The sequence below is a fragment of the Gobius niger genome (assembly GCF_951799975.1).
Source record: "Gobius niger genome assembly, chromosome: 12".
NCBI classification, from domain to species: Eukaryota; Metazoa; Chordata; class Actinopteri; order Gobiiformes; family Gobiidae; genus Gobius; species Gobius niger.
The window spans coordinates 24,788,279-24,858,713 of record NC_136863.1 but is presented as its reverse complement, the minus strand read 5'-3'; the positions used below and the strand labels follow the sequence as shown (position 1 = coordinate 24,858,713).

The following is a 70,435-nucleotide window of genomic DNA, read 5'->3' as shown; positions in this document are numbered from 1 at the left end:
TTAAAGAGTTTATGCAATTTACATAATTTATGCAAATTAACCCATTCATGTATTTTACCACTTTATGCAGTTTATACAGTTTATGCAACATGACATTTTATGCATTTTACCAGTTTATGCAAATTAGATTATGCAAATTAAGCAATTTATGCAATTTGAACAGTTTATGCAATTTCTGCATTCGCTTCCCGCATTTCCGCAATGGCGCAGCCATTGCATTTCTAGTTTATTACAACGTGCTGTTGACTGTTTGTAGTAGTTATATGTTCTAGTAAATATAGCGCCAACAAAGTCTTAAAATAATCTCGGACATAAACCTCAAATAATGTCAGGAAAAAATGATTCACTGTTTGGGTCAGTGTAATTGGCAGCTTTGGGAGTATCAGCAATTGTTTAATTCATCATTTAGAGGGAAAACTGAAAATAATGAGTTACATAGGCAATTATTAGCATGCTGTGTAAATATGCCATGACTATTTACAAAAAGAAAAAAAGACAACTTGGCGAGGTGGGTTAAACGATGTTTATTTATCATTGGGTTTTAAGTTCATTAATTCCCCCATCCAGACTACTTAGGTGCCCAATGTACTCTTATTAAATATGTTCATATTTTCTTGCTAATACATGATAGTCCCATTTTACTATATAATCCAATTATTTGACAGATGGCTGTCAAATAAGTTTAGGGAGTTTAGCTTTTATCAAATGTTATCAAGTTGCAATATCAAAAATCACAAACCCTGCAGTGCTAATGGGAATAATTCAAATATTCCAAATTAAAAACTACAGTCAACATAATAATTCAACAATGAGTAAACATTCATATTCAAATTAAACATAGCAAATATATAAATACTGAGATGTCAGTTTCATGTCATAGATCAGATGAATACAGTACACAAATATTTATGTTTTCAGGTTATATCCCAGGTCACAGTCTATTTGTTATAAAGTTTTGTGTTTTTTATAGGGAATTGTGTAATAGAGGAGGTGGTGGGCCGGTCAAGGAGGTTTCAGTTTGACCCCCGTTCCCTTAATGACCGGCAACCAAAGACTGTAACACAGCTCGACCTGGAGGGCTTGCGTGCAGCAAGTGGTGGTTGTGCTGGAATTCTGGCATATCTACCTGGATTGCCAAATCCTGAAAAACAGACACCAGTTCAAGCCCATTGTAGTTCAGTGGAGGAAGTAGAAGCACAGACTACTACATCATCTCTCCTGCCTACCCAGCCTGAGATATCAAAATGTGTAACAAACAATGATGAGCTTTTCTCTGAAGTATCGAAAGCAATCACAGAAAATGCTGTTCAGGTTCTTTCAGCTAAAACCAAAGATCAAGCTCAGTCTGATCTTTGGAGTCAGCATAGGGTTGGGAGAGTAACTGCAAGCAAAATGCACAAGGTCAGTAGCATGGTAGATACTGAAGGAAATGTTCCGGGAAAAACTAAATCTGTGTTGAAGGATATTATGAATTATTCTCCTCCTGCATATTCGCCAGCAATCCACTGGGGTCAATATAATGAGAAACATGCCATTAAGATGTTCTTCAACAAAAAGCGCAAGCAACACAAGGGTTTAAAAGTCAAAGACTGTGGTTTGTACATCTGCGACAAGTTCCCAATGCTTGCTGCATCTCCTGATGCCATGGTTACTTGTAACTGTTGTGGCCCTCAACCCCGTCCCTTGGAGGTGAAAAACCCTTACAAGTAGAGGGTTGACAATCACTGCCCTAGCCCAGCAGCCAGATTCATGTTTAAAAATGGCCTGTGATGGCCTAGTAAAGCTAAAAGCAAATCACAGTTATTACACTCAAGTACAAGCTCAGTTGTTTGCAACTGGAGCAGATGTTGGATATTTTGCATTGAAAACAGCTGCTCCATACAATAATTTTCACTGTGAGGAAGTGATGTTTGATCCTATGTTCATGGAAGAAGTTGTGAGGAAATGTGTAACATTTTTAAAGAAAATAGTGGTGCCTGAGCTACTCTCTGGCCAGCTCCTCAAGGAGCTGCAGGATCAAAAAGTGTCCCCAGCTATTCCGACAATAATACCCAAGCCCTCAGCATCCTCAGCCGAGAATAGTTGTAGCACTTGCACCAAAGAGTGTGTTGATGAGCCCACTGTATTCGAGGAAATGAGTATCTTCTGTGATTACTGCAAAGGCTGGTTTACTGGGTTTGTGTTCAGGTGAAAGGAAGTGAGACGTTCTTGAAGAGAAAGACTATGAAATGGAAATGCCCTCAGTGCAAGCTCAACCAAAACAGTGATATGGCCTAAATCAGGGTTTACCTAACTTTGTTGTTTTGTCTGGGGCCATGGACCACCATTGTAAGAAGTTATTGTCTCTTACAGTACTATAGGGGAGTAAAACATTCCAAATCAGTTTATAACATGTATTTAGGGAGTTTGCTTTGATAACTGACTGTATTTTATATGTTGCATTACGCCAAAAATTTACCAAAAAGTGGTGTGTTATTTTTATGTAATTTTAAAATGATTTAGGGACACCCAAAGAAAAAGGCTAGATCAGCTTTGTAAGTCTTAGCTTTCAAATGAAGTGTTACACTGGCCTATATGCTGTAACATTGTAGATGGAATTGGAAATTCTGAACTGGAGAAAAAGTACTTAGTTAAGGCGTGGGTTAAGAGGTTAAATTAAACTTATATTGTTGTATGTTCATTTTGTAAAGATGAATTGATGAAAACTGGTATTAAAAGACAGGTAGAGCTCAAAAACTGGACTCATCATTATCCATCCATCCATCCATCCATCCATTTTCTTCCACTTGTCCGTTGCCGGGTCGTAAATCACACTGCACCAGCATCCTATGGCTCCTCCTGCAGGTGGTGGGTTCACAGAAGGACAGCCTCATGGTTCCAACCGGGCCTGTTGGTCAAACGTTTAAAAACATCTAATCATATCCAGAGGTGGGTAGATTAGCCAAAATATTTACTCAAGTCATAGTAACATTACTTTAAAATTAGTTCACTCAAATAGAAGTAAAAAACAGTGACCTAAATATTCAGTCAAGACTGAAAAAGTACTTGGAGAAAATTTATTCTATCTTATAATTTAAGTATTGTGCGTACTGTTTCAGCAAAAAAGTATGATTTATGATTCACTCCTGGCCTAAATTATGAACAACAAAACATGAAATTATGTGAAAATGGTATTATTTATTAACAAGACAAAATGTATCTATTTTATGCGTCAAAATGAAGATTTTAAGATTTACTCACAGTGGAACTAGTTACTCTTTTATTTTACTCAAGAAGATTGATGAATATTACTCAAGTAGAAGTACAGTAAGAAAAAACTACATTCAAAAGAACAACTACTTATAAAAGGTTACTTAAAAGGGACTATACAGAGTTTAAAAATGTTAAAATTGTGTATTTTCCTGCCCCTACATGTTCCAACAATGTCCTAATGTGTAGAATGAGCCCAGACCTGTTCACCACAACTGCCTCTAAAATCCTGCACTGTCACTCAAAAATGTGTTACTTTGATCCGCCATCATGCACGAGCTAAATATAGAAGGTGCAGTTGCACGTATGACCTGACATGTACTTAAAGGGACTGGATGCATGTTGGTCATTATATACTCACTACTGCCACCTGAGTGTATGACATTTGATACTGAGCTCATGTAATCTTGTTTTCAGCAGCTATTCAGTGGAACAATAGGTGCAAGTTTACTAGTGCTGCAACAACAGTAACCATATGATCAAACAGATCGAACATATCTAAAGGCAACTCAGACTTCATTATGTGGAAATCCTTCATGCGTCCAATGACTCGTTCCACGTGTATCCGGGCATTGGCCACTGTCTTGGTTTTCTGGTCATCTTCCAAAGAGAACTGTTTTTTCCCTTTTCGAAAAGGAGGAATTGCCAACTTCACTCCTGTCATTAGAAGTAGTTCCTGGATATTGAATCCACGGTCAGCTAGCAATGTGTCTCCTGGATCAAACTTGTCAATAATCCCAGATCTTTTCACCAGTTCTTTGTCACTCATTGACCCACCAGCAGCTTTAGACAAAAAGCATACAGTGCCAGCAGGAGTACATGCAACTAAAACTTTGACTGTAGGTCGGCCCTTGTATGCGGAGAATATCTGACTATTGGCCTTTGCCAATGATGGCCTTTGGATTGGCACTTCTGTGCAGTCAATTATTGCACGTACATTGTTATATTTCTTAAAGCAGTCAGGATAGTACAGTGGCAGTTCTTCTTGTTTAGGCCAATACAGGAGAGGTGATAGCTCATATGCGAGAAGGGGTAGCCATGTTGACAACACTTGTGATACGAGACTGGTGCATGTTCCAAACAAGTAGGCTAAGAATTCTTCTGGTAGATTTAATCTCAGTTTCATCAGTACCATAAACAATTCATTTGCTGGGGACAGATCTTGGATTCAACCTGGTTAAGAACCCATAAAAAGAGTGCATACGAAGGCACACCAGTGTGCAACGACACCAGCTGGTCAGAGGTCTGTATATCCTCAATGTTATATTTGCGTCTTTGGTGGGGGGGCTCTTGTATTTTTTTTAGTGTTTGTATTTCTTCGCGCAATCTTTCATTCTCTTCTTTTAATTGTTGATACTCTCGTTGGCAAAAGGCACACTTTGCTGTGCATGTGCATTCATCTGAACAAGCTGCTGTTAATGCACTGGATTCTGGAGTGTAATCATGGTCACTCATTACCACGAAACAACCACTAGGGGACTCCTCAGCACCAGCTGGTTCATTCATTTCAGGGTTTAGCTCCTTTTTGTTTTTCTTTTTGGAATGTGAGCAGTCTGCAATATTTTTTCTTTTCTTCTCACCAGTCCTTGTCTTAATGCAGTCTACATCATCTTCTGTCTTGGTAACAATTTCTTTCAGTAACTTCTCAACCTCAAAATTTTCTTTGTGACTTCATCACCATATCCTCTCATGAATAGGCATGGATGTGGATGAGAACCATAAGGTCTTCCGAGCACAAAATGGTTACTGCATACCTTTGTGTTTTGTGTCATTTTAGACAGATCTTTTCTGTTTATCAGACGCACTCATGTTGCATTGTCTTTCTCTGGGCATGAGAACCACCTTATCTCCTGTACATGGTCCATCTTGACGAGCCTAAAAGCAGAAACACCAAGTCAGAATTTTATAATAATAAAATAATAAAAATAAATAAAATTTTATAAATTTTATAATAAATGTTATGCATTTAACATGGTGCATGCATGTTATGCATGCACCATGTTAAATGACATGGTGCATGCATAACATGCATAATAATTATAGGCAATATTCTAAAAAAAAAAAAAAAAACAAGGATAAAAGGTTGGTGTTACAAATCAACTGGGCAGTATTGAGCTAAATATTCGATATGTATGCCCTACATTTATAATAATAATAATAATAATAATAATAATAATAATAATAATAATAATAATAATAATAATAATAATAATAATAATAATAATAATAATAATAATAATAATAATAATAATAATAATAATAATAATTAAAGCCGCAAGCGGCATTTAGAGGCCCTCGCGAGCAGCGTTGGCCGGTTGGCGCACGCCACCGCAATAACCAGGGGGGCGCTGCCGCGCCCTACGTGGTTATGCTGTCGCTGCCACCCTCGGTCGAGTTTATAAAAGAGCAAAGGCAAGAAACGGCGCCTTTGGCGCCAGATCACGCGATTTTTCCCAAAATGGCCGACTTTGTGTGGGTTGCCTAGCAACCACGTAATGTACTTTTTTGTTCGGAACGTCACGACGAAGGTGTGTACCAATTTTGGTTTGGCTACGCCAAACTTTATTTCGGGTCGTTGCCATGGCAACACGGTGGGAAAATGGGCGTGGCCATAATTTACTTTTTGATCGGGGTCACGTGACGGATGTGTGTGCCAAATTTTATTTGTCTACGACAAAGTTTACTTTTTTTCTCCATTCATTTTTATTCGGTGCTCTGCAGGGGGCGCTATCGCGCCCATTTTCAAAATTCCTATATCAAAACATCCGGGGCCGACGACTCGACCAACGATTCAAGTTTCACTAAAATCGGCCACAGTATGTGAGAGTTATGACTCTTCGAAGGCGACGGCGAACGCCAAAAATGAACGCCAAATTCATGGCGTTGCCATGACAAAACCGGAAATCCTATTAGAAAGTTTTTAACAACTTTTAATGTCCCACATGTGTAGATGATCTGGAGCGACCGGGGAGTCGCTGCGTTCAACGCCCTAGGACGAGTTTGTTCAAATGCGAGGGCACGAAAAGGCGCCTTCGGCGCCAGGTCGCTCTTCTGGCCAAGATGGCCGCCATACAGATGGTTGCCTAGCAACCGCGTAATATGTTTTTTTTTTTTGGTTCCATGTGACCAATCACTGTGCCGAATTTTTTTCGTCTACGACGAACTAAAATTTTCGGGGTTTTCGGGTCTTGCCATAGGGCGCAATGTAAACTGAGATGTGAAGTATTTTCTTTTCACCAAATTGAATTTTGGGCAAAAATTCAGGACTTTTCGTCAGTGGGAAAGTGGATTTCTAGGGGAGAGGAAAAATAATAAGAATAATAAGAAAAACCCTTACAATAACAATATAGCGCCGCCTGCGGCGGCACATATTTATATTTTCGGAAAGGTCTCACGTCCAGTAATCCACCCCACGGGGGGTTCATTTGACGAGCGCGTTGCGCTCGTATTTTACCACTTCTTTGTCAATATTTCTTAATGCGTTTTTTTTTCAGATTTTTATGCGAGCAACAACAAATATGCCGCTTTCGCGGCAAACACCTATATCATTGGATAGGCCTCGATGCCCTGAGTCACTATAGTAGTGTTTTGGGCACTGGAGAATGGCCATAGTCGATGACGAGCGCGTTGCGCTCGTCATCGACTACTTTCTTGTCAATGTTGCGCCTTCACTGGATTTTTCACACGAGCAGTTACAAATGTGCCGCGAAATTTCACCGGACAGGGCGTGGTGCCGGGAGTCCCCCCTATTACTGTCTAATGCATGGGGAGCGCTCCGCGCTCTGTTTCTTGAGCGCTGCGCGCTCTTTTCGCTCCGCGCACTGCCGTACAATTACAATAGGCCCGAGCCCTGCCAGGCCGCTCGGGCCTAATAATAATAATAATACATTTTATTTGTATAGCACTTTTCAAAATGAGGGTTAGGGTTACAAAGTGCATTCAACAAGTAATTAGGTTAAAAAAACACAACACATAAAACCACAAAAACGATAAAAACAACAAGGCACAACGTACAAATAATGGTTATAAAAGCTCTTCTGTAAAAGTTTCAAGTTTGACCGGAAATTTAAGATGACATATTAACGAGCTAAAAATACACGGCTAATTAGTCAGGATACACAACGCATTTTGGCACACAAGATTTTTGTCTTGAAAACATGCTTTTAATTTTATGCACTTGGCAATGGTTTGAGAGATAAAATAAATGATTACTTATGCTACAAGCTACATTTTACACTTCACTTGTGTGAAGTGACCGGAAACCAACCGACGGCATCAAAGAAACTCCAAAGTACCTCCAAAGTCTTCGTGTTTATAATATATTCTTTCTATAATATAGTTCATATTTTAGGCTTACTTACTTATCTTTGTGTCTGCGGTCATTATTACAGCCAAACACGCAGCATCGATCTCCTCCTCCCATCGTTTCCTCGAGGGCGAACAGCGTTATGTCAATTATCCTTATCAATTAACTTGTATTAGCCCCCTGGCCGCCCCAGAATCCATTGCGGTTTTTCAAAATGGCGGTATCCGCGACACGGGTTATACCCCATAGACTCCACAGACTCCACTGACCCCACCAATTCCATAGACCCCACAGACACCACAGACTCCTCATACTCCACAGACTCCACAAACCAAAAAGAGCCCACAGAGCCCACAGACGCCACAGAGTCCACAGACCGCACAATGCTCCACAGACCCCAAAGACTCCAAAGACTCCACAGAACCCCCCGACTCCACAGACTCCACAGAGCCCACAGAGCCCAAAGACTCTACAGAACCCACAAAGCTCCACGGACTCCACTAACCCCACAGATCTCCACAGACCCCACGGACCCCACAGAATCCACAGACACCCGAGGCTCCACAGACCCCACAGAGCTCCACAGACCCCACAGACTCTACAGAACCCACAGAGCTCCACGGACTCCACCGACCCTGCAGAGCAACAAAGACCCCACCGACCCCACAGGCTGCATAGACTCCAAAGACCCAACATACCCCACAGACCCCACAGAGCTCCACAGACCCCACAGACTCCATAGACCGCACAGAGCTCCACAGACCCCAAAGTCTCCACAGACCCCACAGACTCCACAGTCCGCACAGACCCCACAGACCCCAGAGACTCACCAGACTCCACACAGCCCACAGACGCCACAGAGCCCACAGACTCCACAGAACCCCCCGACTCCACAGACTCCACAGAGCCCACAGACTCCACAGAACACCCCAACTCCACAGACCCCACAGACTCCACAGAGCCCACAGAGCTCTACAGACCCTATAGACCCCACAGAGCTCCACAGACCCCACACACCCCACAGACCCCACAGACTCCATAGACCCCACAGACTCCATACACCCCACAGACTCCACAGACTCCACAGACCCCACTGACCCCACAGAGCACTACAGACTCCACAGACCCCACAGACTCCACAGACTCCACAGACTCCACAGACTCCACAAACCCCACGGAGCCCAGAGACTCCAGAGAGCCCACAGAGCTCCACAGACCCTACTGACCCAACAGAGCTCCACAGACCCCACAGACTCCACAAACCCCAAAGAGCCCACAGAGCCCACAGACGCCAGCGAGCCCAAAGACTCCACAGACCCCACACACCCAACAGACTCCACAGACTCCACAGACAACACAAGGCTACACAGACCCCAAAGACTCCACAGACTCCACAGAACCCCCCGACTCCACAGACTCCACAGAGCCAACAGAGCCCACAGACTCCACAGAGCCCATAGAGCTCCACAGACCACACAGACCTCACAGACCCCAAAGAGCTCCTCAGACCCCATAGACCACACAGACTCCACGGACTCCAGAGACCCCCAGATCTCCACTGACCCCACAGACCCCACAGAATCCACAGACAACACAGGCTCCACAGACCCCACAGAGTTCCACAGACCCCACAGACCCCACAGAGTTCCACAGACCCCACAGACCCCACAGACACCACACACTTCACAGAGCTCCAGAGACACCAAAGACCCCACAGAGCTCCACAGACCCCACAGATTCCACGGACCGCACGGACCCCACAGAGCTCCAGTGACTCTACAGACCCCGCAGAGCTCCACAGATCCCACAGACCCCACAGACTGCATAGACTCCACAGAGCCCACGGAGCTCCACAGACCTCAAAGACTCCAGAGACCCCCCCACCCCACACAGCCCACAGAGTCCACAGACTCCACAGAGCCCAAAGACTCCACAGAGCTTCATAGACCCCACAGATTCCACGGATCCCCCCGACCCCACAGAGCTCCACTGACTCTACAGACCCCGCAGAGCTCCACAGATCCCACAGACTGCATAGACTCCACAGAGCCCACAGAGCTCCACAGACTCCACAGACCCCGCAGAGCTCCACAGATCCCACAGACCCCACAGAGCTCCACATACCCCACAGACTCCACAGACCCCACAGACCCCACAGACTCCACAGACTCCACAGACTCCACAAACCCCAAGGAGCCCACAGAGCCCACAGACGCCACAGAGCCCACAGACTCCACAGACCGCACAAGGCTCCACAGACCCCAAAGACTCCACAGAACCCCCCGACTCCACAGACTCCACAGAGCCCACAGACAACACACACCTCACAGAGCTCCAGAGACACCACAGACCCCACAGAGCTCCACAGATCCCACAGACTGCATAGACTCCACAGAGCCCACAGAGCTCCACAGACTCCACAGACCCCGCAGAGCTCCACAGATCCCACAGACCCCAGAGGCTGCATAGACTCCAGAGACCCCACAGAGCTCCACATACCCCACAGACTCCACAGACCCCACAGACCCCACAGACTCCACAGACTCCACAGACTCCACAAACCCCAAGGAGCCCACAAAGCCCACAGACGCCACAGAGCCCACAGACTCCACAGACCGCACAAGGCTCCACAGACCCCAAAGACTCCACAGAACCCCCCGACTCCACAGACTCCACAGAGCCCACAGACAACACACACCTCACAGAGCTCCAGAGACACCACAGACCCCACAGAGCTCCACAGACCCCACAGATTCCACGGACCGCACGGACCCCACAGAGCTCCAGTGACTCTACAGACCCCACAGAGCTCCACAGACCCCAAAGACCCCACGGACTGCATAGACTCCACAGAGCCCACAGAGCTCCACATACCCCATAGACTCCACAGACTCCACTGACCCCACCAATTCCATAGACCCCACAGACTCCTCACACTCCACAGACTCCACAAACCAAAAAGAGCCCACAGAGCCCACAGACTCCACAGAGCCCATAGAGCTCCACAGACCACACAGACCTCAAAGAGCTCCTCAGACCCCATAGACCCCACAGACTCCACGGACTCCAGAGACCCCCAGATCTCCACTGACCCCACAGAATCCACAGACAACACAGGCTCCAAAGACCCCACAGAGTTCCACAGACCCCACAGACCCCACAGACACCACGGACCGCACGGACCCCACAGAGCTCCAGTGACTCTACAGACCCCGCAGAGCTCCACAGATCCCACAGACCCCACAGACTGCATAGACTCCACAGAGCCCACGGAGCTCCACAGACCCCAAAGACTCCACAGACCCCCCCAACCCACAGAGCCCACAGACTCCACAGAGCCCAAAGACTCCACAGAGCTTCACAGACACCACAGATTCCACGGACCGCCCCGACCCCACAGAGCTCCACTGACTCTACAGACCCCGCAGAGCTCCACAGACCCCACAGACCCCACAGAGCTCCACAGACTCCACAGACCCCACAGAGCTCCATACAGGTTCAAGTTCCGGCGCGGTTGCGTGCTAATACTCGCCGATGTCAAGGAGCGGAGTTCTTTGTGAACATGTACCACGAGGTTTGTGAATATGGTTCGCTGTATTTGCCGACCAAGTGGCGAATCGCAGATCGCTCTGTACACCTTGATCGGCCGGGAGAGACCTGAAATCCGACCTTTTGTGACAAATAAGAATCAGGCTTAACAAAAGAGTGAGATGAAGACGATGTTTAGCTGAGATAATGAAATATTTTCCCTTTCGTCAACTGCGAGCAGAGAACAGGTTTAGCCACATCTGAGTTTACAAAGCTACCATTTGGTAATGCAAACAAAGTGTTTCATTCATGAAGAATATAACTATACATCAGCCAACAGCACTATTGTGAGAGTTGTGTCTACTGTAGCCTACAGGAGGAGCTGTCCACTTCAGCACCACCACAGAACGATATGTGAGTTTCAGAGAGTCCGTGTCAGTCACTGCAAATTGATTCAGTGTGTTGGGCCTTTGGATCAAACAGTTAAAGCCAAACGGTTAGGCTAGTCTACAAATGCACTACTTCAACTGGACTAATTCAAGAGCTTTAACTTCCTGACTGACGTCTTGAGATGTTGCTCCAATATTTCCACATAGTGTTCTTTCTTCATGATGTCATCTATGTTGGGAAGCGCACCAGCCCCTCCCGCAGAAAAACAACCCGACAGCATGATGCTGCCACCCCCATTTTCTTTTTTTTGTCAGACCGCAAGCTATGTCACCAAAAAAGCATTTTTCCTTTTTTATTTGCAAACTCTCAGCTCATGTCAGTACAGACTTGTTTCACTCTGGATAATGAAACACTCTGACCAGTTTCAGCGTCTTCACCACGTCTTTTTCATTTTTTTCTTGGTTTGATATTTGCATTTCAGACTACAGCACGTTCATCTCTGGGACACAGAAATTACAGCCAAGGATGTAGCAGCCTTGTGCATCCTTCCAAGGACATGACATCGTGGGGGCTTTCCCTAATAGTTTAAAGGTATAGTAATCTTAGTGTATGTAAGCTTATGACTTTGTGAAAAGTACCACAAGCATTTCCAAAAATAAAAAATATATTAAAACATAACTCTCATTCTTCTGGCATTTAGCAAATACAAATAATCATAAAAATATATATAATTGACCTAAAAAAGTAGGTTAAATCTGGTTTCATGTCAGACAGTGAGAGAGAAAAAAAGGCAAATGTGTCTCTTTATTAAGTGTATGTAAACATCTGATTCTCACGGTGTATTCATTCATTCAGAGGCCCAGTCTTGTCACCAAACTATGTAGCTCCCAGGGTTAAACATGTTAAAAGGCCAAGATACATACAGATAATCCTAATCCTCTCATCATAAGTGTGTGTGCAAAGCTACCATTTTGTAATGTAAACAAAGTGTTTCATTCATGAAGATTGAAGAATATAACTATCTGATCCAAATCTCAACAATTGCAAAGCTTTCACCGCACAAATGACTGTCATCATTGTGATACTTTTCCTTTCTTTTTTAATTTATTTTTTAACAGACATCCAACAGTTTGGCCGAGAGCTGCCAGAAACATTTTTCTGCTCGGTCCTCCACACAGCTTTACTCGAACCCCGAGCGCTGCCCAAACAGGAAGCTTGGTCATCCGCTCTGCAACTTCTTCCTGCTAGAAAGGCCTCCACTCCGCATCACCAGGTCAGTTTGTCTCTGCGAAGTCCCTCAGAGGTAAAGCTGTACACAATAGGGCTCACCAGAACTTGGCTTTTTCAAGTAGTTCTGAAGTGAAATCTTCCTAAATTTCAGTATCTTTAAAGTTCTACCGCACGTGAAATAATTTCTGTTGGCATTAGCCTGTTTCTAGCCAAATACAGTGAATTTAGTAGTAGTAGTAATTTTGACGTTTTTTTTTTTTTTTTTTGCTTTTTCATTGTTTTGTTTTTGTTTGTTTTTAAAAAAAAAAATTTATCATGTTTTTGGGCCTGTTTTGCTGCGTTTTATCCTGGTTTTCATTGCTATTTTGATGTGCTTTTTTTAAGCTACTAGGTTTTGGGTCAATCCAAAGTGGGGAAAATGTGCACGGTTCAGGCCGGGGTTAAATCGTTAACCTGCTAACGGTTATTACAATCAAAAGCATGCCAATTCTTCATGATAATAGCTCATGCACATTTCTGTCTTTGTTGCAGGAGAGGATTGGGCGGGTCTATATATGCCTTTTCAGATTATGAAAAGGACATTCATTTCCACGTACCCAGTGAATGTATTACCCTCCAGCGTCTGATGGGAAGCGCTGCTTCGCTTCTGGTATCGACGACGAAACCAGTGTCTGCAGTGGAGTTGAATGAGCGAGACACAGTTTCACCTCAAAGATTTCACTTCTACCGAGTGATAAAGACTGCTGTAAAGTCCTAAATTGTTTCTTGTCACTGATCATTTCTTGTCGTTTTGACTCTCACCGGAATAGCTTGAGTATAGTTTCATGATGGCCATAAGCCAACAGCCCAATTGCGAGAGTTGTGTCTACTGTAGCCTAAAGGAGGAGCTGTCCACTTCAGCACCACCACAGAACGATATGTGAGTTTCAGAGAGTCCGTGTCAGTCACTGCAAATTGATTCAGTGTGTTGGGCATGGGGATCAAACAGTGAAAGCCAAACGGTTAGGCTAGTCTACAAATGCACTACTTCAACTGGACTAATTCAAGATCGTTCTCCTACAACAGTGTATTTTCTCCCTTAAACCATGGACTAAACATCGCCTATTCATAATTTTCAGTCAAAAGCATGTAGTTATTACGTGATCAAAGTTCTTTGGAAAACACGCCGACCCTAAGGTCCGGGTTTTAAATCCGGGTAGAGTCACAAAAGCACAAGATTGCTGCAATAAACATATTTCTGACATGTAAGTCATTTAGGGCATTTGCTGTTTGTCTTGCTTTGAGACTTGGCCTTGCTCGTTAGCTTTCTGGGACTGATTCGAGTGACACTCGAATCTTTTCCTACTGCACAACAGCCTGGGACCGAAATCATCACATGGATTTGTGGACCAATCACAGATCGAGGAGGGACGGCAAGACGATGGCGCGCTATTCGACATATGGAAGCTTGCCATTTGTTTAGGGATAAAAATAAAATAAAGTTTTATTACGGATCCAACATGAACAGACGCGACTTCATCTTTCGATCAAGCTTCTGTTCTAAATAGTTTAGAACAGAAGCTTACATGATACGGGTACATGATACGTCATTGGATACGATGATATGATTGGCTATGGCTACGTGCAGACACACATGATAGACATTTGTTGTGCCTAATAAACGGCTATGGACAATGGTAAATCACGCCTCTCCTACAAGAAAATAGGTGTGTTTAAGATGAGCCAGGCGGGCTCAGGGGCTGCTGGCTCATCTTAAATACACCTATTGAATTGGTAGTCCCCAGACTAAATATCACTTGTGATTTTAGTCTGGCGTTAGCCAGGCTAGGCATTTACAGCAAGGAGCAAGCTTTAAAGTAATAACGGACTTATTAGCGCCAATGTTGACGTTTTTTTTCTTCTTTGCCCTCTTAGGGAGCTGTGCTGCTGTGTGTCCTTAAAATATCTAAAGTCTCGTACTGTACATTTTTATGCTGTATTTCATTTTATTTCAAAACTGTAAATCCAAATTATCCTATGAGTAAATAGCAACCAAATAATTATATTAGAGAATTCGGTATTAATTAAATGTTGTATATGCTATTTTATGTTTGATTGAGATGAGCAACCTGCGTGCTAGGAGCTGTGCTGCTGTGTGTCCTGTCACTGTTTTTCCGGACCTGGCATTAAAACGCAGTAGCCAGTTCTCCAGTGTCTCTGTGTGACCATCCAAAACACGCTACACATAGAAAACTGAAGAAGGGGACAGTACATTACCCATAGATAGTTCAGTGGCTTCTTTTGATCTGGAATCATCTAAGAGTGGTTTGCAATCCCTGTTAATTAGCTATTTCACATCTCTGTGAAGAGGTCAAATCATTTTCTACATGATACCATAGAATCTACTATTTTCATTTGTTTTTTTGCTTAATTGTTTGTCATCCATTATTTTATTTGATAATAGTTAACTTACAGGTGGTTGGGCCCTACTGTCTGTGACTGATTGAGGGCTACCACCCACCCTCAACAGGCCACTCTACACTCTGGCTTTTTAACGCAGCTCACTAGATAAGGTGTATAATTTGGGAATGTCATTATCATAATAACGACAATAAATTGTGGATATGCAGCTAAAACCTCCTTGTTTGCCAGTGCTACAAATAAGTCTGCTGATAGTATGTTGACAATTGTAACTACATTAGGATAAAAGTTAACTCACAAACATGTACAGGTATATAGTTGTGTTTTGAAAAACTGATACAGAATACTCAGGAAGGATTGTTTATCTGATGTAAATGTAAAGTCTAACTGTAACATCACGAAATGCGAATGTAATTCACATTAACAAGGAGTAGGCACGTACTTCTGTCTACTCTCTTTGAGCTTCCTTTGTATGATTATGTCATTTAGAGAAAAAAAAAAGTTAAATATAAACTACTACTACTACTACTACTACTTGTTGTGGCGCATTTAAAAGTCGGAAGAACGTGCTGGCTATGTGCAGGTGACTGTGAGAAGAAATAAAGGTAACAGAGTATTGCAGATGTCCAGTCGGATATGCCAATCCATTTATGTAGGCAACAACAAAAAAAGATGATATGAATAGAACTTAGTTTTGGTAATTGATTCAACACACACAGCACACGCACAGTCAAAACCATTGGCAGAGACTGTAGGAGTAGGATGCAGTCATACTGAATTTTATTATATTATGTTATATTATATTATCTTGTATTATACAGTATTATATTTAAGGGAAAATGGCTGTTGAATTAAAAGTGAAGGGAAACAAATTAAAGGACATCATATCACGATTTTGGTTCCTACTTGCTTGTGTTTCACGTCGGTCATATTTTGGTGACGGGCAATTCGTTTCTTCCGGTCGCTGTCAAACATGTGAGGAGAGGAGATGTCTTCTCCAGCTCCAGATTTGGTGCTGGTGGGTTTGTGTGACGGAGAGCTCGACTCTATGCGGCATCACCCCACTTTTATGACCAGTAAAGTGGGCGGACAGCCGGATGTCCCGTCTCGGCTGTTACGACACTTTCCCTGCTGTAGTCGGTGTGCATCAGCCTTGGTCCACGTTGTCCAGGTCTACTGTCCACTGGAGGGCTCGCCCTATCACCGGACTCTGCACCTTTTCGCCTGCCCAGGAGAAGCATGCTGCGGTCGTTCGGAGTGCTGGAGCGTCCTCCGCTCCCAGTGTTTGGAGGCGGACACTACCTGCCGCCCTAGGCCGCAGCAAGAGCAGCCTCTGTCGGCTACAGACTGGTGTGACTCCGCGGATGACTGGGGTATTGAGCAGCAACAGGGAGACGATGGATGGGGAGAAAACGCGATGAAGCAAACTAAACATGAAACGGCCCAAAATGGGACTAAAGGTAGAACTTCAAAGACTAATTTGTCAATTTCTTTTTTGTAAATATATTTGTCTGAATGCTGAAGATGGAATGCAATAATCAATCTGCCTTTTAAATCTACATCTAAAGTTGATCTATTCTTTCCACTTTTTGTTCTAATTTACAGCAGAAGACCCAGCCACAGTTGATGTGGAAATGAGCAGTAAACTCAAGGAGTTACAACTAGGACCGTCTGAGAATGCCCCTCCTTGCTTTTGTCCATACTTCATCAGCGTTGTGGAGGAGTCAGATCTATTTGGAGAGGATCGTGAATTGGCCCATGCCCATGAACTGCTTAGAGACTACGAAAAGAGAGAGGGCATTGCAGTGAGGGAGCTAGACTGCGACGAAGACGGGGGTGGCGGGCAAGAAAGATATGAAAAGACTAAAGTTAAACATGGTGATGCCGTTTTTGCGAGATTTATGAAGATGATTTCTATTTGTCCTGAACAGATTTTGCGTTACTACCGCGGCGGTAAGCCCCTATTCATCTCTGAACCACCCGCTAACATGCCCCAAGTGGTTTCAGCGTGCGCTTCTTGTGGAGGTCCCAGGACATTTGAGCTACAGCTGATGCCTGCTTTGGTCAGTCTTCTTCGAGGTGAAAGCTCAGAGTTACAGCTGGAGTTTGGGACCGTTTTGGTTTATACCTGCCGCAGTAGCTGTTGGACGTCCGGCACAAACAAGGCTGTGGAGGAGTTCTGCTATGTTCAGAGCGACCCGGACCAGCAACTGTTTAAATGAGTAAACAATAAAGACCCAACTTATCCAGTGTTTCTTGCCCTTTTTTCAGTGTTAGCTTGAGTGTAGCTTGTTTGGCCTGATGGTACTTGGAAGATCATGTATTTTATGATGTGGTGCTTAGTTCTAATACGTATTTACCCCCCGTTTCACTCGGGATTAAAGTACAATTCCAGTTTCATTCTCAAAAATCAATAACACAGTGGAGCGCACAGTGTCGTCTTATTTTAATTCAACCTGTTATACATTTCCTAGGATTCAGTGTCACACCAAAATCGGGTTGAACAACAGCAGTAAAAGTCATTCTTTAAAGCAAATATGTAAACTGTACAGAGGCGAAAACTTCAACTTTAAAATGAAAAATATCAGCTGCAGGCATTATCTTGACCACTTTCAGCGTATCAAAAATAGATTTAAAAGGCCAATAAATAAACTCTTTTTTTTTGTATTTCTACACAACTTCAGAAATGATTGTAAGGTGACGTGATTTTCAGCCCTTTGGTTAACAAGCTTCGTCAAATTCAGTCACTTTGGTAAAACTTTGGTTGGTCAATGAGGTATAGCTATGTTCCTGAGAGAGTGAGTGGTTGGATGGATGCAGAAGTCCGTTTCAGATATTTGTCGAAGGGTAGATGGATTCGAGGCACTTTTTAGGTCACTTGGTGCAAACTAGTTGGTTGTAATGTGCAGACGTGGGGTCATTTAGTGAGGGGCTCCACAGGCGTCTTTGGACTTGTGGTGATCCCATTCAAACAGCTGGAACGTATCGAACTGGGACGGGAGCGGGCCGAGACCACTGATGTCGCGGTCGATAATCTCATTCACTGCAACAGAAAGAGAAAAGATGCTGATTAAATCATTTTCTCTAACATTGCTTCACCCATACAGTTGCCAAAGTTAATGTATGTAGCGACAACTGCCCATTCTGCACCATCAGCTTCATCCGACAACTCACACAATACATTTCACATAGTAACCTCTTACGCCCCACCTTAAAGGGACTATAAAAAGTTTAAAAATAAGTAAGTAATTTTTTTTTCATTGCATTTGTGTCACTTTTTTGTTGCTCTTTTGCCACTTGCTCTTTAATGGCTTTTTTGTTGTTGTTGCACATTTTTCACGTTTTCATCACTTTTTTGTTGCACTTTAATGGCTTTTTGTTACTTTTTTGTTCCATTTGTTCAGATATTTTTGGCGCTTTTTTGTTACGTTTTCTTGTTTTTGTCACTTTTTTGATGCTTTTTTCAAAAAACCTTTAGATTTGGGCAATGCCAAACTGGAGAAAACTGTGCTCGATTCAAGTGGGGGTTAAGCGAAGCGATTCAAGTTTGAGTCTATAAACTGAATATTACAGCCATTTTTTAAAAGGCAGACGGTGAGTTCATTTTACCAGGTGTAGCCGCTTGAGGGCGCCATAGTACTAAAACTGTAGTGAAGTCGCCGGTCACGCGAACTGCAGGTGAGTTATTCACGTCAACTGTCGAAACAGTTTTACGAGAAGATAAACGAGGCCCATACTGTACTTTATGTCACATTGCCTTAATAATAACAGCAGCAGTAAAACTCGGGGTCATGTCTATTTATGGAGCAGCAAATGGCAGCATCTCCTCTGCATCTGTCTATTCATAGCCCTGAGTGAAATGTGAGATGAACTAAGCAACAGAGCGGACTATTGTAAACACAAACACAAGATCAGACCACCCCCTGTAAACAATTATATAAATAGAGTGGAGTGTGCTTTGAAATCAAGTTCACGCTGTGCATTAAGAAAACACCGTCCAGAACACAACAGGATTGTGTCTGATTGTATCAAATGTGAAGATTTCTGGGATTGATGGAACAATGAAACAAGATTCTGAAATGTCTAATACTAGAGTTATTGTCCGGCCTGCAGACTCTGCTGCAACTAATATTAACCGTGATCGGAGACACACACACACACATAACGCACACACATAACGCACACAGGGAGGGCCCCACATAAAAATATCCCAGAGCGGCCGAGCGTGGACCAGCTAACGGCTCACAGCTGCAAGACGCACATGGTAGCAGCAAACAAAGCCACTAGAGCGAAGCAAAAATTGGAATTATAATGAATGATCTATGGTGCATTAATAACGCATAATATGAAAAAAAAGATTTTTGTATATGAGATAATTGTATATGAGAAAATGAATGAGATTTTAACCTCAGGGATCATACCAGCGTACTTCATATACAAAGGAAGTACGCACAGTATGTTTCCAGTGTCTGACTTCATCCATAAACATCCTTTATTTGACCAAACTCACCATCATCCAGTGTGATTTCCTGGAGACCTAGGCACCCAAGACTGGGCTGGTCCTCTGGCTCCTGTTTGATATTTAGCACCTGCCTTGCGGTCAGGAGAACACGCCCCTGTTGGGGATCCGCTGGTGTCACCAAAGCTGCCCTGCTCAGAGACGGGGAGACACTGACCCTCGTACCCCCACTGGAGCTGGGCTGGAGTGGGACGGAGTAGCCTGCTGCCTGTGGGGGTATTACAGGAGGATGAGGGGTCACAGAGGAGGACTGTGGGTAATTTAGCGGCGCTTGAAGTGAGACTGGAACTTCAGGAGGCGCCGTAGAGGGGTGATGGAGACGAGGCGCGAGGTTTTGGAGTGGACCACAGCGAATCGGCAGCTCTCCGATGTTGTAATAAGACAAGTCAGGAGACGCTTGCGCGGAGAAGCCAGGTGCGCTGTGGGAAATGAGATCCAGCGCCTCCCAGCCCGTTTCCTGTTTGACCAGAGGAGGCAGGGCAGTGGTGGTTGTGCAGGCGGCAGTGGCGGTGGGGTGAGGGCGATGGGAGCCGGGTAAAAAAGTGAAGCTCTGCATTAGGCTCCTCCTCCTCTTTCCGTTTGAGACGTAGAACTGAACTTGGACTGGACCAGAGGGCTTCTTGATGTAAGGAGGGACTTGGACTACGATGCTCGACTAAAAAGAAAGATAAAAGTTACGGTAAAAATCAAGTAATCTAAATAATTCACAATTACAAATACAGAATTTCAAATATTGTAGAAAATAGATATCAGTCACTAAAGGGCTGGTCAGAATTAAGAAATGTAACTCACCTCTGAACATTTCTCTGATACAATTCTGGCCTCCATTTCCCACTGTGTCCTCCCATCTGATAAAAAAGAATCACATGAAACAAGCTACTTTCATTTGTATTGTGCAGAATTTCATGAAACTGGTGTCAGGAGTGATTTGTATACTAATTTAGGAGCCCTCTTGACGATATTCTGTTGAGTGGTTTCATACCTGGCCCTTTCTCGACGAACACGACTTTGGACTGAGTGGAGATGTTTGAACCGGTGATGACCATCTCCTCTCCTCCGTCTCCACAGCAACATGAGGGACTGAAGCTGTCCACGTGAGGGAGCTCTTGTCCCGAACGCTGAGCTGCAATACGACACAAGGGGTACATTATCAAACCATATTTACATCAAGGACAAGTGCTTCATTTGTTCATGGAAAGCAATTGCAAATGACTCTTGTTTTTCAGAGTCCAACTGAACTTCACACAAATTCTATCCAACTTTCCGACCCAAGTTTAGAAGGTAACTTGGATTTTAAAAGCCATGCTGCGTAACTACTGTGAAGAAATATATACATAATGGCAATACATGAGGAGTTTCTAGAATGTGATAGTATCTCTTCAGTGGCAGAGTTGCAACTTTCCCCACCACAAAATGTTTCCATCTAATCTTTGCTTTTCTTATCTAAGAAAAAATAGCTTCACACTCACACTAACTTCATCCTACAACATACTACTAAATCATTCATTTGGAGAAATCTTACAGCACTCGATGGGGGACGAGGTGGTCTGAAGCCACAGAATCTGTCCGTCTGCTTGAGGCAGGGCCACCCTGAACACGACTCGGACTCGGGTGTTTTTTCGCCCGATGTCCGTCTCTCCTTTTTTCAACTCGATGTCGGCGTTACGTAGTTTCAGGATCCCAGCACAGTCAATACTGGCAAAAAAAGAAGACAGTTATTAAAAATTAGCATTACATCAAATTCATGCAGCCCCAAAGAGTACTGCTCTGTTTCTTATTTTTCGGACATGTCCAGCTGGGCAATACCTCGCAGACATGTTGTTTTCGGGGAGAAGGGGGATCTCCAGGACTTTGCAGTTTCCCAAGAGTTTTTCCTGGCAGCTGGTGGTGACAGTTTTGCCCGTGACGCGGTGGACCTGGTAGAAAGAGTGAGGCCGGAGATACCGGTCGTCTGAAGTACCGATGAATAGCACCAGGCTAACGGGCTGCTCGCTGTAGCCACTCAGCTGTGCAGAAGAAGAACAAAGGAAAGAAATCACACTGGATGATGGCGAGTTTAGGTAAACAAAAGATGTTTAAGAAAAGCCTACGGAGAAGTGTGAACAAACATAGCGGCACAGTTCAGCTCACAGTTCATTCATTTATTCCATCTTTATAGGTTTTCTTTTAAGTCATTTCGATAGTTACTTTCATAAATAGTGCTTCAGACAGTGCATGAACATTACTGCTACTACAGCAAGTGAAACTATGACTTTTGAAACAACCAATAAGAATATTGCATCAAAACTATAGGTCACTTCTCAGCCTTCAACTCAAGTTTTTTTCAATACACCAACACTACTTTTGTAGCGAAGGCAGTAGTGGCAAAGCTAGATGGAAACGATTCGGCCATTTTATTAAATTATTCACTTAAAGAACAATGGGTATTAATCAGCATTACGGTAAATATATCCCTACAGCCCTTTTGATCACCACCAAAAACTCATACAGGCAAAGTGGACGATGTCAAATCCTGAAGGGCCCGAATATCAGCTGCAAATCCTGTATCGGCTGCACTTTACTAACTCTTCTTCTTGAACGCCGACTGTAACAAGTGAATTTCTCCTTTGTGAGATCAATAAAGGTTTATCTTATCTTAGAAAAACATGGATTTGCCAGGTTATTAGTACTTTGTGGTTTTTCCAAAATTCCACTCATTCGTCCAGCATCCTGTTAGACTTTCTGGATAACTGGAGCGTTATGGGTAACTTTGCCAGAGTACACCCTGGGCAGTGGAATTAGCTAATTTCCTGTGTGAACCAGCAGACCTCTCGTGCCCTTGTTGTGTTGAAGCCACAGACTGTGACCCAGAATAACTGCCCTGGTATCTGTTACAAGGCTCCGATGGGGTTTACTGTAGTCTCTCTCTTGTGTTTACCCACAGGAACAACAAATGGGACCACTTGAGATTTATCCATTTAAACAATATACAAGGACAAGTAAAAACAACAAAGGCCTTAAAGTTTCCAACTGAAGCTGAATCTACAGGGTAGTAGTTACACGTTGTAAAACATTTTTATTATGAGCTAACTTCAGCTTTGAACGCACTACACATGCCGAACTGTCTTGCATTTGATAGTAGCAAAAAAACAAACAGATTATTGGTAATAAAGGTTATTTTAGGCGCTAACCTAACCATATTAAACGCAACATTAACCATATCTTATTGTAAACACTGAAATTTGCTGTAGTTATAATATTTGAATTGATTGCAAATAAAATAAATATAATTTGTCCGCACTCACCTTGACCACAGGGTGTCCTCCAGAAGTTGCCTTTAAGGACCCTCTGCTGCCCTCGGTCTCGTAGTGAGCCCGATGGTAGGACTTGGGCTGCACTTCGAGTTTCAGCTCGAGGCCATTGAACTGACTCGGAAGAGGCCAGTCCAGAGGAGGAGGTGATGATGCACTGTGGGACAAACAGCAGAGTCAAACGACATCCTGGTTCTGGTCTAGATGACTGTTTGGAGTGATGGAGGTAATTTAAATGCTAGAGCAGCCGAGGCCCTGATGTTCCCCAGGGCTATGTATTGGGACTCCTGAAGTTGTGGTTGGGATATGGCAGCCACATGTTGCTGGTGATTGTTAAAATTTGGTACTTGAAACACACACATTGTTTGTAAAGTTGTTTCTTCTTTTGAATAATATACAGAATACTTAACACATGACTGAGAGTTTGTTTTAACTTACAGCAGCAGTACTAATTTCCTCCTAACTTTTTAAATGGAAATACATAGCACAATTGTGGAAAAATACGTAATTGTGATGGTTCTGACAAATATTGATAATGATTAGATATGGGCCTGACCTGAAGAGAGGAGTGCTTCCAGGTTTGGGCTTTTTCCAGCTGAAGTGAGAAGGCACTTGAAGAAATAGCTCCGCGAGTTCATCTTGGTGTGTCTCTTCTGCGGGGGAATCCTGAAAAGGCAGTGTACTTCTCCGCTCCTCCAGCCCTGGGTCAGCCTGCCCCGCCAGGAGCCCCAACTGCTGCTGCCCTGACGTCCGCCTGGTCTTTGATGGGACGTCCAGCTCTGTGTAGCTTGACATCAAGAGGGAGCCTAGAGCAGCAGCGGGGCTACCTACCCAGGTGTCATCAGTCACACTGCCCCGGGGAGAGGCACCCGGGGTGGGACTGGGGGAGTGGTGAGGGGAGGGTGAGCGGGCGCGGGCGCGGGGGTCGGAGCTGGCGTGACGTCTTTTACCATATGGGGAAGTCGGCCTAGACGAGGGTCTGCAAAACAGGACGACAAAAACAAAAATTATTGAAAAAAATAAAAATAATTGTGAGCAGCATAAGGACGTATTTGGCTTTAACAATAATTTGAAGATTTTATTGGTGTCTTATCCACTAAATTAGAAAAAAAGGAACAAAGAAAGACCATCTGGAGGCCTCAGAGGGTCTAAAGGGACCTTGTAGTATTAGTACCTTGATGTGGGTCGTCGGTTCAGCCAGCTCTCCTCAGTGACACTGGTTCGAGGTGAGTGGCAGGGTGACCCCAGTGGAGACTGGTGAGGAGACAGGGCTGGACTGAAGGCCATAGGATGCTGGTACTTTTGCTGCCAGAGCTCCACACCAAACGCCCCTCCGCCGCAGCCCGGAGACCCCAAGGGCGATCCCAAAGCCAACCGGGCGGCGTCCTGCAACTCCCCCTCCACGTCGTCATAAACACAGGAAAACGACTCACAAGATGACAAATCGGACATCCAGCTACGGGACGACAGGCTGCTACACGGGCTGGGGCAGAGGGCTTGGTCTCGGTAGCACGCATCCATGGGGAGATAGAGCTGATCCCGCGACCAAGAAGTATCCAAAAATCCTCCCTCGGCTCCTCTGACATCCTGGTTCTGGTCTAGATGACTGTTGGGAGCGATGGAGGTGATTTGAATGCTAGGGCAGTCAAAGGCCCTGAGGTTCCCCTGGGCTACATACTGGGACCCCTGAAGTTGTGCTTGTGGTTGGGATATGGCGGCCACATGTTGCTGGTAATTGTTTAAATTTGGGACTTGGAAATCCAGAGTCTGTGTGGAAGTTGGATTACCCCTCACATCGAGACCTGGAAGATGAAATAAAATGTAAAGTAGATGATTTGAATGCCAAACAGTACGCTTAGGAAAATATACAGACACGAGCTAAATAAAACCAATATAAAGACCTACATGTTAGTCAGTTTGAGGGAAAAGCAACAGTACAAAGAGACTGGAATCGTACTTTGGACTTGATTATAGGGCAATTGTCCGACCCATCCTTCAATAAGTGCCTCAGGCCAACCTACTTGGGTGTTGTTCTGTCCCACACGTAAAAGGTTTTTTTGTTGGGCGCAACTTAAAGGATACATTAACAGCCAGTACGCTTTGTTACTAAACATAATAGATTAATTTGCCGTTGTCTTGGTTTAGTTTTCTTCTGTTGTTGTTCTACTCTGCACCAAAACCCTCTCTCAAGCACTTTGCTGTTTGAATTTGAATGTGTTTTGTCTTTGCTCCATTTTGTCAAACAAGTTATCACAAACCAACCAAACCTACACTTTACAGGCGCCGACAATGGTTACTTCACACACTGTCCTTCCTTTCCGCTCACACCTAAAACGTTGTTCAAAAAGGCGTCAAGTTTACAATGATGAACTCCTGGCTCTTTTAAGTCTCTTCCTGTTAACCGTACAAGAGTCTAAAAGTAAGTTTCAAAGTCAGTAATGATGCAACAGCAGCCAAACAAAAAAACAAAAAACCAGCAGATGGCACGAAGTACTTTAACTTTTTTTCTTTTTTGGGACCAGGAAGTAAAACCAGCTGGTGGCAAAGTGTGTCTGAGCTAAAGCCACAGTTTCAACCACAAAAATGCATTTAATGAATTGTTTCTGGCACAGGTCAAATAAAAGAGCACTTGAAATGATCCCAGACGTGTCGGTCACATTTAGGGGCTGAGTTTGAGGGCATTTTGTCAAATGAGGAAAAGCAACTATTTTTGTTCTAACATTTGTTGAATAGAATGGAATATAGTCAATTTGTTGTTTCTGGATTTCATAGAAGAATTAAAAAATCGAGGGGCATAAGGGGGGGCAGAACACTTTTTGTGCAAGAGTGAGGAGACAAATTATAATTATCATTGAACTAAACTTTCAACTACTTCTTCTACTAAAACAGATGTCCTAAGTGTGCACTGTCAAGGTCCCAAGAGATAATTTACATTCCTAAGTCAAATGTTTTAATTGATTTATTTTATTTTATTTTATAAGTTAAATTACCTGAATGTACATAGCATCTTTTACACCATGATAATGTTATTAGGGCAGACTAAATACATGCTTAATACTGACATAAACTGATATCTTTTTGAGGAAGGAAATGCAGTCTTATGTCACATTCATGACCAGAACTGATCTGTTCAGATAAGAGATCTCTACACTGACATGAACAGACTCACTTTTCAGAAAACATTTTAGTAGTTTAAAAATAATTACAATAGTTTTTCAATGCTCGCGCTGTCCCGTGTGTCGGTCAGTTGTTTGTATTCTGATACATTTTGAAAGTTCGCCTAAATTTAACACAGAGCAGCTCAGAGACAGCTGGAAGTGTCACCTCGAGAAACTACAATAACCTACTTCCGCCAGAGGTTTTCGAAATAAGAGCCCAATGGCAGGGTCGTCAGTGGACATAGTTAATTACGTAATACTAATGAATGCTTCACTGTTGTAACATTATTGAACACCATTGTAATAGGCCTAGTGATCACTGATGTTACCCTCAAATTGTGTTTTGTTTCATTCACACATTTGAGTAAAATAAAACGCAGAAGCGGGACTTTTATGGTTTGTTTTTCATCTTTCTTTTAGCTTTTACAAATAACTAACTTTTACTAATAGCCAGTTTCTATTTTAATGATGGGTTTATTTGGAAAGACCAAATAAAATTCAACACAGGTGCACTGACACTGTAGTATATTGAAGTGCATTCGAGTTCTTTTGTCAGGGTTCAGTGAGTACATGAACACCTGTGCCACAACTGTCCACTCTCTCTAGAGAGGTAAGAAATAAAGCCTTATGAAAGATATGAGAGCATGGAAGGAAACCAACCACAAACATTTGACCTGAGGGCTTGGATTATTTCAAAATTATTACAAAAAAATGTAAGCTTAACGCTGAATTCAAAGTTACTAAAAGGTGTGCAAGGTTACATTATGTTTCTATGGCATTATATGTAACGTTAGATGATTAACCAGCTTTTCAAAACAAATGCTTTAAAAGCTCCACAAAAAAGGGAAAAAAAGCTCAATCAAGATACAAAACTTTTTTATGTTATTTTATACAGCCTTCTTGTTTACAAACACACCCTACATAGCTTACATAGCATAGTAGTAGTAGTAATGGTAATGGTAATAGTAGTAGTAGTAGTAATAGTAGTAGTAGTAGTAGTAGCAGTATTAGTAGTACATTTGGCATTGCAATTCGTAGATTTTGCAACAATTCGTAGCTTTTATTGTGAAAGCCACTTCCTGTCTTGCAGCCTCGTTTTGACATCAACTTTACAGACTTGACAGTTCGCTAACAAACTGTCCTCTGGCTTAAAACGACACGTACCTGTTGGCTGTCTGCCGTCCTCCTCAAAAATCAGTCTGAAGTCCAGCTCCTCCGCGCAGTTTGCTGTGGACATTGGACTTTTGAGACGTAAAAAAGTCCGTAAAAGAAGCGTCAAAGCGAGCCGTGCGCCTCTATCGTCAGACCGGCCATCGCAAAAGAGAACTCTGCTCAAAAACTGCCTTTAACGCTACACAAGTTGTAAATCCACACAGACGAGAGCATACGATTGGGTTTGGGACGAGGCGGATTCTTCAAAAGTGTCCCATAACGGAATAAAAGCGTTTGTTTTCGGTGTTTGTGCGCAGTAGTGCCGCCGTAGTTAACTACTCCAGGTTGATCCTCGTGCCACGTTCAAGCTCTCACCGGGAAAACGAGACGAGGCCAACTTTGGGGCTGTTGCTGAACGATTACTGTTAAGTGACAGCTTGTAATACACAGTCACTTAAAATCGTTTTTAATAATAAATAATAAAATATGAAATAAAATAATACAAATATGAATAACAATGACTTAAATGTCTTTATATACTCCATAAAAATTGTGAAGGATTCCTGGGAGCATGTTATTTACCAGTAGCTAAGTAGTCAGAGGAAATATGGATTCAGGAATGGTCTGTAATCTGCAGATTAAAAATAGTTGCTCACTAATTCATTTATGAGCTTTATTGACATCTGCATTATTCATAATGGAACAATAATTGAAAAAGTTAATGGTAAAGCGAAGCAGAACAATTGTTCACATGTGATCTTTACACCGACACAACTGTTATTATTAAATCCAAATTTAATTCATAAACTCTATCTTCAGTTATAAATTATATTTTCCGAGAGTAAGTGAACATGCCATTACGCAAAGTGCTGACGTCACAGCGCTGGGTGTTATTTGATATCAGGTTCAGTTCAGGACTTTTTTTGAGCAGAGTTCACAAAAGCCAAGGTGCGACTGTTAACAGCTTTTTTTAGATTCAGAATGAAGGAAAAAAAACTATTCCAAACATAAGTCACAATATTCTGATGATCACGACTTCTGATGAGCTTTGAGAGTGTACTTATTAAGTGAATAGCTGTTACAATTATTGGAGAGTTGCCAACAAAAAGTGACTTAAGACACACACCCCAGTAATATCAGAGTATATATTTTTAATGGAATGCGGCGTGTGTGTAGATTCTAAAATAAATCTTGACGTCATTGCCTTCCAGAAAATAAATATAAAATTCAGAAAATCATCTATTTTAATTATAATAATGGCATTATATAATTAACTTTCCCATAGCCTTCAATACAATTTCTGGAATATATCTCACTTAAGATTCATAAAGGTCAAAGCTGGGACCATGAGCGACCATAGCATCATAATTAACACAAACAAACCAGTCTTAAGTTATTGAGACATACTGCTTCCTGTTCACATATACAGTTTAAGAAAAGTCATTAAACATGTGAAAGCCTTTCACAAACAGAAGAGACAATCAGCAATATTTTAATTTAAAATAAAAACGACAACAAAAAACTTCTCCATCCATGTTTAGAAATTTGTGGTAAATATTTCAATGTTCTTCTTTTGTATCACACAACTTTGCCAGTTCATTACCCAATGCACCAATAAGTTCAATTAAAAAAATATATGAAATTTGATTTGTTGAATGTGGCTCAGGACAAACCCAACACCTGAACACAATTTCATTGCACATTTTGTACAATAATAAATAAAGCACTAAAAAGATGAATCCACCCACCCGTTGCTGTAATGCAGATTAAATTTTCACTTGTCCTTGATGCTATTGGTGAAACATATTTCATATAGGTTTCCAATCTTATCTTTCATCATCTTAATTTTATAATTTTGTCATTGTAGTTGTACATCAATTTGAAACAATAATCTAAGAAAGAAAATTATATTGAAACGTCCTTCAATCCCACCTCCTAGCTCTTGGCCAGCTCGGAGTTTTCCTTGTGACAGTCCCCATTTGTGACCAATTCGGTCTTTGTAGTGTCCGTTTCTTCCTGTTCGTCCACTAGATGGCGCTTTTTGTTACTTTCTTCATCTGAACCATTCATCACTTTCATCTCCCTCTTCCTTTTACAAACCAAACCAGAGTCCTCTTCGCCAATACGACCCTCCGGTATCCCCAACACTCTCAGGCACACTATGGCAGCAGCTTGTTCAGCAAACTTCTTTGATTTTTCCCTAAAAAAAACAAAACAGTATGCATTTAACTTTGTATAGGTCTATAATGATGCCAAGATGTACCATATTGGGCACTTTTTGGTGATTGAGGAAAGAAAAGTAAAATTTCTTTGATGAACAATTTGTCTCACTTTATTTCATTAGCAATGTGTTCAGTGCATTGAGAGAACATTGAGATATATAAATCGTCCCTTATCTTATGCTACTGACAGACACTGACCATAGAGAGGATCTGTATTTCTTCTCTGCAACGGTCACCGTCGACTGGAACGCTCTGTCCTGAGTCCGCTGCACCTGGTCATAAAATTATCTTCTTTATTACAAACATTTTAAGTAAATGCAGTTAACCTCAAGTAGATAAAAACACAGAAGTGTAGGTTTACCATCTCATATGTGGGTTGCTCCAGTTTCTCTTTGCGGGTCCACTCCAGGAGGAACATCTTTGGTGTGATCTGAGGCGGATACTCTCTCCTAAACATACAATACAGATGTTGTTTCAAGCATCAAACACACATTCAAGAAGCCTTTTGCTAATTTTTCCCAAACTAAAGATGCACTATCGCTCTGTACAGAGACGCATCTGGTTGTTCAAAATTGTCTTCATAAATACATTTGATTTGGAACTACATCCCACACCTCTCAAACTTGACAGCCATGGTGAGCACATCTCCATCCATTATGAGCCGGTCCTGGAGGCTGTTACTCTGAAGAGCGTCCCGTTTGACCTGAAGCTCCTCCTGCACTTGCTGGAAGTACTCCTGAAGTCCATAGGCAACACTGCAATTCAGAACAAATCCCCAATCAACTCATACAGCACAATACTGCAATTCAAAAACCCTTCTAGAGACAGGCATGACCTTGGCTTTAAATTGTGGAGTGTGCTATACCTATTAAAAAAAATTAAAATTAAAATTTATTTTTTGGGTTTTAGTCTTTTTTTAAATGCTATATTTTGATAATTTGCAGCAGAATGTTATTGGCTGTGTCTAGATGATCATTGGGAGGATGTTCAACTGTTCCTGTGATGCAGTGTGGCTTTAAGAAGTCACAGCGGATGGTGTTTGTTTTAAGTGCAATTTTGGCCAAACAAACCCATAGATACAACTTTCTCCCAAATCCCAGGATCATTGAACGCACCTGAATTCAGCATTGGTTTGAGCAGCTTGAACCAGTTTTCCCTGAGGGGTCTCCACTTTGTCTCGGAGCATCTGACACAGACAGTACTTAGTGTTGAAGGCGTGGTTATCATATCTGATTGCCTGAACAAAAAAAAACACAACAGTTGTATATATATATTTAAAAAAAGAAATCCGGATTACATAAATAAATTGATAAGGCAACCAGCTTAGCATGTTAAACTAATTCTATTGTTTTAGTGCCAAATTTTACTGTTTGGCTTCTACTACTATGGTTCATCTACAAATAAATAATTTTACAGTGCAGTAATTTATCCCTCTAAAATCCAAACTCAGTGTCCAAACAGTGCTACTGCCACGGGATTGTAAAAAGCATGATGCCGATAATTGTTATTGACCTAATTTAATCACGATTTGATTAAAATTTACATAATGCAGAGCAAAAGTTAAGGTAGTTAAGGTAGTAGAGGTCACAGACACATAGGTCTTTATTGTCCCATGAGGAGAATTTGTTTCTACAAACCACCATGTTGATTTGGCACTCCACATACCACAACACAATATAACTATCACTATACATTTTAGCCCCCATGTGCATCTCTATACGCACATATTTTAGGTACTCCTCCATGACAGTCTCCAGCGGCAACAGGCCTTTGGAGCGGAACACTGAAGGGTTCCACATCGCGGCTCGGGCCAGCATCACAGAAGACGCCCCAGACGCTTTTCTAAACTCCTCGATATTTGCAAATGTCTTCACCGGGTCCAAGGAGCCACCACTGAGGGAGGGAGAAAAGTTTGATAAGTACTTTGAGATTGACCCAATATGCACAATAAGGTGAAAAATCCACACTATCACTATTACTACAGAATAACAAAACTAAAAATTAGTCTTATGCAGGAGAAGTTTTATTTCTTCACCATCAGTACCGAGACATGAATTCAGTTAAGACAGTGTGCAAAGTCTGGCGAGAGGGATAAGTAGCAAACCAAAACATATTGCCGTATGACCACACACGGTGGATAAACGGGAAATCAATTTGATTCTCTATTGATTACTGGCCTGTCTTTAGTAATCTAAATTCCGCAACTATTGTAGTTTTAGCCTATGTTATATTTCAATAGTTTGAAAGCCACTGATGAAACCACAACACTTACTTGGCAATGACAGGGATGGAAACTGCATTAGCTACAGCTTGAATGTAATCACAGTGGACTGGATGTCTGGGACGCTCCTCTTTGAATCTGAAAGTAAGAATGAAAGACAAAACGAGGCATGTCTGAAATCTCTCCAGATTTTCAGTATTTGGTCATAAAAACCTATATTTAAATTGTCATTTCACCTTCCATGTACAGCAATAGCAGCTACGCCAGTCTTCTCAATACGTTTAACTAGACTGATTGTGTCGTCAAGCTGCAAGACAAGAGGCCAGGCAAGTCAAATAAAAGATTGAAAATTAATCAAATGCTGCAAAAAATTATAGACGCAGTAGAAACAGATACAAACCGAGGGTAGGATTCTTATTTTGCATGTGACTGGTTTGTTTACTCCTCCAACCAGTTTTCTAAGGATCTACAAAGAGACATATGATAGATTAAATAAATATTGTGTATGTCAAAAGTCTTGTTAATACTACAACAACTACTACAGGCATCTGAGGCTCACAATATGTTGAACAAATACAGGTTGAAAAAGAAGGACAATTCAGAAAAATCTGTTTTTATTTCAAAAGATTGATCCAGAAAATTAAATAGACTGGAATTTAAGAAACCCGGTAGTTCAGACAAACATGTTCTGAAATGCAAGTATTAGCAATTCATACTTATTTGTTATTTGAAGTCCTGAATCTGTTTTATAGAGCTCTAAATTTGTGAACAAACTGGTAGACTTACTGCTTCAATTTTATCAGGATCTGAAAGAAGAGCAGCTCCCATCCCGCCCTAGAGCAAAAACAACAGGTCATGACACAAAGCAACAGGCCGATGAAATCAGCCTAGGACATCTACTCACCTTAGTGGAGTATTCTTTGGGACAACCCATATTTACATCAATAGCTGCTACATCTTGTGCACTGCAATTAGACAAAGTATAGATAATAAAAGACAAAAATAGAAGGTGATAAAATTGCAGATAATGTGAAACGCACACAAGTTTGGCAACTGTCAGTGCTCTGTCTGGGTCTGCAGTTCCCTTGGAAAAGAAAAAAAAGTAGGAAGAGTAAAAAGCTAAAAGTGATCAACTATGTTCATTATGTGCATGTATCTTACCATTTGGAAGACGACTCTTTCCTTTTCCCTCTCACACGTCCTGAACATCACTCTGTCGTCTGGAGCAGTAAAATCCACCGTGTCCAGCACCTCTGCAAGGCATTTAAAAGAAATGTTATTTTGCAGTCAAAACAGTATATTGTCTGAGAGAACTGTAAAGCAGAACTGCCAAAATGTAAAAGCAAGTGGCATTTTAGACGTGAATTCAGAGGCCAGATGGTTTAGACAGAGGAAGGAACATGGGAAGAAGACTGAGGTTTTGAGATGCCTGTCAGGCAGAGGAAAAAGAAGACATGAACTTGTTATAAAGTTAGATGCATAGCTAAATGAAGACACATTATTGACGGGGGGCGGGGCAAGAAATAAATGAGTGGCATAAGTAGCCAATAAAAAGTTATACCATTGACCACCCGTTGACACTGGGCCATTTTAATGTCAATCAGCTCCTGAAAGAGAAAGACACGTTGTATAGAATTATGGAGGAAATCAATTCGCACACACCTTTTTACGCACTGTTCATCCTCAGTCCTCACCTCACAATAGACCACATCTGCTCCATAGTCCAGCGCCAGCAGTCTCATGGGCAGTGTCCCCACACGGACCATTGGGGCCAGGGCTGTGATGTTACTGAAGCTCAGCCTCCCAGACATGGTGGTGAGTCTTGCTGAATAAAGCAATCACTGATTTGTTTATAGAGTACCAAAAAAAAATCATATAGACACAGGTATCATCATCTTGTAAAACTTGCAATAAAACATGAAGCTAGAATGATTTTAATTGTAAATGTAATTCATATGAATGCTTTCAATAGATTCTAGCTTCACTATAAAGTGGTGGAATATGATCTTATGACAATCCACCCACGAGAGATCACGCAGTTCTGTGTTAAACTCATTTCATGCATCATGTCAGCAGCTACATGTCTTTACACTGTCACGGATAAATTGTCATAAATCAAAACAAGCCATGTCCTTCACAGAAAAGAGTTGCATTAAAAGGTTAAATGATGAATATGAAAAGAGGAGAAAGCTACATTTGTCAATGGTCAAAGCGTGGTAAACAACCTGGTAGCTGTATGCTAACTGTTGTGTCGTCCATATAAGCTAATTCCTCGGTTGCATCAATTATAATAACGCAGCGTTTACATTTCTTTTACTAACTGTAATGTCCACTATTGCCTAACTTTAAACGAAGAAACTTACCCACATCCAACTGTTATCACTGACATCCATAAAAACGTGTGCGGTCTCATGTGGGGCACTTTCACGCATGCGTACTTTAAACTTCCGCTATGGAAATGTTACTAAATCCTTATCTTAGAAATACATGTTGATAAATATGTCAGAAAATGTCAACAATTACAAGAACATTTTACTGCATTTTCTGACTTAATTATACATCTACTATTTCAACCAAATCCTGTTTTATTGTTACAGTATATCAATAAACGCATTCACATTCCATTCTTTAATGTGCTGCCAAAGTTATTAGTAATACAAAAAAGTGATGTGCAAAGGACAGCAATGTGTGTTCTTCCATAGGATTTTCTATGTTTTCTAATTATAGTCACTGAGTAGTTGAAGTTAACAAAAAATACTTAATGAAATAGATTTCTCATTTAAAATCATTTTCAACAAAAGAGAGTTCACAGAAATATTTTAACAAAAAATAACAATATTTCACTCCAATCACTTCTCATAGAATGACTGGAGTGAAAACGGCAGCAGCAGATGTGAATGGCACACAGGTTTGTTTTAAGACATGAGGCTGCTTTCAGAGTGAAAAACACAACAACTAAAAACACAAATTATCAGATGACAGAGGTAAACATCAAGCTATAATTCACAAGGCACTGAATATATTATTGTATAGTGTAGTAAATTAATCTGTATTACACATAAACATTTTGTACAATACTTTCTTCATTGAAGACCTACATTCTGAAAAAATAAATTGTGCAATTTTAAAAAGAATTCTTGTATTTCCTGTACACAAATTTTCTAATGTTTGCACTACTATTGTGTATTTCATACAACAGTCTACTGTAATCGAAACAATCATTTTCTTTAATGTACACATTTACATTCTGTGTGTCCAACACTGGTTTGGGACTTCGGTATAGACCTGGTTCAGAAAGTACATAAAATGCCCAAAGGCACAGTAAACCATGATATCGCCATGCATTAGTCCACAGAAAAATATATAATCTGTCGTCTTTTCACAGTGTTGAGAGGGAAGCTGCAGTTCAAGTAACCTGTGCTGAAAAAAGGCATATCCTCTTCAGAGTAAAAGTCTGAGCGCAGAGGCTCTGACAGGACAGAGCTCCTGCTGATGTTGTGTGTCTTTATAAGTGGAACGAGAAGCTGCTTCGTGCCGAAGACCTTCTTCTGTCCGCAGGAGGAGTCTCGATTGGCTCCATTTGAGGAAACACCACGAAACACAACCTCTGGCCCAGATGTGTGGCTTTCTCTGCAGAATAAAATAAAATAAAATGTCAGACAATGTTTGAAATGTTTATAGAATAAGTAGTTCATATGCATAACATTTTTTTTAAAGAGTGGTCTATATTAATTTTTAGCGGCCACTGTGTTTGTTTGTTTTTTGCTGTTTGTTCCACTGTGTGCTGCACGTTCAACAGTGTTGCTTGTGCAATACAATAATGACCAGGGCACTGATTCTGAATATAATTGCAATCTTTGCATTATTCAAAACATGCAGAAAAATATGAAGATAAGATAATAGTAGCCAAAATCACATAGCACATAAACCATACAGGTTAAATCTGCTCCACCTTGTAGTAGGAAATTACATAACCAAAAATATTTTCAATACCAACCGAACAACTAAAACTCACCCACAAAGTCAAGGATACATTTGGGCTTTTCCTTCCAGTGGACTCCTAGAAAGTAGACGGGAACACCTGTGAGCATGATGACGAGACCCACTCCGCACACGACGGGCTCAGAGTACAGACTGAAGCCCAGCAGCAGCGCCCAGAACAGCAGGTAACAGATGGGCACCAGCACTGACACCTGCACACACCGCCACACAAAAGGTCAATGCAGGTATTTTCTTCTGGCATTGATCTTCGTAAACACCTGAATGGGTCTGTAGAGGTAGGGCTTCTTCCAGCGGTAGTATAGCAGGCCTGCGATGGTGACGCCATAAGACAGGTAGTTGATGAAGGAGACGTAGTTGATCAGGTTGTGTGTTTCGCCGATGCAGAGAATCACCAGAGTAGCAACACACTGCAAGGTATTACAAAACACTTATCCAGCTTATATTCCTACATGATGACATACTGTATCTACCTTGTTGATAGTATGCTCTGCACAGGGATTTTTCATAAATTAATAGGTTTATATTGAAATCAACTCCAGAAAAACATTATTCCTCCTATATAGATTTATGGAAATACCTACGCAGACTAGCAGGGCTGGAATGGGTGTGCATTTCTTATAGTGGATCATTGCAAGCAGACTTGGCAAATGTCCCTCTCTGGCACCGGAAAAACATAGCCTGAAAATAGGAATATGGTTATATAAGTTCTTAGGAAATAAAAAGGACAATAAAAGCTGAATAAAGTTCTAACCTGGATGATGTGAACAGGTAACCGTTTATTCCTCCAAACGTTGAAAGAGCCACAGAAATTGGCATGATGACAGAAAACGTCCCCAGCAGTTTCTCTCCAAAAGTCTGAAGGTACAAAAGACAGATACTTTGGTTTCAGTGCATTTCAATCAAGAAGACGATTTGACAGAAGCAATAAAACTTGTGCTGTGTAGCTTATCTCTAGTTTTTATAAAGTTACATATTGGTGTTGATATTAGATGTAGTTTACCTCGAATAGCTTACAGTGTAATCGGCATTTTATGAAGCAGGCCTGATTTGGTGGTGAATAGGCTGAGTTTAGGTGATGTCACAAACGTATGAAGAGCCCATATACTGTGACGGAGAACAGATCAGAATTCTATGGGAGAATTTGCCTGTAACTTGTTTATGGTTTTATGATAAGGTCCAACAGATTTGAAGTGAAGATAGTAGTGAATTTTCAGTTTGAACATTTCTTTCAAGAACATTTTAGTGTCCCCTTTATCTGAAATGATGGCATTAAATTCCAGGCTGGTTTTATATCTATTGTGTTACTCACTACGGCCACAGCGTTGGAGGAGAGCAGCTCTTCAGGGGTCATGGAGGAGAAGTAGGCGATGTTGGTGAGCGTGTACACAAAGGTCACCAATGGGATGGAGATGTAGATGGCACGAGGCAGATTCCTGATTGCAACATGCACACACGCAATGACAGAATAATAATTTACACGGCATGCATGATAGATGATAAACAAAAAAATAGCCTTTTTGAATTATATTTAGAATGAAGAAGGAACAGCACACTATAGTCCTGTAAAATGTTACTCATTTAATGATAATAGGAAAGAGCGAGTAGAGATTATGTAGCAAACTCTCTGAGCATTTATCTCTGTCACTAAGCTCCCAGCACTGTCTGTTGTCCATGTTGGCTTTCCAAAACCATTCAAGTGGATAAATAAAAAGAAATTGGAGCAAATGCAAACAGAGCAAAACGAAGCAGCAAAATAATAATAAAAAACAGACAGTATTTACCGTCTGGGCTCTACGACTTCCTCTGTGACGTAGTTGAGGAAGTTCCAGCCGCTGAAGGCAAATGAGGCTTGAAGAAACGCCAGAGCCATCTGTCCCACCGACAGAGACTTGTCAAAGGTAAAAGCCACCTGTGGAGTCAGGGTCTCATAGTGCCCTGGAAGATGAAGTCACTCAAGCATTTTACACACTACAACATCTATTAAGTTATTACAGTAAAGTCAAAACATCACTGACCATGGCAGATCTGCACGAGGCCGACAACAATAATAAGACCTAGAGCCATGAGTTTTCCCACTGTGAAGATGTCCTGGATCCTGGTGGCCATTCGGACGCTCCAACAGTTGACCCACGTCAGCAGCACTGAGCAGAGACAGTGTATTAACTTATCTCTAAGCAACACAATGCAATTCACTATATTCTTCACACGCCTTATCAACAATCCAAACATCAAAGCTTTAATTTCTAATTTCTTGTTATGAATAAATGTTGATAGAACATACTTTTTATGATGCACTTTAACAGAAAAATACTCAAATCATGAAACATGTAAAGGAACGGTACTATTTCAAACATTAGTGTACATTACACACATGTTTGTATTACTCAAGAAAATGTAAACCTAGTCAAAGCCACATTAAGTCTATGATGACTAGAGTCATTCATCCTGCTAGGTTTGCTCTTGGACATAATAAATTAGACTCAATAAATGGACCAGCAGACATTTGCCTCTTAAGCTAAAAATGTATAACCTTAATGAACAAGAAGGTGAACAAGGCCTTGTGTGAATGTTTTAGCTCGTCTGTCAATGTCACCCGCTTTCGCCCGTTCTCTCTCGGTGGCCTCACTCTCCATCACAAAAGCCACAAAACAAACCACTTCCGCTGCAAAGGCGACACAAAACGTGACAACGGACCCATTTGTTACAGGGGGCCGGGCACAACTCACGTTTTCTCCAAAAAACACAGAGTGAATTATGGCACAAGAGTCTCAGGGTTTCCCTGTGGAGACAGTAACTCTCGCCATGAATGAAGCTGATGGATTAATGGGCGCGAGTACAGGTACTCTCAGGAGAGACGGCAAAGCAATTAGGCTGTGGCTGAACACTAAGAGCAGCTCTCATTACAATCTGCTCCCACTGTCACAGTACGTCACTCCAACCAGGACTGATGCTTTTCAGGAACACATTTTTAATGTATTATTGTAGTTATGATATGAAAATGTTTTCTACAAATTTATTTTACATCTTTGGAACATGTAAGGAACACTGAGCCCATGAATCCATTTCCAGATCTTGTAAAGTGATGCTGAGCCAAATGTTTGGTTGGTGTTGATGAGGGACACCAAATATGAGAATGGTGAGAACATGCAAACTCCACACACAGATAAGCCTAACTCAGTTAGAGGGAAGGCGAGGGAGATAGCCACTCATCCACTTTGCCTTCTTTCACGGATTTCTGTTGGGGATTACAGTTGGTTGGCATCTATCCCAGTAACTATGGGATTTACAAGGACAGATTCAATTTAGTTCATCAATGAATCATGCATATCTTTAGTTTGTGGTGTAGTGCATCTATTTCCCCTTTACAATAGAATTCCTTTAATTGAATAGAAATGAAAATCGAATTCAACCAAGTTTGGTACTGACTAAACAACTCATTAGTTTCTATAAACAAGCACTTGAGAGGAGCCTGAGGCGGTTGTGGAGGTATTCAGCAACCGCTCTTGTTTTTCTTCTTAACCGTCTCCTAACCCGGCTCTGCTCTGTTCACTGGGGATGCCATGAATTTTTTACTATGGCTACACAAGGTTTTAAAGAGCCTTCAGACTAGAGTTGCGTAACAGAAATTCAACATGTGACCACTTCCTCTCAAACGGTAATGGTTGTGATTGACCATTATAAAATGAGGGTTTGTGGAAATGTATTATCCCTATGGACTGACGAGAAGTGAAAGCCTACTCAGCAATATACAGTTGTTCTCAAAAGTGTACATACCCCGACAGAATTTTTAGATTTTCAGAGAATATGAATGATAAAACAAAGAGTATTTTTTCACTCATAGTTAGTGGTGATGTGAAGCCATTTATGGTCAAACGACTGAGTTAACCAAAATGACCTTGATCAAAACCTTCTGATTCAAACACCTAACCTTCCGATCATGAGACAACCCGCTCTACCATCTGCGCCACTGTCTCCCCATGATATTGAGGTCAGGAGACTGAGATGGCCACTCCAGAACCTTCACTTGATTGTGCTGTAGCCAATAAGAGGTCGACATGGCCTTGTGCTTTGAATCATTGTCATGATGTTGGGTGGAACGTCCAAGTGCGTCCCATATGCAGCTTCCAGGCTGATGAGTTACACTTTTCCTCCTGTATTCTTTAGTAACATGATGCATTCATCCTGAAATACATTTTGACCAAGTTCCCCGTAGCTCACACATCCCCAAAACATCAGTGATCCACCTCCCTGTTTCACTGTAGGAATGGTGCACCGTTCATCACACGTTTATGCTTATGGCCAAAAAGTCCCATTTTGGTTTCATCACTCCAAATGACATTGTTTCAGAAATGTTGAGACTTGTCTCTGTGCTGTTTGGCATATTGTAAGTGGATACTTTGTGGCATTTGTGAAGTAATGGCATTCTTCTGGTGACTTGGCCATGCAGCCCATTTTTCATCAAGTGCCTCCTTATTGTGCATCTTGAAACAGCTACATAACCTTTTTTAGAGAGTTCTGTATTTCAGGACTCTTATGTCTTGGTTTTTCTTTGCATCCACAATTTTCCTTCTAGTTGTTGCTGAATTTTTTTGGTCAGTCAACCTGACCATGGTTTGTCTCAACAGAATCCTGCATTTTTCACTTAGAGTTTGAACACTGCTGATTGAGTCCCTTGAATGTCTTTTTCATAACCCTTTCCCATTTTAAACAGTTCAACTATCAGACACCAGAAATGTCTGGATGCAAGGGTCTGTCAGGGGCCCAAAAACTCACTGACCTTTTATACACACACAATAATTACAAACACAGGTCACAGGTGTTTGCTTACCTTTAGTAGCCATATAAACCCCTTTGTGTTCACTTGTGTGCATATTATCAGGCCAAGATCACCAGGGTATGTAAACTTTTGATCAGGGTCATTTTGATACTTTCTTTTGTGATTATGATTTGTCATTATGGCTTCACACAACCGCTATAATTGGCAAAGCATAATAGGACAACTATATAGATTAAAACTGTGGGGAGTTGCTTTAGTATGAAATACCTACAGAGACAGGTGGCAGACAGCATCCGTGTGGCCATGTAGGGAGGAACACAGTTGGGGAACACCGGCTGCAGGACGTAGCTGGAGAAGGTGAGAGCGATAACGGCCAGAGTGGTCGGGTACATGATCAAAACAGCACTCCACAGTAAAAGGAATCTACAGGATGACAAAAAGAAGGTTGCTTGAAGTATTTTCTACCATATACCAAATCGCTTTTTGGACAAGTTTTTGATCAATTCTAGGTCAGTGGCACTCAAAAGATACAGTATGTGTCCTTACAAGTACTACCATGCCTAAATCAAGATATACATTGAGGACCAAACTGGTTCTCAAAAGGGGCTAAAATAAACCTCAATTGAACTAAATTAAGTCTAAACTATGTGTAAGTGTAAACCACATCTAAACTAGAAAAGCACCTTCAATGACATTAAAACTAACAGAAATTAAAGTCAATAATTGGAGACGACCCTGATTACCACCTGAAAAAAATCTAAGTAGAATTGAATAATAAACCAGCAGAATAACATAACAATAAAATAGGTTTGGCTCAGTCTGTGAAACAGCTGTGGAATTAACACAAAAATTGCTGCTCATTAGAGGCGTGACTGCAAATGCTTGTGTCATAGTCAAAACCAGACAAATCAGGGCACATGGAGACCAAATCGAGAACATTCCGTTTTATTGTCTCTGTGTGTTACTGTACCTGTCTGCATCCTAATGTGTGTCACAGGCAGCTGATTGTGACTCAAAAACAAACAAAACATTTTTTCACATTGACAAAACTCACCCCATGAGCCCTCCAAATATCTCTGTGACATAGGAGTAGTCTCCTCCAGATTTGGGTATTGAGACCCCCAGCTCAGCATAACACAGAGAGCCCAGGGCAGCGATGCACCCTCCCAGCACCCACACGATCAGCGCCATCCCCACTGAGCCCGAGTGCTCCAGGACGCCTTTGGGAGAGATGAAGATCCCAGAGCCAATGATGTTCCCTGAGAGAAATACAAAAACAGCCGTAAACACCGCCTTTGAGACTTTTAACGGCAATGGCAAGTTTACATTGAGGGTAGTGAATAAGAGGCAATGGGAATGGAGAGCTCTCATGTATCCGTGCCCAATTGCAGTGGAAAGGAGTAGCCTAGACATAAACACGATGCATTGTCCAGGATAGATTCAGTTTAAAGTTTTTAGTTGTTGCTGGGGCAGACTTCAGGCTTTATTATTTCAGTTTGTCCTAAGATATTTTTCTATGTCAATTTCTTACCTACGATTTGAAACATAAAAAGCATTAGACCATATTTAGATTTATTATTCAACTTAGTACCTTAATTTACGCAAAGTAAAATAGGCATCTCATGTCGTTGGTTCTTATGTTGACATTGAGATCAGAAGCAGCCAACATGTGCTTTTTTACATGTGACTTGTTTATAGGAGTTCCCACATCATTTGCATCACTCACAGCATCTTTTAACTCCGCTGCCCTTCTTAAAAAGCACTGGTGACACATTGGGCCCCTCGGACGCCCCCAGCCACCACTCCCCCCCGCGAGTTTATACTGGGGGCATTAATAAAGAAAGGCCTCTATTACAAGAGTAGGAGGTAAAGGCCATCACTCACCCGGAGCTCAGTGTGCTGTTAAAGTACCAGTCCATCTCATGCATTCAGACAACAGCGCTACCAGTAACGCGGCAGAAGGCAGCCAAGTGGCACAGACACATGTTACATAACTGCCACATAAATTATCCACTTTGGGCCGCTGAGGTGGGAAGTGACCGACTCACCTTTTTTTTTTCTTTTTTTTTTCTTGCACGAAGCATCCGAAAGGGGCTTGGAAAAAAAAAAGTCCCTAAAAAGCAGTGCACGGTTTAATCTCGTGACTTCTGAAGCGCAGCCAGAGAGCAGAGCACAGCCAGTGATCTCTCTGCATGCAGAAGGTGCTCCGGCATTCACCACACAGGACATTTATAAATACCCCTACTGAGTAAAGGCACCCACAAGTTACCACAGCTACATTTTGCCATCAATGCACTAAAATGTATTTGGCATGGAGGAGAACAGAACGTAGGAAATCCTCATTAGAGTAATGATCTTTGGCAAAGCTCACTTTAGGACAAGTCTGCATCTTAAATGTGCCGTTTTGGAAAGTGAAACGAGGTCAGGGGTCAAGGTCTATTTTATTAACGTCATTTACATACCACATGTGTTTAATAAAGTGAGAAAAATAAGTGAGATGTGTCCATACGCTCCAAAGATCAAGGGAAACACTGTTTAGGGACATAGGGGACTCAAGAACCTATGCATTGCACTCACCCTTGAGCCAAAAAGGTTGTGCAAGCCCTGCTGATTCCATCATTGAGTTCAGTCTGGCTACAAACGTTGCTTTTTGTCCTTGATGTGTAACTCTAGGTTTTTCTTTTTTCTTTAAGCGAGTAAAATGTACATTTCCACTGGGAGTCTGCTGTTTTCCTGCATACAAAGGCTTTAAAAAGTGATTTAATTTACAACTCAATCAATTAATTAAACTCGGATGAGAAATTGCAGAGCAATGACTGAGCGTTGAGATCTTCATAAAATGACGTGCAACTGCCTTGTTGTAAATCTCGGATGCTAAGCAGGGACAGGCCAGGTTAATATCGACGTATCATATATCGACCATGAGGACCTTGAGAGACCTTGAGGAAATACCAGGTAACCTGTGTGAATGGTGGGTGAGTGGGTGGTTGGTGATCCAATACTGAGTGAACAAAAAAATGACCTTACCTTGTGTGAAGCACTTTGGGGACTAGCAAGCGCTATGCAAATAAGTTTTCCTTACCTATAAAGTGACTGACTTACAGACTATAGTTTAGTTTAGAAAGGGCTACAGGAACATAAAACACTCAAATTGCTTGAAATAAATGTTTCGCTATAGCTATGGGGGGCACAGTGGACTGAGGGGGCGCGGCCCGACTACAGCACGCACGGGGGGGGGGGTAAATGTTAATAGTTGTATATTTTAATTAATACACATACAAACCTTTGACCTATAACTGCCCGGAGTAGTGTTGAAGGTGCTGACTCCCAGCAGGCCTTCCCTTCTCTGCGACCTGGACACTTGCTCATTTTTACGGTGCTTAGGTACATTTAAAAGTCCCCAGTGTTTGCTCTGCTCTTGCACACAATCCCCTTCTGCTTGACCACCACATTAACTTCCACATGCTTTAGCCACGTAGACCAAGGCCCATCAGCACAGAATAAGCATATAGTGCATGTAAAGGGTTGAATAGAAGGTTTGATTATTCATTTCCCAATATTGATTTTAATATTAGACAATGACAGATGCAAAATAAGTATGTTGTTTTGTAGAAATAATATGTAGGCCTTTTATATTGTTTAGTAATAGGTGTTTTGTAGTAATGCAGATGCTGGTAATATATGAAGGTATAAAATAATAGGCAAACTAGCGGTAATGAAAAGTTTTCCAATCAAAGTTTTGGCCAAGTTGTTTCTGCCTCACCTATGATGATGGTGCATGCACTCAGTAGCCCGATCTCCTTCTTCAGAGTCACTTTATCCGGGACTTTCTTGGTCTTCCTCTTCTTGCCCTCGGATGCGGATGATGCTCGATGATGTGGCCGGGAGCTGATGTTGTTGATGCCATTGTGTCCATCCATCCTGTCCGCCTTCCTCCCGGATCCTGTTCGGTCCATCCAGTCGGCAAGTGTCAACCTCCCCGTTATCCCAGCGCAGCAGAGTCCCAGTGGTCCCCGTGAGTTGCTGCTGCTGCTGCTGCTGTCCTCTCCTCTCACTCCGTATTCATGCACAGTGAAAGGGCCGCGCTTGCGCAACAACCTGCCACTGTCCAGGGCAGAATGTTAAATACCCCCGACTGCCACATGGACTCATGGGGAGAGAGAGAGAGAGTGATGGGGGTGGGGGCGTCCGTGTGCAGGAGGAGGGACTGTGGAAGACCAGAGACCAGAGAGACCAGAGAGACTTGAGAGAACATGAGAGAGAGAGTATAAAAGAGGCATAAAACAATTAACAACCTCTTCATTCTCTCAGATAAGTATTGTATTGGATAGATCAGAAAAAGTTACAATTAAAGTCACATAGAATAACATCTCACTCAATAGGCCGAAACACAATAACATTCTCATTATTGGTGTTTTTTTTATTGTTACTACGTCTTTACTGTGAGCTGAACCCCCTATCCTCGAAACGTACTCGTTACTTTGTTGGTTGGAGTGAAACATCACCAGCTCATGCAAATAACATTAGAATTGCAGACTTTTAAGGCCCTATACCAGATTTTTTGCGCTCAATGTTTGTAAATTAAGAATTTTTCAGAGGGACAAGTTTATGAGCCAATTTCACAGTTTTCAGGGTCACTTTTTCAGGATCCCTGAAAAAATGCGGTGTGTAATTAAAAATATAGAGTCTTTTCAGAAATGTCCTCCTTCACAATTCATTTAAGGAGGGATTTCTTTTTTTTAAATTCCACTACCTGAAAAAATCAGGTACAGGGCCTTTAAGTGGAAGGATTTGCTGCTGGCCAAACTGGCATGAACTTGATCAAATTAAAAGCACAGCACATGTTGTGAAAGTTAAAAAAAACTATGATTTTTGTGTTTTGTAAATTTCCCCGCATACCTTGCATTTTGTCTGTTTGCCGAGTTGTTTTCAAGTGCATAAAATAAAAGCTCTTTGTTTTTGAGTTTTCGTGTTTTTTAGCTGTTAACGTTTATTTATTGCATGTGAATTCCTGCAGTAGAGACCCGTGTGGTCTTTCTCAGTCATTCACTTCATTCTTCTGGAAAATGCTGAAACCTAGTTCATAGTTAGTTCATGTTAGTGTACCTGCTATTGTTTTTGCCATCATTTTCTATTTTCTCACACAACAATTAGATTAAATAAAGAGATTGAAATTGCGACAGAAATGTAAAAACACAAAAACACAAGATTACGTACCTTCTAAATTTGCGACAGCCAAGATCTGTAGTTCTTCTTCTGTCCGATAGAGGGCGATGCAAAAACACCCCCCCGCACTATTTTGAAACGGAAGTGTCGTTGCTTGATTTTAGAGGCAAACACAAACATCTTGCCCCACTGTTCCTCTCAACATATTTTGATGTTTATGTCACTTTTAGTCAAGTTACAACATTTTCTCGTTGTGAACAGATGCGTTTTTAACTTTACTCTGAACGCGCAGTGTTTATTTTCATGGACAGCACGTCGGTTTTGGTGAATGCTGCTCCTCCTTATGGACATGTTATTGCCTGTGAGAAATGGAGAAATTCCTCGCTTATTCAAAATCTAAAGGGTATGGGTGACCACCTTAACTTCCTTCATAATATTCTTAAAAATGATTTAAACAAAAAAAAAAAAAAAAAGAAAAGTAAAAAAGAGATTTTTTAGAGATTTTAATTCAGATGTCCCAAACTTTTATCAAGAGAGCTTCCCATCATCATCATCTCTTTGTCTTTAAGGTGGTGGGATAAAAATTATCTTTGAAAGTGAACTTGGAGTTGCTGACTTCCACCTGCCCAACAAAAGCTGCATCATTTATGTTTCTGAAAGCGACATTATTGCAGGGAACAGCTATAAAAGAAAACTGGTTCGCTTTAGAAATGTAGGTGTACTGAATGAATTAGCTATGGCTTGAATGTGTTTAATTTAATCTTTTTATTGTCTTCTTTTAGGCTGGCAGCAGCTTCCAGGGGCTGGTGCTGGTTGAGAACACTCGACTGAGTGAGCAGTACTTTACATCCGTGCAGAAGTTTGTGGTGTTTGATCTTGGCCTGAATCTTCTGCCAGTCAGTGGACAAACAGAGGCCTCCCAGCTCATCGCTCAAATAGTAAGCATGGGTATATGTAGGCAAAATTGTATCCATAAGTTTTAGGCACATTTTTGATTGCGTCTTCAATATCAAACTTTTATGGCTGGAACCCCCCAAGATAGACAGTTTCAGGTGCAGTGCAGGTGCGAAAACCAGGTTTATTAATGTTTGTTTGCATGCCATATTTTCCACATTTGGCTTAAGTATCTAAAATATACTGCCATCACGTTCAGTGTAGAAAAAAAAAAAGTTTTGAAATTATCTTGCGATAGGATTACAAAACTCTTGTAATATATAATGTTTAAAGATACATTCACAGAGAAATTGAAGATGACTTTACATATACATTTAATTTGGTGTCTGCTACAATTATGAATCTAGTGGCGTGGAAAAATTGATATAAATCAGTGCTTTACTTGTCTCCAGGTTCATGGCGAGAGCAGAGAGAACCCCTTCAGAAGGAGGAGTTCTTCACGACTCTTGGACCCTCAGGTGTTATCCATGGTGCAGTTGGTTCCTGGAGTAGGCAGGGTCAAAGCTCTGGCTCTGCTCCATCACTTCCCCAGCCTCCATCAGCTCTGCAACGCTCCCCCCGCTGAGCTGGAGCCCATCGTGGGTCAGGCTGCTGCTCAACAAATCTATAGCTTTTTTCACAAACCCACTTAAGCATCCTCAGTGATACAATAAAATGCATTTAGTGTTACCTTGAAAATTGTTATTTGAGTCATCTTAAGCTAATGTTGCAATATGAATTTTATAAGATCTTTGATGGAGCATTTCAAATCTTATTTGAAAAATTGCATATTTTATATATTTAATTTTTTGAATCATGTATTGTGTTTATATTGGTATGCATGCTGAATGGAGATGGGACAAAAACAGAATACTTTTCATTGGTCTACAACGTAGACTTTATCAAGAATAGAATTATGATACAAAGAGCATTTTCTGGATTTTCTTCATTTGCGTAATGCATCTCACCAAGAGATTTTAAAACATTGTTAACTTCGGTAGCTATCATGATTGTCACTAGGGCTGAAAGATATATCGTTATCTTATCGATATCGAGATATGAACATTCATGATATTGATATTGAAAAATTAGGGCTGAAAGATACATTGTTATCACATCGATATCGAGATGTGAACATTCAAGACTGCACTCTTTTGTGTTATGATGTTTTTATTTTTCTGAAAAATGCTTGGTTTCCACGGAACCCATAGTTATATCGTATCGTATCGATATCGAGATATCTGGCATAAATATCGAGATATGAAATTTTGTATATATCGCTCAGCCCTAATTGTCACCTTCAAGCAATGTCCATGAAATGTGTCTATAGAGGGTATGCAGAAGATAATGCAGCGTGGCAACAGGATATCGACTAAAGCCAAATTAGTGTCAATGCCGAGGTGTGAAATTTAGTATTTGTTTTGACACTGAACACTGGGTTGAAATAGTGCAAGTGCTTACCTCTGCCTCCTCCACTTTGTCGATTTCAGTCACAGGACAGGGCAACAGCAAGGGCATTTGGAGCTAAAATCAAATGCTATTATTATAATTATTTCAATATTGTATTGTGTATTTTGTTTGTTTTATATTATTACATAGACTGTATGGAAATGGGACAAAAACAGAATAAAATGCTAACATGTTTACATTTCTCCATTTTCTTAACAATATATGCCATTTAAAATGTGTCCAATTCAGAAGAAAGAATAACTGTGCTAGGATAGTTTTTACAGTATGTCTGATACTGTTTCAGGTGTAACGTAAGCAATTATGCAAGTATTAAATCTATTTGCAGGCGAGAATTTATTTTGTGAAGGAACTAGCTCTGTGCATCCCAAAGACTCTAATGGAGATGGAAATTCTGTCTCTTAAAATGTTACCCACATACAGTTGTGCTCAATAGTTTACCATTTTTTTTTTCCTTTTTACTATTTTTCAGAATATGAACGATAACACAAAGTTTTTTTTTCACTCATAGTGTTGTGAAAAGTCATTTATGGCCAAACAACTGAGTTTACTCTTTTTAAATCATATTGACAAAAAACCCAGATCAAATTTTACATTCCCCAGTTCTTAATACTGTGTATTGCCCCCTTTGACATCACATGGTTACGTTTACATGAATGCCAAAAATCTGATCATAATCTGATTTCTGGAGTTCTCAGATTATTGAAGAGACACGTGTAGATCAGCATAATCTGATGTACATTTTGTGATATGGATGTAATCTGATTTCTTTCTGATGTTTCACACTTGTGTGTCTAATCTAACCAGGAAAATAAAGAAAAGGGTCCAAATGAATGTTCCAAAGATTAAAAATGAAAAGACTCAAAGCCTTTTTAACAAAATATGAACAAAAAAATCACAGCTGTCCATGACATGAATTCAAGACGATTTACTTCGCACATCTTTTGTTTGGAGGTGCATAAGAGAAGGCACATAAAGGCCAAATGTAGAGCAGGAAAAATCTCTTGAGATTTACTTGTCTCCAGGTTCATAGCGAGAGCAGAGAGAACCCCTTCAGAAGGAGGAGTTCTTCACGACACAAATCTCTTGAGACTTTTCCTGTTCTACAAGATATAACTTCCTAATTTGTTTAAAGATAAAACACAGTGTGCAACCAACAGTCAAGGTTAGAGCTGCCGCACAAATGCACAATATTGCTCAATCCTCAGAACTGAGGGTTCAAGACCCTGATTTTTACTAAACTGTCTCTTCTTACATCCTTATAAAAGTTCAAGCACAGTTTGAGTTATTTGTATTTAACATTGCTGAGATCACTACAATTGCGAAGAATAATAATGCACAGTTTGAATCCTGGACCTATTTACTTTCTAAATATAGAGGCGCAATCACTTTCAATAATCTCCACCTGGTTCAGCAGATGGAGATTAATGATTGGAGGGAGGAGTGTTGAGAACATTCAGTTGCTCTAAAACTCCAAAACTCTATGGCATGTAAAACCTAGAGTTTTAAATTCTCAGATTTCTAAAGTGAATGTAAACGCATCAGATCGGATTATTGGGTTATCTGATTACTCCAGTTGTCTGATTTTTTCTGGCCATGAAAACATAGCCGATGACAGCTTGGATTCTTTTGGGGTAGTTGTGGATGGGCCTCTTTATTTCCTCGGATGGTAAAACGGGTTATTCTTTTTGACGAGAAAAAAAAACCTGCAGTTCCTGTAGATTCCTGGGCTATGCCTCTTTGTGTGATTTTATAATTTTTTAATCTTTATTTTATTTTATTTTTATTTATTTTTTACAAAACTTTCAACGTGACCACCAGTCCGCCACGTAGAAGTTTCCGTGTATTTCGTTACCATGTGCGTCCGTGTGCGCCCTTAGTGGTGGGGTTGAGCTGTTGGCGCCAGCCAGGTGCAGTCAGTCAGTGTGCGAATCCGTCTCCTCGAAGTGAGTCCAGCGCCGCTGCTTCTGCATATTACAGGTTTGTTTTGATCAACATTTAAAAAGAACATAACCACGTACAGCAACCAAACTACGTTCAAAACAAGTGGTTGGTAAAATGGTCTTTGAAAGTGTAAGTTATATCTTGTTTCTGCTGGTTGAGATTTTTCAAACCGAGCAAGCTAACTAGCCGCTGTTAGCATTTGCTTGCGGTCAATGCCAGACGGAACGAGCAAAATGGCGGCGCTGTTGTTTTTCACGGATCTTTGAAAGATTTTTGACCAAACCATTCTTCATTTTACAGCCATTTAAAGCCATGCTGAAAATATCCATCTTAAAGGTAAGTGTCTTCGTCATTTTGTTTTGTTCACAAGGAAGATAAAATAAAACTTGAAAGTTTAATGGCCATGTGTTTTAATCTTCTGCCAATCCCACACAAAAAAACCAAGCCGCCATTGTGGAGGGTGCCCAATATTCGCCTGTCCAACCCAATAAACGATTGATACCATATATCAATTGTGTGTGTTGAAAGGCTAGTATCGGCACTCTCAACAATGAAGTCATGTTCATTTTTGACGATAGATAATTAACACGTGTCTGCATTGCCACTGATACTGATAGAAATAAGCAATTGTGTGGATGAATAATCTATTGTCCCATCTCCCATTAAAATGCTCTGTTTTATCAGGTGGAAAGTCCGGCCTGCATTTGGGGTCGGGTGGAGGGCGGCCCTGGAGGTGATGCACAGACCATGGGACAGTACGACCACTTAACCGCACAAATGAACCTTTTCTATCATGATGTCACCCAGGATCAACACAAACTGAAGCACACAACCTTAGAGAAGGGACAGGTGAGCGAAGACCATGATTTGATTCTTGAGCAATATTGACCACATTGAACAATACATATTTTGATATTGTAGGGACAACATTTTTCAATACGAAGAACAAAACAACAAAAACACACATATACACATAATGGGTACAGTACATTAAATCAATCTGCAATATATCTTTCAATCAAGACTCGCAGGTGGCTGTTGCCCATTTTAAAGTGCCCACTATCACAATGGTTTAGATAATCCTTGACCACTGATGTGAAGAAGCTGAAATGTGCATCAGTCCAGGTCTCAATTCAACAAAGTGTTTGATCAATAATGAAAAATGTATCTACTCTGCTTTTTATGCTAATCTTATGTACGAAATTATCCTTTAAAGGATCACAATGGCATCTTGACCTTTGTTTGTATTAACCTAATATCTTTCCAGATCTGTGTGGCCTTCTCGCCGGCTCTGAAATGTTGGTGTCGGGCAAAGGTTGAGGCCGTCATCACAGACTCTGTGTCCTGTCAGGTTCGATGCTTTTTGGTCGACCGCGGACAGCAGCTTGTAGTGCCCTCAGACCAGTAAGATCATGCTTCAATTGTTCACAGATGTATATAAACGTTTCACATTAAAGCTGCTCTACCAGAATTACTTGATCAATCCGTGATAATGAGAAAGTAAGTAGTAGTAGTAGTAAAATCTCACAGCTGTGGCGTGAATGCGTTTCCAACTCTCTGACACTCCCTCACATCCCCATTGTTCACTTGAGTTAATCGGAAGCACGTCTCAGCCGCAGTTCATAGAGTTGAGACTTGAACAAGGGGGGCCGCCAATGCAAGCACTGTGCCTATTTAGCCTCTGGCATCCTTTATTTGCACGAGAGAAAAACGCGCTCTGTTTGGATACACAACAGCGCACATGGTCTGTTTTTCTGTTCCAAATGTCATGTTTACAATGCAGAAAAGCTATGTTGCCAAATCAAGTTTACTCTCCAATTTTAACTTACAATTTTGATTTAAATATATAGATGGATATTCAAATCCCTTTACCTGTTTACTTCCAGGCTGCTTAAAAATAAAAACTTAAAAGATATGGTGTAACCCGACACAAAAGCCAAGCTGACTCCATTCTCTTATTTCTGGACTGGTTCGTCTCAACAAGGTTTGCATCTCAAGTGCTCTTTCTGACTTTTGCCATTTTTCATTGTTTGTAAGGGTTCGAGTGGCGATGCCAGACTTCCTGCTGCTGCCGTTCTGGGTCCAGAGGTTTCACCTTTCAGGAGTAAAACCAATACGACTTCTAGTGTCTGTGAATGAGGAAAAGGCAAAGATGATGTAAGTCTCAACATAAATCATGTCATATAGTGGGAAGAGTGTTAAACTGGAGTACAGAACATCAATAATGCATAACATGGGGTAATCAAGTATTGATCAAACTCAAGGGGTTCACAAGTAAAAAACAAAAACATTTTACAACATTGCCAGACTTTTATTTTGATGTTTTTTCAGACCGTCTGGTCACTGGGACAGCTCTTCTACGCTCTATTTACACAAACTTCTTCAAGGTTGGAGCATGTTAGATATTTAGAGCTCATTAACCAATTCAGGTACTTCATTTGTTTTCATGATTTTATTTGTTTAGCCTCGTCTCAAACAGAAGCAGTGTTGCATGAAACGGAGGAAGATTCAATATCGATACAGCTCTTCCTCATGTTTGGGAGCATTAAGGTAAAAGACCATGTTAAGCTCCAGGTGTGAAATCAATCAGTACAGTGATGTTCAGGAAAAAGACAGTTGCCTTTTGTACTTTTTGTTTATAGGTCTGTGCGAATGATGAGCTAGTGGCGAAAAAGTTTGCCTACTACAGCAAAGACCCAGCGGCAGGCAGTGGGTTGGATGATGAAGACCGAAAACCAGCGATGCTGTCGTCCAGCATTTTAAACCATGTTGTAAACTACACAAAGCCTTTGCCAAAGCCTGTACCACATTCACCGCCACCTGCTGGTAAAAGAAAAGAGCTGCCCTTTTGAAATATTTTTTTTGTGTGTGTGACTAACATGTTTACTTGAACAGCAGCTCTTTATCTGGATACTGCAGAAACATGTAATTGGATGACTAATGGATGCGAACCTCAGGTCATTCATACAATTTACTTCCTATTAAATGACTTATCCTCATCATTATTGCCTCTGTCTTGCCCATGGGTTAATTTTATTAAAATTAAATGTGACTTTTTGCTATTGACAAGTGCATTATTGACAAATGTTCCAGATTCCCCAAGATGAATTTACTATAACAGAGAAAGACACAAATTCAGACGTCACGGCAGAAAATCTTCCTGATATCCAATCAAGTAGTAGTTTTGAGGCCTCTGCTGCAGAAAGGTACATAGTATTATCCTAAAGATCCTCAAATAGTTTGATATGTTTTATTTATGTTGCTGTGGTTTCCAGTGACTGCACAGAAGAAACCGACTCTTCTTTGGCTGCAGCTTTGACCAAAAACATTAGTCTTTTCAAGTGAGTGTCTGAAATACACAATTCTGAGTTTGTGACATTGATAATGACTACTTATTGGTGCCGGCAGATTCTTGAAGTTTCTGAACCCTCAAAGCATCTTCAATCAGACTGCGAGTGTAAGTCTGTGACACATGCCATCCACACATCCCTTCTAAAGCATTTTATTCTGGCTTCTTTGGGAGTTCGGTGTTATCTTTTTAGTATAACCTATATCTCTTTTTTTAAAAACATTTTTTATAGCTTCTTGCCATGAGTATTTGAATACAGTATTCACTCTTATCTGCTGCATGTGACTAGAATTATTTCTAAATAAATGATTAAAATCATCAATTAATTTGGCATCTCATCTTCAGATCTTTAATCAAGAAAACAAACCTGAAGGCACCGCTGCAGCGACCGATAACTGCACACCACCCATGTATGGAAATTACATTCTTATAAATATAGTTTTCTGTTTGAACTTATTGTATTAATACTTCGGCAGTGAACCTACAACAGCAAACGATGAACAAAGTGTAAAGTGAGTGAATAATTACAATTTTTAACACATTTTATTAATTGCCATCCGCTCGATGTATTTTTGTATAAATGTGTATTTTTTACAGTGGAAGTGATGACTATCTACTTGAGCTTGAGCTTCAACAACTTGCAAATGAACCTAAAAGGTACATCAACTATAGAAATCTGATTTAATTTGGTCTATTACAAAAGGAAACTCGCACCTCTGTTGCCAAATAAGTGAGCCTTTGTTTCTTTATGTAGCAGTGAAGCGAGCAGCTTGTGCGAGTCTGAGGCCCCAGAGAAGGAGAGGTCATGGAGAAGTGAGGATCATTGGGCCTGTTCCCGGTGAGATTGAGCTTACAAATCAAAAAATCCTGCTAAAATGCTCTGATCAGTGTTATGTGATTCATAATTCATAATTTACCCCCTTGATAGCCGCTTTTAACTACTGTGTCTGAAAACAGGCTCTTGGAGTGGTTGAACCCGGAGCCGTTAAAGGCTGATGACTCGGAAGATGTAGAGGTAATTTGAGTGCAGTCACTAACAGAAAAGTGTATTACCTTGGTGTAGATGTACATTCAAGTGCAAGGTTCCTCATCTTTTACTGTTTGAGTCAGGTTGCACCAGCGGTGGACCCACAGAAGGATCTGCACCTGGTTCATTCTGTGTTCCCACTTGAGCCCTGTCAGAGTTTGGATGACACCCCCATTACTGACCAGCTCCGCCGGGTAAACAATAATCGCGACAATCGTGCGCCGCTTTAGAATGGAACTATATATACTTCAGCATCTTACTCTCAGCCGATTATTTACGTTCCCAGCTAATACAAAGGAAGCAGCTCTACTCCCTATCTCCCGCTGACCGCTACAGTTGGCCCGCTGTGGCTCGTGGATGCAACACTCTGATCGTGTCTCCCAACGCTGAGCAGCCCATCAGCTACCTCCCTCCGCTGCTCACACACATCCTGCAAAACTCCATCTACTCCTCCCTCACCTCCAGCACTGGGGTCAGTACAATTACAATGCTGCTAAAAATTGTCTTCCAGATAAGTCATTTCCCTTCTTCATCTCCAGCCCATAGTGGTGGTAGTGTGTCCTGGATGGCAAAAGACCCAAGCCATATTTGACCTTCTGGAGGAGACCAAAGTCAGCAACAGCCTCCATCCCATGATCATCAATGTTGGAGTGAAAAAGGATGAGGCAAAATCTGTCAAGATCCCCAAAAACTGTCAGTCCTGTTTGAGAACGATGTCAAATCATTCACATTTTTGTTTTATTTCATCTTTCACGCTTTGTTGTGGTTCGAAACAGGCTTGCTCATAATCACCACCCCCTTCAGTTTTGTGCGGGTCTTGTCCCATCACTGCTTCCTCTTTCTGCGTATGTACCACTTGGTGTTGGATGAGGCCGATCAGCTCTTTACCCTGGCCCCTGAGCAGGTATTGTTTTAAGCCTAGGATTATCCATAATCATGCAGGCTGTCAATAATGCTTTAAGAACTAACTTGGGTGGGTTGGTTTCCGATAAAAAAACATCTGCTCTCGGGACAGGACTCCTGTAAGCCAGATTCTGAAACTGTCAGAGTTAATCAGAAAGGATAGACAACAGTTGTATCTTGTAAATTAAAAACATTTTTTATTTTTTCAAACTGGTGCTTTGGTTTCCAGATGACAACCATCCTGCAGCATTTCCAGAAAGTGGTGTCGAGTGAGGACAAGGCGACGTGTCCTCAGCAGATCGTGGCTGTGTCCAAACAATGGACCAGTGAGATGGAGGAGCTACTAACCGGTCACATGCCACACCCCTCCATCATCATCACCATCCCGGAGGAGGCAGCTCTCTATGCTAATCTTCAGCAAGTAAGCGGGCAGAAACGGTTAAATGATTGCTTGAATATACAGTAACTCTTCCTGTTAGATCATCCTCATGAGTCTGGAGAGCAGTAAAATCAATGTGCTGTTGGGTACCTTGGATTTCACTCCAGACGTTGGGCAGAAGACGTTGATCATTACCTCTTCTCCTCGGGAAGCTGATGATGTGTTCGAGGTAAAAATGCACAAATAAAACCCCAAAAAGTGGGAGCTCAGTAACCCTAAAATCTGATGACTTTGTTTTATTTTCCAGGCTGTGAGAAACAAGTCCGCCTTCTGCATGATGTCCCACGAAGGTCTCACTCACGAGTTTGACTTTGTCGTCCAGCAATGGAAGAAAAACATTGGTCCTGGCACGCATGTTGTTCTTGGTAATCTTAACACAGTACTCCATCCCACTATTGGCTCCAATAGGGTATGATGGGTTAACGTTGGACGTAATTTCTGTTTTAGTGACGACTAACGAATGCTTAAAATGTCTGGGGATTCTCGATGCGACTTGTGTCGTCCACTATGGCTTCCCGTCTTCCCCCAGAAAGTTTGGCAGTCGACTTTTCAGCATGGTCAAAAACTTCAGAAACCTTACCACACCTGTAAGACCATCCATTTAATCGTTTCATATATTTAATATGTTTATCTTATGGAGTGATAATAATCCTGTGGAGCTACTATGGCATGGCTTTCTAGAATCTGAAAACAACCACTTTTGTCTCAGGGCTCCCAGGACAAAGTGGACACTGGCCACCATCTCGCCAAGTCTGTGCTGCTCATCTCTGAAAGAAACGCTCGCCACGTGGTGGGAGTCCTGCGTTATTTGGGCCGGACTGGTGCTCCCCTACCCCCCGAGCTGTGTTCCTTTGCTCAGAGCGTCACAGCAGCCAGAGAGGACCAGAAAACCAACAAACCTCTGTGCAGCCACCTCAAGAGTTTTGGAGCATGCAGGTCGGTTATTTCTTGTGGTGTGGCACTCTGTGGTTCTTGGGTTATATTGTAACAATGCTATGAATGTTGCATGTGAACATTTGACCCACTGTAAAGTGCATTGTTTTGTTTTTTTCTGCATTTTCAGGGACAGCAGTGTGTGTCCCGATCGCCACAGTTGGAATCCAAACCTGGATAAATCTGAGCTTCCAGCATCTGGAGTCATAGAAGTGAGTACTGACTTAATCCTTTAATGTGGTTGGATTTCTTACAATTTCAGCATTTGATGACTAAAAATCAGGTAACCAACTTTGTGGCTAAAAGGGCAATTCAGTTTGCTGTAGACTGAACTAAACGACCAGGAACAAATCACGGAATGTCATGTAGCAATATTGTGTTGATATTTGATTAACATCAACATTCAATCACTGTAGATATACGCACATCACCAGGTGCAAGGCGATGAACAACCCTTTCTTATAAACATCAACATAAGAATTGTAAAATGGTTTTGGAATTGTGAATAAATCAACCATACTACATACCATCATACATACATATTGTTTGTTTACAGCTTTGTTTGATCTAATCTGAAAGCAGAATGAGCTCCATGCTGAGGGTTGCCAGATCCAATGTTTTGTCTCGTGCAGCTTAAGGCAACACAATTTGTTGACTTTTTTTCAAAACCACTTGGAGCGCATCCTACATTACCTTTAAGAAGTAAAAGTAAACAAAATAGTTGTGGTACATTTTTATCGAAGCTCAATGAATATGCTTTAAATGTAGGGTTTTCTTCCCAGTACTTTTGGTAACATTTGCTGTTTTTTATTATTCTGGCATTGACTCTTAAGTATTAAATTAAATATGTTTTCCTAGGTGGTGCCCCTGTTCATTAAGACGGCCTCAGTATTTTATGGACATATTGTCACAAAAGAGGAAAATGACTTTGGAAGCCTTGCAGCAGCGATGACTTTGTTCTATGCTGATAAGAAACCAGGAGCCACTGAGGTGCTGGCGGGAGCTCTTTATGCAGTACAGGAGGAAAAGGACGTCCACAGGTGTGACAATGAATTGACTTGCATTAAGGCTGAGAGTTTGCGCTTTTCACACCGAATCTGTTTTCGCCTAAGGGTAAAAGTCCTGTCCATCCCAGACCGAGGAGACCGGCTGTTTTTCAGCGTTTTCGTTCAGTTCATTGATGTGGGTAAAAGGGAGGAAGTCAAAGCCCATCAGCTGCTGCAGTTGCCAGAGCAGTTCCAGTCTGTTCCTGGTCAGGCTGTGGAGATCATCGTGTGTAGAGTCAAACCAGCCGACTCTGAAAGAGACTGGCATCCCAAGGTGTCGTTCTTTGTTATATTTCCTTATTCACTCCACTTGTTCCAATATTTTTAGTCTTCCTTAGCTCTTTGGCCTTTCAGTGCTACTGTCCATTTAGAAATTCTTATGTTTTCAAAACAACATTTACTAATACTGATTATATCAGTATCAAAGAACATCACGGAGTAACTGGAACATGTTGGCCATCTATCTTTTGTGGACCAAAAGTTTGTAAAATTGCTCTGCTGCTGATTAGAATCAGGGTTTGTCTGTGGGGGCAGAGTTTATTTTGCTCATTTCACGACACATTGTTCATAAGTGTTATACCTTGTTCGTCACAGGTCACGCGAGCAATAAGCCAGAAGATCAAAGGATTACAGCACCGAGTTCGAGTAGTTCTCACATTGGGAAACACCGTTTTTGCTGATCCTATGGTAATATTTAGAAAGAGTAATCAGTTGAATATTGGAATAATCGCAGTTAGCAAACTGATTTAACCAATATATTGTCCTCCACAGAAAATGTCATGTTTCTGCCAAGTTTTTCGGCCCTACACATAAGTCTTTTTGAATGTAGCGCACATCAACCTTTCAGTATTTCTCGTCCTTTAGGTGAGAGTCACTCAGGTTCCTGGAATGAAAACTCTGATAAATGAGTACAGTCTTCAGTCGGAGATCCTGAGCAGTGGAATGGCAGAGAGTAACCCGGAGCACATCAACCTCCTCAAGGCCCTCTGTCATGCCGACTCAGCCGCCAGCTCAAACGACCTCTCTGTGTAAGAAACAACCACACAATACTAAATATTGACATTGTATGACGCAATTACAGATGCAACTATGACTTCTTTTGGTTTCTTCAACTCATAAATGTTCCCTCCAATGTGGAACGCAGAGGGCCACATAGTCGACAGCGGCATCTGGAAAGAATCTTGTTCTAGTCAATTTAAAAATGTAGCCTTAAGTAACGCTACCAAACGTATCGATAGTTTGGGGCATTATGTGATGTCTTATCTATCACATCACACGCTTATGTGTATTTATTCATTTTTGCATGTTTATATTGGTGCTTGAAATAACAATGCTTGTGCATCTTCTAATAAATAATGGACTAGTGCCCAAAAGTAAGATGAAGTACTCTCTAAACTTAAACATAACCTGCAGGTCATCTAACTCCGTCATCTCTTTGGAAAACCGTATCCAAGCTGAAGAGGAAGCCCTCACTGAGGCCTTTAGAGCGGCTGAAGTCAGGAATCTCAGGGCTGCAGCGGACCGGCCCAAGCTGGAGTTGCTGTGTCCAAACTCCATCATAAACAAACCTCCTTTGGTCACACTCCCACCCTCCCCTCTACCTTTGCCTCTGATTCTCTCCCGTCAGAAGCTCCTGGATCGGCCACAAGAAAAACAACTGAAAACGACTGATCTACTCCATTCTTGCAAGTCCTTGGAGCTTTTAGCAAGGTTTATGCCTTTACCTTTTACTCAAGTCATTTGTTTCTTCTCACTCACGTAGTTCTTGACTTAAAAATTCAGATGCTCCTTTATCTATAATAGCGTAATTTTGCTTGTAAAGTGTAACCTTAAACTCTTTATCTTAATTGTGATGGTATTATGCTTTTTCAGTAATGATTCCTCTCTACAGACCAGCCCAGTGATGCAAAATGGTGAGAATACATTTCACTTTGTTACTTAAATGTACCCTTTAGCTGTCACACAATCATATCACTTATGTTTATGGCTTCCAGGAGTCACTGAAGATCATGAAATGGCTAGAAATGAAGTTCTGAGCGCAATCAGCAGCCAAATTAATGGTGAACATAACAACAAAAGGTATGTAAAATCCAGAAACATCAAAAAGCTGTGTAAATAGACACCTTTGTGACATTAAAAGAAGAACTTAACTTTTGTTTGTCACAATAAATTAGCATCTACATGATACAATAATTAAAGGTTTTATCTTCGCAAAGGATTATTTTACAAGGACCTGTGCTAATCTTATACATGTGAACACTTTATAAAAGACATCTATTCCAATCCACTTGCGTTGTGTAGCCACATAAACCACATAAGCTGCTCTCAGTGTGACTCCTTTATAATGTCGTGTTTTTGGTTTTGGTCTCAGCCTGCACCCTTCGGTCCGCTGGTACCAGTCGACTGACTCCCTCACAGTGACGCTGAAGCTGTCAAACCCGGAGGCTCCGAGCTGTCAGTTCTCGTCTGATCGAGTTGTGTTCAGGTCTGTTGGCAGCAGGCCGCTCATGCTGCCACACTCTCAGCACGGCACACGGTGGAGCACGTTCACCAGAGCCTTTTACACTGGAGGGAGCGGGTATATGTTCAGCACTAGCAGCATGTTTGTCAGTTTCTTAGGTCATTGGTGAGTGCATGGGGACCTCTTGTTTGCTTTAATTCATCAATTTTGTTCATAACTATACATACCATGTAGTACATTAAATACAATTTTGAGTTTAATTATGCAAGAAGCTGGTTCTGCTATTATTCGCTGCAGTAAGATAATTGTTTGACTTTATTTGGTGCTACTCAGACCAGTATTGTTTTCCAGTATCTGCTCCGATATCCGATACTAGTATCGGATCGGTGCATCCCTAGTCAAAAATGCTATTTGGTAGGACCACTTTTAGCTTTGATTATAGTACGTATTTGCGACTGCATTGTTTGATTTAAGCTTCTGCACTATCAAAAGATCCAGTGTTGCATTAATCCCTCACCAAAATCTTGGATGGGAGAGTGTGACCACTGTGTGGTGGCTTATCTATGTGTGAAAATGGTGTCTCATGCTCCCTGAACTCACAATGTGAGTTCAATTAATCCTGGCATTGTCATCTTGTAATATGCCCATGCCATCAGGGAATATGCAATCCAAGTAACCTGGTTATTCAGGATGTTCAGGTCCTCAGCTGATCTCCTTTTTTGGGCACATAGACCAAGACTTGAGCAACTGCAGCAGCCCCAGATCATATCAGTTCGGTAAATCCAGGACAGCCGGACACTTTTGTTTTGGTCAGGCAGTGTACACCAGCTGCTTATTGTCCACCACGTTATCTTTAAATGTTTATTTGAGCGAGATTTAACTATTTCATAGGAGTAAAATGGAGGCCAATAGGAATTGGCCAGTCGCCATTGTGCATATTCAGTAGCCCACGGAGTGCAATATGGCTGGTTAAATGATGAAAGATTTTTCCATTTAGGTCTGAATGGCCCTACTCTTTAACTTAGACGTATTGTGAACAGTTTATACTCAAGTTTGTGATCATGGCTTCACAAGTTACTATAGCCTCTTAATAAATTGGTTTGAAATGCATTTAGTGTCATTTGATTATTAATTAAATGTGTGCAAAGGATTTTCTCTACACTTGACTAGTATATTACAATATATGGACACATTAACACTAAGTGTTACTGATTTGTTGCCACATTCAAATGGGAAACTACATTCAAACGGTACATTTCCATCAGCACATAGTATAATCATCTATCATATTTTTTTTTTTTTTTTTAACCAACTAAAGCCAGTACATAATTCAATTCTTAGACCAGTGGTTCCCAACCGAGGGGGTGCCTGGGATTGCAGGGGGCCACAGAGCTTTGTCTGGTCAGAGTGTAAGGACTTAAGGGCTCTTATTTGAGCAAATAATTGGAAATGAAAGTTGACTTTTTTTTTTTTTTTTTACCATTTTATTTGTTTGAAATAAATGCCTTTTGGCAATTAGTTGTAGGTTTTGATACGCGTGTTTGTTGTTTTGACAATAGCTTGTGCAGGGGTCTTCAAGGAAAAAAGGTTGGGAACCACTGCCTACTTAGACTGTATTTTAACTTTTACCCACATTTTACAAATTGTCACAGTTGATCATTTACTTACCTTTTTCTTTTTTTTTGTAGCACAGCAATGTATTGGCATTTGCTAAGATGAGACATTAAAATGAGAGGCTTTGAATTATTGACAAACTTTCAGTGAAATCGTGGGCATTTGTTAGCCTGGGAATATCCATGCTGCTGTGTGCGCTCGAATCATTTCAAACTGCACAACAGCCTGGGGACCATGGCCAAAATTTTCACATGGATTTGGGGACCAATCACAGAACAAGGAGGGACAGCAAGACGATGACGAGCTATTCGACATACATTGTAGTTTGTTTATGGATAAAACATATTATTGAAAAAAGTTTATGTACAAATCCAACATGACGACATCGACACCATATTTTGATCAAGCTTTAGGCCGTGTTCTAAATAGTTTAGCTCGAAAGTTTACAGCACATACGTCATCTGATACGATGATACGATTGGCTGTGGCTACGTGCAGACGCATGATAGACATTTGTAGCGCCCAAAAAACGGCTCTGGACGATGGTAAACCACACCTCCTACGAGAAAATGAATTGGTGGTCCCTGGACTAAATATAACTTGTGATATTTTGTCTCGATAGCCAGGCCTAGGCATTTGTATGCACAGTATAACATGCAGAATACAATTTGTGGCCAGCTTTATAATTAGGAAAATGCAAACATTTGTGTTTGAACTGTGCCAAAGTAACTTGATCTGTTAAATTTGTAGGGGGAGAGTGGACAGCAAATGGTACGAAGCTAATCTGGAACTTCACAGAAACATTGACACTGATCGATGTTCGTGGAAACTCAAGGCCAATGAACCCGTCCTTACACTCCTCAAAGAGACGCCTACATGCTGGGAGAAGCTGGTAAAGGCAAAGGTATGTATTTGTATTAAATCAATTGAATGAATACATAGGCTTTGGCCGTAGATTCTGGAGGAGTAGGGCACTGTGCTATGACTTTTGTAGTAAGTCACGCTTTTCTCTGTTTCCGTGACTCGCATCAAAAACAAAAGGCTTCCAAAGTTGCAAAGTCTGGTCGTTGATAACAATGCTTTTGTACCCCTGGGGCTAATGAAAACATTTTTTTTACTTGATGAGACCATAGGTTTTGTAGTTTTTTTTACCACAGCGTTATGGTGATATTCCTAATCGCAATGTAAACCTGTGAATTCATATATATTTTACAACAGAACATATTTGTGAGCTATGACTTGGACCACTTTGAAGAAGACGACGACCGGATGTGCAATGGTAAGTGCACAGTGACAAATATAATAGAAACAGTATCTAAACGTAACGACTTCACTTTTGTGTCAGGTCAGTCTTTTGTGGAGGACATTGGAGAGCACAACTTCTATGTGAACTCGGAGACCGACAGTGACAGTGACTGAAAAAACAGTTTGTTTTTATAGCCCCTTTTAATTTTTATTTTGGTTTAATATTGCACATAATTCAAATTGAAGGAATATTTTTGTCCAAAAAAAAGTGCTTCCTCATAAGGTGTGGACATAAAAAAAAACTTCAGCCAGTGCTTCAAGTGGACAAAGGAACTGTCAATTAGGGCTGCAACTAACGATTATTTTGGTAATCGATTAATCTACCGATTATATTTACGATTAATCGATTAATCGCTTGGCTGTGAAAGGTGCATGGAAATTGTATTTCTTCATTTTTTTTTATCACATAAGCTAAAGTGGCGCCGCTTGAGGACATGTTGATGGAGTAAACTTAAAGTAAATGTTTGTAGGAGGCTCTTTGTGCTAATTCTGCTTTCTGATTGGACGAGACAAAGACAGATATTTATGAAATTTATAATGTACAAAACACTACAGACCCTAACTTTAAAAACAAAGTAGGTTTTCATCCAAAATACATAATTGTTATGTCTTTTTTGCTCCATTTTAGTCTGCGCTTGCTAGAAAACGATTAATCGATTACTGAAATAGTTGAAAACTATTTTAGTAATCGATTAGTTGTCAATTAATCGATTAGTTGTTTCAGCCCTACTGTCAATACTGTCATTGAGTAAGATGAGACTTGGAGTAATTGGAGAGATTCACTTTTTCCAGCTGCTCTTAAAGACACTATACCTGATTTTATTTGTTTTCTTATTAATGGAGCAAAATGTGTTTTGTGCTTTTTTTAGGGCAAATCTCAATAATTGCGTGGTGCATTTTTATTGACAGGATCATCCCCATTCTAGAATAATAACCGAACCCTGCTAATGCTGCAGCGCCTGTCAGGTCAAACCCAGGGAATACTCGGACAAACGGGAAGGCATGCGGCATGGAGCAATTTATCTGGTGAATTTAAGTGTAAAATCAGCTACAAACTCTCGCTCGCTCGTCTAATGGGCAAAACGGAAACACGTGTCAGATTCAGGATGCGTGTACATGGCCAATAAGTTTGGACCATGTGGGTTTTTCAGGCTGCAGCCAAAGGAGTGGATTAGCTGTACTTCTGACAGTGAATTATTAGTTGGATCGGCTTTTATATTTATGAATGCGTGGTTTAGCCTACTAGTATTTCTTTATGTACATAGTTAACACATTGAGTGCTGCGCTGTTTTGGGGATTTAGCTGTAGAGCGCCAATAATCCAGACCATTTTTCATGTTATTTGTAGCACCACAGCATATTCTATGTTATAGCTGTTGAAAGACTCTAATTCTGCGTGCCTCGGTGCCTAAGAAATCCTAAGTTAACAGAGACGAGTTTTGATCAATATCACTTTTTTTTTTTTTTCTAGATTCGGAGATAGTTAGGGTTTTATGCAACACTCGCCTTTCTGATTAACTCCCCTCTCCTCTTTCCTCCTCTCTCCTCTCTGGATGGACACTAACGTTATTGAAAGAGGCAAATGCCTAAATATCTCGTTTCTAGTCAATTTGCAATGACATGTGCTATCGATCCCTTTTTATCGCGTGTGCATTTAAACAGCCTGGTTCTCGGATTGAAGACTTTAACAGGATGTTTCTCAGTCGTCCTTGGACCGATTTTGACTGAAAACTCAGAGAAATATTAAAATCTCAACTCCAGAAAGCGAGAGAAGTGTCGGCTTTACAGCTGTTCGCTACGCAGCACGCCCCTTCAAGAAAAACGCAATTTTATATATATATAAAATTCCCAGATCGTGCCTTTTCACAAGTTTTTGATCATCATTTACTTCACTTCTGTTCATCACAGAGCTACCAAAATCTCACACAAGGTTTATGAGAGTGTCTTTCGTTTTGTTAAGTTTTTCAGTTTTTGGCGCTCAATGTGTTAAGTGAAAACCCCCATGAAGTCATGACCTTGAGAGGCTCTGCACCACACACAAACCTTCAAACATTTCCACTTTTTTTGCATCTGTTTGTGTATTGCGTGGTGCAGGGTCAGGTGAGATGGGCATGTACTGTGAGGTGTGGAGGTTGCTGATCAGTTGTTGCAGCTGGACAGAGTTGGCACTGTTTTCAGTTTACTGCAGCAGGGAATTCGACATTTATTTATAGTATTAAAACAAAAAAATCTAATGGAAAATTGAGATTGATCAATCATAATTATTATTATTTTTTTTTTCATCACTCAGCCCTAGTCCTCCTTTAGTATGTTGTAAACATTTGGGTGAAGAAAATGCAACAAGATCTGTTTTTTGCAGCGTTAACATACTCTGTGATGCTAAAGTCAATTATTTTTTGCCATCACAGTCCGGTACCCCAGCTTTAATTATAAAACGTATGCATCAATTTCATGAACTTGTAGGATAGTATTCCAGCATTGCTGTGAAAGTGACCCTGCAAGTTGTGATTTGTGCCTATGAACTTGTCCCAGTGAAAAATTGCGATGTTATTTTATTACACACAATGAAGGAGAAAGCCACTAAATTAAAATCAGGTATAGGGCCTTTAAGAGCACACATCACATTAACGCTGTCTGTTACTCCTGGAGTGGATTACTGTGGTCCCTCGCTACAACGTGGTTCACCTTTTGCGCCTTGTTTCACAGATTTATTTGCATTTATTTTGCATGCTTTTTACAGCGTATGAACGCCATAGGCACATTGTGTTCTGCGTCCTGATTGGCGAATCGTAGAGTGAGCCCCCGTCTTGATCTCTGTGGACCGTCAACACATCAGCGCACACCGCAGAGTCACAGGCCAGGCATGAGCGGATCCGACTCCGGCTTTACTTTCTCTGCACTTTTATGCGAAAATTAAAGGGGGGGTATTATGCAAAATCGACTTTTCCAAGCTTTACATCATGTTATGTCATTCCCTCATTAAAAACCTGCCTGAAGTGTTGCCTTGGCACAGTCACGTATTTTTGAGTAATCTACAAACTCTGATGGCAGCCATTTTAGGGATAGGTTTGCCTGAGTCCTCCTAGGAACGCCCCCACCTCCTGGAGTCGCTCCGAGCTTTCGTCACCAGCCGAGTAACCAACCACTGCTCCTTAGCAGAACCCCCTCCCCACTGATGCCACAGACAGCGTGTGAAGGGGGCGGGTCGGAAAGGGTCAGAGGTTCTTATAGAGACAGAGGCCTATTTCAAGACATTCGCTACAGCCATTTTGAGAGAGCAATTTTATACAAGGCAGTTATTCTAATTTACTGCATTTACAGACCAACAGAAGGTTTCGTCATCATTATAGTGTGCTATAGACTGGTGCTATGTGATTGAAAAAAGCATAATACCCCCTCTTTAACACCGTTAACATGTGGCGCTCGCCTTCTGAAGCCTGAAACTGCTACGATAAAACGTTGGTCGTAGCTACTATTGTCTGTCAGTTTGAACAACCGCACAGACGAGAGCAGCTCACGATGTTAACCATCCCCATGTTTGTAATGTGACGTGTAAAAATCTTACAAGACAAAAAAAATCACAGTGTACAAGGCATAAGGGAGAACCCGTGTGAACTAGTAAGACGAGTGTATTAAGTGTGTGGTGAGGGGTTTTACAACCTTAAAACATACGTAATAGTTGTAAAAAATAAAACTGTCTACTTTGCGAATTTTGTTTTTTGTTGCGGGTTATTTTTAGAACGCAACCCCCGCGATATACGAGGGACCACTGTATATGGATTCTTGAAAAGCAAAAAGAGGTCCCCAAAGTCCCATAAATCCATCTTGTCAGCCATTTAGACTGAAGGCAAAAGGATATAGGTTACACGGGAGAACACATTTGTTAGTTTACTTTATTGTCCCTGTAGGGAAATTTGTCCTCTGCATTTAACCCATCCACATTCTGCATTGAACATTGTCTGCCAATAGAACGCTGTTCTGCTCTTTCTTCTGTTTTATATAAGTGTATCAGTAGCCACCCATTGTTGATATTTTGGAAGAGTGCGGTGACAGCTTCCGTCTTCTTCACCCACAAAGCCACAAGTGATCCCATGTACCCATCAAATCTTTCCAGATGTGAAGCCAGGCTATTGGTCAGAAACCCCTGGCTGGATGATTAACATATCGTACATGTTTTTAGTGTTAGGGTAAACCGGCGTACCCAGAGGAAACCTACACAGACATGGGGGGGGTACATGGAAGCTCCACTCCCAGGACCTATCTGTGAAGCACGGACGCTAACCGCTGCCCTTCACCATGCCCTTAAGCTGGGTGTACACTGCACGAATTGCAGATTGTAGGTCGTACAGTGAGACGGACAAAGATTTGAAATAGAACCGTCATAGCACCAAAGATGAGTTGCAACTGACATCTGGCAGTGTCTGATATTTGTCAAGCGTCTTGTCAACAAAAAAGGCATCAGTACACACCACGCCACTGCCAGAGTCATGGGCCTGCTCACGCCTGGCCTCTGTTGCCTAACACCCCATTTCACAGTAAACCCCACTAACATACAGCACTTGCCTCAGCTAAACACACGCTGTCCAACGCTTTAAACTGCTATGACTATGGTCGTAACCGCGCCTTTAGCCTGTCAAAGTCAGGCCCTCATTAATATACAAGAATTTGAAAAAGTACCTTATGAAAACCCGCCTGTTTTCGTGTACCTAACCCAGCGTTATCACAGGAGCAATATATACCAGTAGAAAGCTTAACATTATTAGAAACCAGTCTTTACAGTGTGTAAAGAGCAATGCTTTCTTGTGCTATATTTTTCTGCAGCCACTAGATGGAGGTACTCCAGCAATGTTGGCTAATGGCGGCTCCCTAGGGCTGACTCAAGAAGGCTTGCTGTAAATTGGAATCGTATGAGGACTTAAACATGTGCCAAAAACAGCTTAAAAGCCTGGTTCCAAAGTTTTCTTTTTTCTAAAAAAGTTTCCTCATGTGACAGCTCTGTGATCACTATTCTAATTTTAACCACGCTGGTTGCAGGGATTATTTAATTTTTATTATGCTATTCTGGCTTTTGCTTTTAATTGTCCGTGAAAGTAAATACTACGCTTACAGAAAAGACAAAGGGAGGGATATTGTACATTTTATTACACAATAGGGATCTTTTTTTTTTCACAAACTTGGCTGTAAACATTGCTAAAGTGGTGTTAGCCCACAGTTAGCTTTGCCCGTTAGCCTGTTAGCTTATTCTTGATTCCATTAGTGTGTATTGCACCTCCGACCCGGTGCAGGGAAAGTTGCAAGGGTGCTTTTCTGGACGGACAGACACCGGGGGAAATGAAAGACCACACCAATTATATCATTAACACTTGTATTACCTCCAGAGGGACTACGGAAAGGATTTATTATGGTAAACAAGATGCTTAGTTCTTCAATAGAAATCTTGATTTACGATTTAATTTGAAATTTCCCCCAATTTGGCTGACTTTAACTGAAAACAATATATATATTAAAACATTTAGTCAAAATGAAAGCCCTTCTCTTTGGTCCTCATGGCAGGAAGCTGACATTGCTGTAATACCAGGGGCGACTCCAAAAGTCACTTGATAAATAGGATTATAGTGGTGAATTTACACCTCCATAGCACTGCCCGGCTCTAATGAGTTTCTTTTTCTAAAAATTGCTTTTACCCATGTGACATCGATGGGCTAGGTGTCATATTTTTAACCAAGCTGGTTTTTGTACATCAGCACTAAAAAGTGGTTGCCTAAATCCATGATTGACAGGCTCTGGAGCTCTGTGGAGGCTCGTAGCTTGTCCAGCCGCTCCGCAAGGTTGGGGCTTCCCGCCTTTTTGCCATTGTTAAAGAGGAGGTATTATGCTTTTTTCAATCACATAGCACCAGTCTATAGCACACTACAATGATAACGAAACCTTCTGTTGGTCTGTAAATACAGTAAATTAGAATAACTGCCTTGTATAAAATTGCTCTCTCAAAATGGCTGTAGCGAATGTCTTGAAATAGGCCTCTGTCTCTTTAAGAACCTCTGTTCTTGGCAGCTTGTAGCAAAGATTCACAACAACGCTTGGGGCCGCCATTGCTGCAGTACCTTCTAATAGTGGCGGCAGAACAAGCTAATTTTACATTACATAGCATTGGACTTAAGACACGTTCTAAACAACTGTAAAGCCTGGTGTCTATTTTTCTTTCTACAGCTTGATATTGCGCCTGTGATTACGCTGGGTTAGGCACAATTAAAGGGACCAGGCTGGTTTTCGTAAGAAAAAATTGAGAAATCTCGTATAGTAATGAGGGCTGGACTGTTGGCATTGGACCGGCTATGACTGAACTACATGTCACGTAAGGGCCGAGTCAACAGTGAAGATTCTGCCCTTATGCCCTTTTTTAGGAAAAGGCTTCATCAGAGCTGAGGAGGAGTCTGTAAATCCGCCATTATTTCCCCCTTGAACGTAGTTATTTTGTCAAATGGGGAGGAGTGAGTAATGACGGTCTATTGATAATGTCTATGGGCTGAATGGAACACTGATTATCTCTTTTATAGATCTATGGTTGAAGTGCATCAACAAACCTTGAAAAATGGCAAATGCAATCACTGTATGAAACTGGAAAACCACTATGTAGTGTGCAGTTTGAGAGAAAGATTTTAAAACATCCAAATTATTATAAAATATATATTTTTTTTAAGTGCTTGTTGGAGGCTCTTAGCGCTAATTCTGCTTTCTGATTGGATGAGACGGACAGATATTCATGAAATTTACCATGTACAAAACACTACAGACCTTAACTATAAAAACAAAGTAGGTTTTCATCAAAAATACTACATATGTCGTTTTTGCTCTATTTGAGTCTCTGTGAACTAGAAAACGATTAATCGATTACTAGAATAGTAGCCAGGCCTTAGCCATCTGTAAACTCCGGTCAACTATAATGTCCCTACATGTACGTCTGGGCTTGATCTCAGTGCCTGCGTTACATCGGTTAACTTTCTACCTACCATTCAGCGAGCGGGGGAGGCGGGTGTTGTAGGTGACGTCGAGCATTTGCGCCGATTTGTGGGTTGTAGTTTGGCAATGGCGGCGGATACGAAAGAAATGGAAGCTCTTCAATCCATCCTGGCTCGGCTCCAAAATATCCAGAAATTTTTATTTAAGCCTTGGAATGTGCAAGGAATGCTCCCAAGAGTTATGATTGAGCTGCTTCACTCACTCGGGCGCTTTACATACGTCACGACTGAACGCGAGCGAAAATCAGATCCAATCATTTCAAAGGAGTTCACCCCTCCCACCTGATAACGGAGCTCAATTGAGAAGGTCCAGACCCTTGTACGAAACGCAGTGAGTACGAGTGTATGGTAAAACCAGGCTACTAAAATAGTTGTCAACTATTTCA

At 41.3% G+C, this 70,435-nt stretch overlaps 6 protein-coding genes across 7 annotated transcripts; 3 read left to right on the top strand and 3 right to left on the bottom strand.

Annotated features, from left to right (window-relative positions):
- The first annotated feature begins 16,059 nt into the window (after window positions 1-16,059).
- pdcd2l (programmed cell death 2-like) lies at window positions 16,060-17,339 on the top strand. Of its 2 annotated transcripts, none has more exons than XM_079567982.1 (2): window positions 16,060-16,563; window positions 16,712-17,339. In XM_079567982.1, the coding sequence occupies exons 1-2, from the start codon at window positions 16,092-16,094 to the stop codon at window positions 17,323-17,325; spliced, it is 1,086 nt and encodes a 361-aa protein (XP_079424108.1). In that variant the 5' UTR covers window positions 16,060-16,091; the 3' UTR covers window positions 17,326-17,339. The 2 variants fall into 2 exon arrangements, with proteins under 2 accessions (XP_079424108.1, XP_079424107.1); XM_079567981.1 differs by having other exon boundaries at window positions 16,709-17,339.
- A 305-nt stretch (window positions 17,340-17,644) lies between these two features.
- On the bottom strand, window positions 17,645-27,609 carry nfatc3b (nuclear factor of activated T cells 3b). The gene is made up of 10 exons (XM_079568556.1): window positions 27,235-27,609; window positions 24,087-24,714; window positions 23,469-23,891; window positions 22,907-23,069; window positions 21,429-21,628; window positions 21,145-21,317; window positions 20,605-20,745; window positions 20,415-20,470; window positions 19,614-20,277; window positions 17,645-18,146 (listed from the first exon to the last, which is right to left on the bottom strand). Exons 1-10 carry the CDS (start codon window positions 27,305-27,307, stop codon window positions 18,025-18,027), a joined length of 2,643 nt encoding a protein of 880 aa, XP_079424682.1. The 5' UTR covers window positions 27,308-27,609; the 3' UTR covers window positions 17,645-18,024.
- Window positions 27,610-29,127: 1,518 nt separating this feature from the next.
- dus2 (dihydrouridine synthase 2) lies at window positions 29,128-34,115 on the bottom strand. The gene is made up of 16 exons (XM_079568093.1): window positions 34,029-34,115; window positions 33,360-33,490; window positions 33,227-33,272; window positions 32,827-32,918; window positions 32,706-32,749; window positions 32,570-32,630; window positions 32,452-32,499; window positions 32,066-32,131; window positions 31,902-31,972; window positions 31,717-31,803; window positions 31,169-31,337; window positions 30,560-30,681; window positions 30,059-30,199; window positions 29,806-29,893; window positions 29,643-29,716; window positions 29,128-29,422 (listed from the first exon to the last, which is right to left on the bottom strand). Exons 2-16 carry the CDS (start codon window positions 33,474-33,476, stop codon window positions 29,158-29,160), a joined length of 1,491 nt encoding a protein of 496 aa, XP_079424219.1. The 5' UTR covers window positions 33,477-33,490; window positions 34,029-34,115; the 3' UTR covers window positions 29,128-29,157.
- A 214-nt stretch (window positions 34,116-34,329) lies between these two features.
- On the bottom strand, window positions 34,330-44,547 carry slc7a10b (solute carrier family 7 member 10b). The gene is made up of 11 exons (XM_079567379.1): window positions 44,208-44,547; window positions 41,499-41,703; window positions 40,716-40,867; window positions 37,683-37,808; window positions 37,449-37,602; window positions 36,977-37,100; window positions 36,419-36,522; window positions 36,249-36,345; window positions 35,925-36,074; window positions 35,681-35,858; window positions 34,330-35,295 (listed from the first exon to the last, which is right to left on the bottom strand). The coding sequence occupies exons 1-11, from the start codon at window positions 44,398-44,400 to the stop codon at window positions 35,171-35,173; spliced, it is 1,608 nt and encodes a 535-aa protein (XP_079423505.1). The 5' UTR covers window positions 44,401-44,547; the 3' UTR covers window positions 34,330-35,170.
- Window positions 44,548-45,775: 1,228 nt separating this feature from the next.
- Window positions 45,776-47,315, top strand: faap24 (FA core complex associated protein 24). The gene is made up of 4 exons (XM_079567900.1): window positions 45,776-46,013; window positions 46,180-46,322; window positions 46,393-46,548; window positions 46,957-47,315. Exons 1-4 carry the CDS (start codon window positions 45,914-45,916, stop codon window positions 47,194-47,196), a joined length of 639 nt encoding a protein of 212 aa, XP_079424026.1. The 5' UTR covers window positions 45,776-45,913; the 3' UTR covers window positions 47,197-47,315.
- Window positions 47,316-50,701: 3,386 nt separating this feature from the next.
- tdrd12 (tudor domain containing 12) lies at window positions 50,702-63,145 on the top strand (the record flags this gene model as incomplete). The annotated part of the gene is made up of 27 exons (XM_079567572.1): window positions 50,702-50,803; window positions 51,222-51,358; window positions 51,992-52,100; window positions 52,597-52,755; window positions 53,048-53,160; window positions 53,230-53,295; window positions 53,363-53,411; window positions 54,232-54,318; window positions 54,414-54,524; window positions 54,617-54,802; window positions 54,870-55,023; window positions 55,107-55,234; window positions 55,463-55,654; window positions 55,713-55,841; window positions 55,920-56,037; window positions 56,120-56,259; window positions 56,391-56,608; window positions 56,736-56,817; window positions 57,464-57,645; window positions 57,718-57,925; window positions 58,246-58,338; window positions 58,516-58,679; window positions 59,065-59,193; window positions 60,023-60,136; window positions 62,477-62,630; window positions 62,945-63,005; window positions 63,072-63,145. The coding sequence occupies 27 exons, from the start codon at window positions 50,702-50,704 to the stop codon at window positions 63,143-63,145; spliced, it is 3,459 nt and encodes a 1,152-aa protein (XP_079423698.1).
- Between the last annotated feature and the right edge of the window lie 7,290 nt (window positions 63,146-70,435).

Coding starts and splice junctions, on each gene's coding strand:
- pdcd2l (XM_079567981.1), top strand. CDS start 16,092: ATGTCTTCTCCAGCTCCAGATTTGGTGCTGGTGGGTTTGTGTGACGGA. Junction 16,564..16,708: donor GGCCCAAAATGGGACTAAAG/GTAGAACTTCAA, acceptor TCTAATTTACAG/CAGAAGACCCAGCCACAGTT.
- nfatc3b (XM_079568556.1), bottom strand. CDS start 27,307: ATGTCCACAGCAAACTGCGCGGAGGAGCTGGACTTCAGACTGATTTTT. Junction 23,892..24,086: donor AACCGACGACCCACATCAAG/GTACTAATACTA, acceptor CCTGTTTTGCAG/ACCCTCGTCTAGGCCGACTT. Junction 20,746..21,144: donor CTCGTCCCCCATCGAGTGCT/GTAAGATTTCTC, acceptor GTCGTATTGCAG/CTCAGCGTTCGGGACAAGAG.
- dus2 (XM_079568093.1), bottom strand. CDS start 33,476: ATGTCTGGGAGGCTGAGCTTCAGTAACATCACAGCCCTGGCCCCAATG. Junction 31,804..31,901: donor GCTATTGCTGTACATGGAAG/GTGAAATGACAA, acceptor TCTTACTTTCAG/ATTCAAAGAGGAGCGTCCCA. Junction 30,682..31,168: donor TGGAGGAGTACCTAAAATAT/GTGCGTATAGAG, acceptor TTTTTTGTTCAG/GCAATCAGATATGATAACCA.
- slc7a10b (XM_079567379.1), bottom strand. CDS start 44,400: ATGGACCGAACAGGATCCGGGAGGAAGGCGGACAGGATGGATGGACAC. Junction 40,868..41,498: donor ATATTTGGAGGGCTCATGGG/GTGAGTTTTGTC, acceptor GTCATCCTGTAG/ATTCCTTTTACTGTGGAGTG. Junction 36,075..36,248: donor TTCCAGCCCTGCTAGTCTGC/GTAGGTATTTCC, acceptor AATACCTTGCAG/TGTGTTGCTACTCTGGTGAT.
- faap24 (XM_079567900.1), top strand. CDS start 45,914: ATGGACAGCACGTCGGTTTTGGTGAATGCTGCTCCTCCTTATGGACAT. Junction 46,014..46,179: donor GCTTATTCAAAATCTAAAGG/GTATGGGTGACC, acceptor TTTGTCTTTAAG/GTGGTGGGATAAAAATTATC. Junction 46,323..46,392: donor AACTGGTTCGCTTTAGAAAT/GTAGGTGTACTG, acceptor GTCTTCTTTTAG/GCTGGCAGCAGCTTCCAGGG.